This window comes from Chenopodium quinoa, unplaced genomic scaffold (assembly GCF_001683475.1).
Source record: "Chenopodium quinoa cultivar QQ74 unplaced genomic scaffold, ASM168347v1, whole genome shotgun sequence".
NCBI lineage: Eukaryota > Viridiplantae > Streptophyta > Magnoliopsida > Caryophyllales > Amaranthaceae > Chenopodium > Chenopodium quinoa.
The window spans coordinates 4,554,037-4,612,713 of NW_018743697.1; the positions used below are offsets into that span (position 1 = coordinate 4,554,037).

Genomic DNA, 58,677 nt, shown 5'->3' on the forward strand with positions numbered 1-58,677 from the left:
ACACAAAAAGCGCATTAACCAACTGAGAACCCCTGAATAAGTAACTCCGGCAAAAATGCTCTAACCGACAGAGTAACTTCAAAATAAATGACCCTTTACCAAAATGAGTAGTCCCTGAATAAGTGTTCTCGATCACACGATGTGGTCAGCCACACGGAGAAAACATCCTTTCTTTTTAGTTTACAATCTCTCTATCTCTCTTAAAAAAAATAAAAAAAAAATAATAATTCTCTCTATCTCTCTCATCTCTAAAAATTGTCTAACAAACCGAAAATTGTAAAACAATGCAACTAAAAAAACGAAAAAAAAATATTAAGGATATAATGAGTGTACTTGTAAAAATGCCACATCCTATTACCATGATAATACAAGAAAAAATGAAACTCAAAGGTAAGTAAAAAAAAAAAAAACACTCAGTTAGCATGACATTTTTGTAACATAATTACTCTATTTGAATTTTATTACTCCGTATTTGGTCACAAAGTTTTTAAAGAAATAGTATAAAACATTAATCTAAGTGGTATAAGTTGAAAAAAAAAATTCTGAAAAAACAAAAGTGGGGAGGAGTAGGAATATATATAAAAAAATACTACCTCCGCTTCAAATCACTCGCAACTTTGAAATATTTTATATCTCACATATAATACCCTAAAGTTGCGAATAATTTGGACCGGAGGTAGTATATTGAAATATGATTTGATGGGACCACTAGTAGACAGGAAAATAGTAAAATATAGTCAATGAAATAGAGCAATAATTTAAATACGACGGCAAAAGTAATTAAAGTAGATCAATTAATTAAATACGATCGCAAAAGTAAAATGGAGCAAATAATCAAATACGAAGAGAGAACCTGACTCAACTCGTAGTTATTGAACTTTAAGATACAGTTAGGATCTTTTTAAATTTATTATATCATTTCATATTGTAAAACATTCGATTTTGATCTAAGTTATATACACTCAGTCATTCAAGTGCATATAAAATTAGGTACATCCAAAGATAGGGCTTGTTCTCTTACGTTGAAATTCAGTTCAGTTTAATTCAGTTCAGCTCCTAATTTCCTTCTCTTATAAAATATTCAGTTCAGTTCAGCTCAGTTCAGGTCAATTCAGTTCAGCTGAGTTCAGTCAATGAGAACAAACCCATAATTTAAGTTTTTGCTTATATAATCTATTTTTTATTTAAAATGAATAAAAAAAAAATACTCCGTATCAAAACAAAAATATTAAATGAATAGAAAAGATTGGAGTATTGGATATACATTGCACTCAAATATACATTTTGAATGTGTTAATTGGCCAAATATATAAAAGAAGAATAAAATTAAAATTTTGAATGTGTTAATTGGCCAAATATATAAAAGAAGAATAAAATAAAAAAATAAAAAAAAGGAAGTCAAACACTGCACAATAACATTCTTAAAAGACGTGGAAAATCTAAGTCCCATCAAATTGGCTGCGAAAATGATCATCACTATATTTGATCAGCTCTTTTTTTTTTTTTTTTTGGCTTAAACTTCTGCGAAACCACTAATAAATAAAGTGATACAAACTTATGGAATAGGTAGTCAAATAATTTGTACTATTATACGAGTAGTTGAATTGATAATTAAGAAAATATGAAGCACAAATAATCTTATTCTCTTAAATTACATAAACATAACGTTTTTCAAATTTAATTTGCGTTTATGTCCCCCACGGAACTTCTTTCTACGAGACGGTGCTTGGAATTGAAAGTGTTGCGCTCGTATGTAAAAAAAGCCACCTCCATCATTTGACAAGCCTTCTTTCTCATAGTGTACCCGACCTTTTGATTAGTAATTGTATCTTTTGATTAGTAATTGTTAAGTGAACATATATGTGTACGGTACACCGGCCTAGCTCTATGTGTATACTTGTTACTTGTAATATGAGTCTATGGTAGTAACTAATTAACAAGAGTTGGCTACTTGGCTCAAGCAAGGGGTAAGCAACTTAATATATGTAATTAAGTGACTCACCCGTCATAAGTCAGATAGATAACATGGGTTGGATCCGAAAATAGTTGGATCTAAGCTCTGGTGAATCGAATGGGCATCCTTTTAAAAAAAAAAAGCATATCATAATCGGTTCATCTAATAATTTGTATCAAACCATCTTGTCTTTTATTATGGTAAGTATTCTATGTTCATCTAAGCTATGTTATGATTTTAGCACGACTCTTTTGTTACAAAGTTATTTATGAAGTTATTTATTATATAGAAATAGACATGAGTGGTGATGAAATTTAAAAATAACTAGCCTTCTAGACCGTTGCAATGCACGGGTTTATTAGGTATACAATACAATGTTTTTTTTTTTGAAGGAAAATACAAAATTTTATTTTATCATATGTTGGAAAATAAATAGTTTATAAAGGAGAAAAAGGGGTGAAAATTGAATGTAATTGTAGACGATATTAAGTTGGGAAAGTGAACCAAACAACATCTAATAAAGCTAGGGTTTTTTTTTTTAATAATATGAGAAAGGGGATAAAATAAAAATAGATGAGGTGACATGTGACATTAGTGAAAAATAAAGTTTACACGTGGCATAATTGGCATGATGGTTTGTGTATTTAAATACTAACTAATAAAGTATAGAGTCTACATTGTTTCTAAAAGTTTGACTCACTATTTGTTTTGAATTTCGATTCACTTTTAATTTTTTGTATTTTAGACAAACTTCTTTCTTACACACCTCTCTTATTTAAAAAAAATATATATATTTATAGTGAGTCAGTAAACTTTATAAACTGAAGGAACCATGTTTAATGAGTCATTATGTCAGAGTTTAGCTCGACTTAGCTCGTTGTTTCATCTCTAAACTAGGTGACATAACAAATTAACAATAGGTAGGAAGATGAACCAAATTAAAATGCATTTTTCAACACAAATTATAGATAGTAAATTGAAGTCGTTAAAAACTTTAATTATTAGTTGTTGGTCGAATTCCACTTTATAAGTTCAAAGAATCAAATTAAAGAATAATATAAAAAGTACTCCGTAACTTTTAGGTAAAAAAAGAGTGATTGATTTTTTTTTTTTTTTTTTTTTATGAGAAAGTCACTGGTGTTATTTGAAAAGATTATGGTTAGCAACTCAACAATTTTACTATTTCATTAATGGGAAATTAAATTTTATACTGATATTTTGTTTGGGACAAGGAAGCAAGGAGAAGGAAGAGAGAAATAGGTCATAAATTGCGATCATTAGGTTGACTAAGACGTAAAAAATTGTTGGATTAGAAAAGTCAATGCATGTGTCATAAGAGCAATTCACTATTTGATAATTAGCCAAATTGCTGTCACCGACCACAAAAATGAGAGAATGCCTCTAAACCGGGGAAAAAGGCTAAGTCCTTGCATCTCGCCTTTTGTTGTATGTACACATTTTCACCGGCCTCTTTGTTTTCCTCCATTACCAACTCTATGGTCTCCTTAATTTATACATATATGATTTGTAAAGTTAAGAAATTAATTTATAACATATATGCTTTGTAATATGAGAACAAAGATAATAGTAAAATGCTCGTTCTATTGCCACTCTTTACCAATTAAATAATATTATCTTTGATTCTAATCGAACTTCAAGAGGTACAACTGCTCTTAAGTTGGCTTATAACATTTAGCTATAAAGTATAGAACAAAGTTATTTTATGTTCCTTTTAACGAATTCCAAAGCACACATTTTAGCGTCATTATCTTTGACAACACATTACAAAAATATATAATAAAAAAAATTATACTTTAGAATTATACCTTGACACAAATCTAACCAGATCTCACTTGTTTGTCTTAACTGATTAGGAACGTGAACACATGATATGCTTTTGCTCATAGCTTGTTGGAACATCATTAGCTAAATTAAACAACCTACACTACAAGAAAATAACCTTTTCGTAGCGATTATTTTAACCTTTAGTATCGATTGTAATTGCAACAAAAAGCTTTCCCAACAAATGGTCATTTGATACAATATCCCCCGTTGCCTTAGCCTTTCGTAGTGGTTTTCAATATCGCTAGGGTTAAAAAAAACATGCGTATGATCTTTACAAGATTCGAACATGCAACCTCAAACTCTTATATTAAATGTTTCACCAATAAGCTATGACATAGTTTATATATTCTTTGTCAAACAATATTTATATATCTAGTGTTGAAAAGGCTTTTCGTATCGATTTTTAGGATTTAGTGGCGATTGTAAATGATACGATTTCTCAAAATTATATAAATGTGTAAAAATAGTGTGGATATGTATTATTATGCTTTCCGTATCGATTTTATATGGGAAAACCATGACAATTGTAAAAATGATACGACATCCTTAATTATTTCACAAACATACTTGCATATTGTAGCGAATGAACAATCGCTACGAAAAGTGATTTTTCTTGTAGTGCTACATACTCTGTTAAGTAATATGTATTGTAGTATCAATCAAATGTAGTATTATGGTCTTATAGATGTGGATGATCTACTAGTTTTAGTTAGTTAAAGTCTTAAGAGGTGATATTCAAGACCTAAGATAAAATCTTGTCTATATCACTTGCCTTTGCGGCTCTTTTTACACCAAAAAAATTTTGTATCATATCCACAGATTATGTACTCATACATTGAGCAAAAATAAATACTACGTATTATGCTAAGCTTTTGGTTGAGGCCTAGGATCGGTTTATATACTCTATCACCCAACCCTTAAATTCCACTTTGAAATGAGGGATGTATGATATTAGAACCCGTGACTTTTGTATCACACTATCTTTGAAACTATTTCATTAGATCATCTCAACCAAAAAATTAAGCTGATAGTTGAAGGCCAATATCGATATATATACTCTATCAATGTTGAATAGAATTAAAGTCACTAAAATATTCACATTCAATGAATCACAGGTCTAAAACATCAGGCTAAATCAACCATTATTTTATTTATATTACAATGACTTAGAAATATTCACCACTTTTATTGCTTGTTCAAATTTCTCATAAGACCAACGAAGGAAATTACTTCACATAGAATTGAAGCCGACTTTATAAATTAAAAATTATAATCATTCATAATCATAAGACTAATAAAAATTCAACCCAAAAAGTTTACAAAGGATAGCAAGGAAAACTCTAGTGCCTTTAGTGGGGCTTAAATTGCCTAACCTTATATGGCTCAATGCCTCAATCCACCCAAAAGATATGCAAATAATATTAAAGGTCTTATACTCTTATGTGTCATGTCTTGATCTTTCAATTTTTGCTTTTTATTTGTCACTCAATAATCATACTATTTCACGTTTTGTACAACGGGCCATATATAATACCTACGCTATTTTATTTTATCATACTTTTTATGTGTGACTATTATATTGTGTGACCAATGTTTGCTACTTTAGCTTCCTCAAAGCCACAAAATTTGAGTTTTTTTGGTAATCGACATTTATGTGACTTCTTCATCCACTTTCGGCTTTTTAATGTAGTCAACAATAATAAAAGGTTTTTGAAACTCGGTTTTTTTTTTTCAATAAAAAAACCGACTTTTATTGTCAAAAATAAATACTCCGTAATATTAAGCTAGTCTTATTTGCTTTATAAATTTGACTTTTGACTATCTAGTACTCCGTATTTCGATTACTTTTTTTTTTCCACTTGTAATTAGATTACTTTATTATTATTATTATTATTATTATTATTATTATTATTATTATTATTATTATTATTATTAGTCTACTTACAATATCTGCTTTATTAAATTCTTTGTGTTCATTCACTTCATTGAGATTTGATGATGACATCAAAACAAGATATTGAAAAATGATAGCCTTAGATGGACTAGAGACCTAGAGTACTTTGTTTAATTAATTACAGAAGGCCCATTACTATTTGGGCCGTGTTTCTGCAATCTGCCAAAAACAATAACCCAATCCATTAGCCTGCTTAATCATGTATTGGGCCTAAAAGTTCAATTTGAGGGAAATTGAGTCCTGCCCACATCATCCATCTCAGCCATGAAAATATTTTCAAATACTTCATACTCCGTACTTGTATTTATTTTATACTACCTTCGATTTTTTTAGTTGACACGTATTTTATTTGGGAAGTTTTTTGTTTAGTTGATGCTTATTCCTTTTTGGACAGGTTGTTTATAGTTAACCCCACTACAAACTTCATTAAATAAGTTAAGCACATGGTCTACACACTTACTTTAGCATATTCTCTCATTTCCTTAAAACTGTATTCCTAAATTGAACGTGTAATGTACCCAAGCTGAAATTCATGTTAGCATTGATGTGATTGGGGTCTATGTTTCCATGTACCCATGAGAAAATAAGAAAGTCATTTTTTTATGAAATTATTTTACGTCAGAACATCAATAGTAAAGAGAATCTAACCTAAATCAATCCTAATAAATTGCCACATCATCCAGACAACAATAGCAAGAATGAAATCATAGCAATGGATCTACCTAATATAAGAGGCAACACCCCATACGGATGTTTGCGGTGTGGTTTGGTGCAGTGAAAATAAAATAAGAGCCAATATTTATACTCTGGATAGTTTTAATGACTCACTTAGATTTATCAAGTGAAAATAAAATAAGAGCCAATTTATATCCGGTACCTCATTTAGCTCTAATTATTTTGTGTCAAAATTTTTTTTTTCTAATTATTAAAGTTTGTTATATTTAGAAGATAAGTATCATTACCATATGATGTCATGTGAGATATGAAAGATTAGAAAATCCAATAAAACAAATCACATTCGTAATCACAACAAAAGAAGAGGCCAATATTTATCATAAAATAGGATCTCGGTAAATAAAATATTAGTGTGTTAAAATCAAACACTAATACGTATGTAAGAATTTTCAAGAATTATAGTTACAAGATCAATCGGTTTTTCTATCAAATCATCAAATATTTGCTAAAATTTCTTCTTGATCATGAGGAATTAAGAATTAGGAGGAGTAGCTTTGTCTAATTAAAATAAGGAAAAACTTATATGCATAAGGTTGCATATAAGAAAAAGAAAATTGTAATGTTTAAGTTAAATCAAACATTAATCACATACATATAGATAGTCGTAATTAAATTAATAAAATTACAATTATCAATACATGATTTTAGAAAATATATGTGATTGTTATTATTTGGAATATAGATGAAGTAAATTGCAAATTTTTTAAGGAACATTAATCAACTACTCCTTACGTAAGCACATACGATAAGTATTATTTATCATGTTCATAGACTCGTCGATCTCTTCCCTAAGTAATGATCGCTGGTTAATTAATTGACTTAAAATAATTTAATGGAAACTTCATTATTAGTACTTTTCCCTTCTTTGCCTCATTAATGGAGTTGACCTATGTAGATTGATCTGTCATACTTTCCTGCTACTATATATGGTGTTTGCCTTTTCTTTTGACGTTCTTTGATTATTTTATCATACAAAGTATTATTAATCAACATTTTATTTTATTTTTTTATAAAGGAACTACCATACAACTTAAAGCTTTTGTTTTTTTTTTTTTTTTTTTTTTTTTTTTTTTTTTTTTTTGTTGTTTAGAGTGCCACAAGGGCGGGTGATGAATTCGATCCCAGTACGTATCACCTGAAATTGGGAGGGGAGCTCTAACCACTTGAGCTATCCCTCACACTCTAAAGCTTTTGTTGTTGATAGAGTATTGAAGTTGTGATCAACACCAAGTCAAAGAATCAAGCTAAGATATGGCTAACAAGGTGACCTAATTGTGCTTTTGGCAGTGCAATGGCTTCACCTTGCCATCTAAATATAGGGTCTAGGGCCTTATATAAAGGATCATGAAAGAATTTATAACAATCGCTTTTGTTTGATCTTCTAAAATTCTTTAATTATCTGCAAGGATATTTCAATAATATCAAACAGTTGTATATGTTATTTTAGATGAACTACTATAAGAGGGGGGGTGAATGGTAGTAGGTTCCAATCGCGGAACTTATGCGGAAATTAAAAACAAAACTTAAAGGAACTTAAAGCACACAGCAAGATTTACGAGGAAACCATCCAGTGCCCAACTGGAAGTAAAACCTCGGCCCTATTGGGATTTATAAACAAATTCCAGTATAATAGGCAACTCTCCTAGTACAACCTATTACACAGACCTTTGCTTTGCAAGTTCCACCACAGACACTTGACTATATGGTAGGACACCTCCTACCAGACCTAAGACACCTCTCAGAACCCTTTTAACCCAGGACACTTCCTAGGTGACCCAAGACACCTCTCAGGTTGAAAAAGATAGATTTTCTGAAAAGATAAGTTTAAAAGATATTTTCTAAAAATCAGTTTTCCGAAAATATATCTTTTTGTTAAGGATAAAATCTGTTATGAATAATAAGATATAATTAACATAAAATCAGATTTTATTCCAATCTTATCTTTTTGTTTAAAAATACTTATTAAACAAATTTATCTTTTTCCAAAAGGGATTTATTAGAAGATAAATATTTTTATTCAGTAAAACCAAATCCCTAAAGAGATATGCACGTATTAGATAAATATATATATATCATTAAAACCGACTTTTAACGACGTGCATACTTAAGTTCCTATTAGGTTCCTAAACTCTGACAGTCTCTGAGTTCCTGACAACTCAGTTACTCTAATTTCATTTACTGTTTGGAGTTCACCTTGGTTCTATATAGACTTGTTCCAGACCGACTTTTATGTCCAACATACTTACATGAATCCTAGAGCAATATACTTCTATTTCTCTGTCTTCATGTTGCTTCTCTGAAACTCTTGTTCTGGAATCCTGTAGTCTTGATATATTCTGGATCTTAGGGTTTGCCCCAGCATTACACCGGAACCAGGTCGTTACAACCCGTTTTGAAGTTCCTGTTAAGAAACTTCTGGAAGTTCCATTTCTGGAACTCTTCTTCTAACTTTACTTGTATTCTCATGGATCTTCTAAAGTTCCTCTGTTTCAGTTCCTACTTCAGCCCTCAATGTTTACTGAACCTGCAAACATCACAACACTAAAAAATCCTTATTAAATGGAAGTTTGCTCAATTCTTAACATCATCAACAAAACCTCATAAGGGTCAACAAGTTGTCCCTTTTTGATGATGACAAACTGAGCAAACTTCTGAGAATAACAAAGTAAAACAGAAGGTTAGTTTTTTTTATTTATAAAAACAATAAAGAAAACTAAACTAAATTAAAAGACTCCTACACATACATAACCTATATATGTATAGGATACTTACCTTATGAAGCTAACATATGTAAACACATGTTTACATAGTTACCTTCATGGTTCCTTAGCCATCATCATGCTTATCAACCATAACACTTATCGTTAGTTGTTCTTGTTCCTCTATTGCTTATCCTATATTGCTCAAATTCCTTACATATATACCTGTCATTACTCAGGTTCCTTGTATCCTGTTCCAAGCATAACTTGCTCTTTCTATGTACAACTTAACATACACGTTAGATAGATAATCATCATTAGTTTATAATCGTCAAAACCTAATTGCTCAACAGTATATTTCAAGAGAATGGGAATTCAAAACAAAGACATAGCACAGTTGTATATTTCAAGAGAATGAAAGCTCAAAACAAAGCCATAGTAGAAGGCGATATTCAAAACCCTAGTACTTAAGTTAGCCATATCCCCCCCCCTCCGTACACACACACACAATATATAAAGCCCCTTACCCATACTACAGTTTTCCCCCCTTAGAAACAACCTGCATTATCATGACAAAGCTAAAGAACCTTTTAGAACTAATTACGTAAAATATATATATCAACTATTCAATTATTGGACCCAAATTATGGACCAAACTAATTGAACTTTTTCATAAAAAGGAAACGAAATGAATGATGTTTAAAAATACGAAATAAATAATTTTGAATTAAAACATTGTAGAAAAGGGGAAATTCACAAGACTCTTCAACATTTCACCGTACTCGATAATCAAAAACACACTTCACATTCGTACAACTTCATTCACAAACCCCTCATCGTAGATTAAAACCAATTAAAGATTCAAAATATTTCTCTCTATTTCACACAATTATTCTCTCTCCAAAAACTCCTCTCTTGATTTTTCAGGGTTTAATTTCTTTATTTTTCAGGGTTTAATTTCTTGATTTTTCTGGTTTTAATTAATCGATTTTGGTATTTTCTGAGTTTTTTAATCGATTTTAATTCGATTTTTTTTATTTTAATCGATTTTAATTCGGTTTTTTTATTTTTATTTTTTGGGTTTTTAACTGATTTTCGATTTTCTGGTTTGTTTTAATCGATTTTTTAACTTATTTTAATTCAATTTTTTTTATTTTCCGGGATTTTAACTTATTTAATCGATTTTAATTCGATTTTTTTTATTTTCTCGGATTTTTATACTGATTTTTGATTTTTTTTTATTTTAATCGATTTTAATTCAATTTTTTTTTTTATATTCTGGGTTTTAAATTTTAAACTTTTTTTTTTAATTTTTTGGGTTTTTTTTTTTATATTTTTTTTTCGCAGCTAATATATTTTAATCGATTTATTTTTTTTGTTTTAATTGGTGCACGTATATTGATTTAAGTCTTAAATCGAAGAATCAAGATGCAAGAATATTGATTTAGATGTTGTATGGGGTTTTTTTTATTGTGATGTTGTAATTGTTTTTTTATTTATATTGTAATTTTTTTTTATTATATGTTGTAATTGATCTATTTTATTGATCTATATTGTAATTTTTTTTAATTATATATTGTAAATTTTCGATTATATTGAGTGATATTCAATTTATTATTTTGATGTTCTTATTTATTTTAGTCGATTTAATTTTTAAGTGAAAAAAGACAAAAAAAAATTGATTATTTGGGCACTTTTGGCACCGGTTAACTGGTGCCAAAAACATTGAATTAAATTTTTTTGGGCATTTTTGGCAACCGGTGTCAATAACAAGTTTTCCCACTGGTTCAAATCGGTGACTTTTCATGCAATTATTGGCACCCCCCAAATTGGCACCGGTTCAAAACCCCTCAATGCCACCGATTTTGAACCGGTGCCAATTTTGTTTTTTCACGTAGTGATTAGAATTTATTTTAGTTATCAATTAAACTTGGTAGCCCTAATTAACCGTTATCACAACTTATCCGAACTTATTTTTCCTGAACTTCTTATCTGTACTTATTAAGTATTAACCTTTGTCTGAACTTATTAACCCTGAAATAAGTGGAAATAAGGTGAACAGAATAGGACCTTATTTATTATTTCAATAAATAAAGAAATAATGGAAAACTAATTATGCATCCGTCGGACCGTCGCATATATTTGCATTATTGGTGTTATATATGTTTCTTGTTCATCATAGCTTTCTTGTAGATGGTAATATGATTTTTGACCCCTTGCAATCGTAAGAGACAGAAATTGGTGGTAACAGAAGACCTAGATTGTATTGATGTCTATAGTTTACTAATTACAATTTTTATTCATATTTAATATGCAATGATCAAAATTTTGTCATATTATCTTTAGATCAATTAGATGGGTATATAAAATTAATTGTTGAATCTCTTAGCTGTGACCTTGTGGAGATCCTCTATTGCGATTCATAGTCATTTAACTGAAATTCTTAGCGTCTTGTCGAGAACTATATGTTCATTCTTAATTTGCCTTTTGTATTTTTTCTCTTTTATAAGGAACATATACGTATATGCGTTTCGTCATTATAAATCATGTAAAAATCACTCTTTTATTCTACTACGTCAATTACGGATAATTTGGTACTCTGTATAAATTTTAACAAAGACAATCCCTTAAAAAAAAAAAAAAAAATTATTCCTTCCGTTTCACAATAATGTTCTTGTTTGGAATAATTGACTTTCAAAAAATAAGAGAGAATCTTCTAAATTTCTCTCAATTTATAAAAACAAATATAATCATGTGTGATCTACTTTGATTCCTCTTGGTGAGTACATTATTAATATCTATGTTTATAATTTTTGCTAGTGTGAGAATAAAAATATTTTCGGTCAAAGATGAATAAAAACTTACATCGATTTACGTAAACAAGAATATCATTCTAAAACGGAAGGATCGGAGTATTTCTCTAACCTGTAATTTCATTAATACATTGTGTTCATTACTTGTATTTTACTTCAATTCACATGTATTAAAAATCATCGATTTTGTTTCTTCAAAGCAAAACAAAACCAAAAAAAAAAAAAAAAAAAAAAAAAAATCATTGATTTTGTCTTGTATATATACTTGTATATTTTACAATATCATGCATGTATGAAGTACAAAATTTCCTAAATCCTAGGATTTTAATTTATAATCTCAAAGAAATATGCTCAAATATAAAATCTATAATTCCTTCTTTCAAGAATTTGCGCGCACATACAAGATTTGCCATGTTTACAAGCATAATTGAACGAAATTACCACGAACTTCCGAAGCTTATCTTCTTACAAAAAATTAATTTCTCATGTACGAAAGTGCCATGCATATTTCTATTGATCTATTCGTATCTAGGATCTAGCTTTAGTGTGCAATATAATACACATTTTAAATATTGATACACACATTGAATAATATATATTTCCTATTGTTGAATTGACCACCTTATATTTTGATGATTGACCTACATAAAACAAACTTTGACTAACGACGTTTATGAGTCTTGGTTAAAACAGAAGATTTAGGTTTGAAGTTAAATGTTTCGGAGTAGGAACAACAGAGTTTGGAAGACTTGATGATGAATGCAAGCTTTCAAGATGTCCTCACAACTCTATATTCTTAGTTACTCATTGTACAAACTTAAGAAACAAAAGTGTTGGAAGGAATTAAGAAGAAACTCGAAGTTTCTGAAGGAACCTGAAGTTCCTGAAGGAACTTGACGAATGACTCAGAAAGTTTTAAACGAAAGTTTTAAAACGGTTTTCAAAACCCTTAATTTAAGGAAGTGATAAAAATCAGTTTTGAAAAAGATTTTAAAAGATTTTATAAATAAATAAATAATTCATTAATTTAAAAAGATAAGTTTTAAATTAATTAATTATTTATGTTTTAATTAATAAATAAATAATTATCTTTTTTTAATAAATAATAATTATCTTTTGAATAAGTCTTTAACTGATTTTTAACTTGGTAAATATTGGCTGCTTAAATTAAGGAGCACGTTGAATTTAGGAGTCAAGCTAGGGAAATCATGTTCCTAAATTTCCTCTGCCTACATCCCAACTTCTCAGTCAAAGAGAACGTGGGATTAAGGGGGAAGTGGGAACTTGATGGAAGCTTGGTTTAACTCCTTATAAAAACAGATCAACGTTAAGTTTTGAAAGCGTGGAAAAACAATCTTAATTATTCTGAGCATAGAGTTTCAAAGTGTTTAAAAGAGAAGTTCCTTCCATCCTTAGTTTCTTAAGTTCTTTAGGAAATACTTGTAATCATTGTGTAATTGGGTTTGGGTTGTGAGAGTTGTAAAGTGTGAGACTTGAGAGAGTTGTTTACACTGTACAAGTGATTCGGAGTAGAATCACAAAGTGTGAGAAACTGTGATTGAGGGATCACAGTTGGGTAACTTGAGTTCCTCACGGAACTTGAGTCTAGGCAACGTATTAGTGATTGTAAATCATTTTTACATAGTGAATTTATTCATTGCCTATCTCAGTGTCTTTTCTCTTAGTAGTAGATTTAATTCCGCAAAATTTACCATAGTCTACATACACTACAATTCACCACCCTCTTGTAGTATACATTGTTCTATCACCTATGTTTGTTATGTTAAAAAAAATTGGTTAACATTTCAACTTTGAGTTAATCCTAGAGCAAGAGCAACACGCTAACACACATTTTATTAATATTATTTAGTACTCCATACTTACAAGTTTATAACCTAGAAATCTCTTAAGATTTGATCACTCCAAACTCTATAATTGGATGAGCGTAACTTTATTAACAATTAGGATGCATAATCTTTGCCTTGCTTACAATTTCGGTTCTATAATTGCTCAAAACATCAATTAACTTGAATGGAATATTGTAATGAAGAATTGAAATAATAGAGTGTACTAATTAATTCATACAACTATTGCTGTAACAGTAAGCTGCAATTCTTCAGGGAAACGCAAAAGGCACCCATTCACTACCTACGATGGTCAGATGCTTCCGCAAAATAATGCCTTCCAATGAAAAACAGAAAAGCTGATTATATTGCTACCTACTATTTATGTTTAAAAAATATAATAATATAGTGCAATAAAACAAATTAAGGGATATACTTCAATAATGATAGTGGAATATGTGATGATTTTATACATATGTCAAAAGTGTAGGTGATAATACATATAGTATCAATGGGTCTACTCAAATTAATTTGTGTCCGAAAAGAGTTTGATTGCATAACAAAATTTCATGCTATATAATTAAAATAATCAACCAACTAATAGCAGGTGGATGACGTCATTAATTTAATATGTTAGAAATTAATCAAATTTTTTTATATATGCTTAATTATGACTTTATGAGTTGTTGAGCATCGATCTAGCCAATGTACTAATGTAGCATATCTACAACCATGTGTTACATGCATTTGTTTAAAGGTGAAGTACATGCGTTATTTGCAAACAGTCGTCTTTGACTTTATAACAGTAGATGTTACTCCGTACATAATAACTTAAATAAAATTTATTTAGTTGCATGTACTTTAATTTGTTTCTTTCTTTCATTATTATAACCGATCCTTCTTGATCATTTTCCTCTTTGTTTGAAAAAGAAGTCATTAATTCATTAATTATGTGAATTATATATGCTCTTGTATTATATAATTTCAATCATACTCGTACTCTCGCATAACACGACCTTTTATTAGTTTGATGCTCAAACTAGTTTGCCACATTTCATTTTCACCTTGTTTTGCAATATTACGAAATCATCATTGAATATATATTAGTGGTAACAAAACATATCTGTGGTCTCCTAAGATTTTCTCATACATAGTCATTTTCTGATTAGTAATCCATAGAAGTTAAATACTATTGATAGTCAAAGATTGGCTTGAGATATCATCAAAAACTAACCAAACACATGACACTGATTAATAGGCTGTCATTGAAAAATATTTTATTTTATTACGTAGCACAAAATTGTATGCATATGGACGACCATCAATGAAAGCTTAAAAAACTAAAGAACTATATATACTTTGCCTTTTCTCGATTATTACATAATAAATTAATATATAATTTTATCGTCTCTTAATATAATGCCTCTTTTGAGCATTTATTTTTCACATAATAAAGAGAAATATGTATTGTATTAAGGGACGGAGGGGGTACTGATTTTGATCTAAAAATAAGTCGATTTACCCTATGTCAATGCAAATATTAAAATTTCATTTGATAGTCCAATACAATATGGAGTAATATATAGGACTAGTTTAATCATAACATCAATATATACATGTTAAAATAATAACATTTTGCAATTCCAATACAAACCGTTACAAAATTTAAAATTTTAAAAACTGTAATAACTCACATTAAATACTAAAGATCTGAAAAATATTTGATCACATTAAAATGGATCTGGGGTTGCTCATACCACCATGATAGGTAGACAAAGAAACTCCAACAACAGGAACAGCAAAAGAGGTTTCCATAAAAACTCTTTGTTGATAAGCTTCAGCTGATGCACTAGCTTCAATTAAATCCTTTATTAATGACCGATAATATTTCTTAAGCTTCTTTAACGTACAAGAATGTTGCAACTTTAGCCATTTAACACGTATACGCCTTAAAAATCGCGCTAGGAAAATGCCTCGACGAGGTTTCTTTGTGCCTAGTTGGACTGTTGGGAGCCTCCGCCCACGTCTACGTAGACGGATCTTCGGGCGGTTAGGCCAAGTGATGGTGGTAGAGTGGGTGGTAAGGGGTTGTTTGTGGAGTAAGGCATCGGAGTAAAATGAAGCCATTTATTTATTAAGGAGACTTTAGTTTTATGGGAGCAAATAAACTTGTATATTTTTGGGGAGAGGATGGGGTTTTATAGCCGCAAAATGTTAGGATGGGCATCTTTGCGTGAGTGGGCCCGACGTCTCCATAACTAAATTTTAAGTCATTGATCACTTGATCAATAATTAATATGTCCTTTTTTTTATTTCTCTTTTAATTTTTTCCAAGTATTTTTGTATTTCGGTTATTTACCTTTTATTTATTTATTTATTTGAAGCATCGGTTTTTTTTTTAAACCTTATATTCTCGACTTTTCACTTTTCTACATTATATCCTTTTTTTTTTTCAAAGTTCTACATTGTATCTTTGTATTTTATATTTTTGTCTAATATATCCTCATTATTAAAATTCTGCTTCTGAGGAGGGCTTCTTAATGTTTATATATTCTTATCTTCTCACAAAATAATAATAATAATAATAAAAAAAATTCTCACAATATCAAGAATTTTTCTATGTTCATATACGGAGTAGTTTTTTGCTTTCAAAATTGTCACCTTTTTCTTACGGAGTAATTTTTTAGTGAACAATAACTTATACAGTCAAATCATAACTAATATACATATTTGGCATAACTTAACAATTGAAGCTAAAATTAGATAATTCCTTAAATTATTAAAGCTAAAATTAGATAATTCCAAAAAATTTTAAATTCTCTTTTGATTCCATTTTAAAAAAAAAAACAATCGTGAAATTGATATCAGACGCCGGGCTTAAACCAAATACGATCTTATGAACAAATTTATGTTCAAGATAATGTGATATTGACCCACTTTATTTTTTTAAAAAAAAACTTGTTATAAATATTTGAAAGACGAAAAAATAACAGATTATTTAACATTAAATTATTTAATATGAAAAAAAGTAATATAAAATTATGATTAATCTATTAATTATTATATAATATATAAGTAGTTTCATGTAATTTTTTAATACATAAATAATTATAATTTAATTTATTTAATTTGAACTCACTTGTATAAAATGTTAGATTCACCACTAATCATGATTTAGGTTAATTTGATTGATTTTTTGACGGCTAACCAAATAATTAAAAACAATAATGTTATAGAAATCCGATAAATTCCTTATTTTCAATTCAACGGTGATGACCGTCTTGATTTTTTGGATTAGCCATATATTTTTGGTTAGGTTTCCGAGTATTATGATGTGTGTTATCATCCTTTTAGTTTAATTAATTGTGTTAAATGCTATGATTTTAAGTCTATGTTGGCTTATGATGCTAAATTTTGTTGAATTTGTGTCTCGTATTAGTGACAAATCCTGACAATAATATTGAAATAATTAGAGTTAAGCACACAATTAGGTACTCAATTCTTAAAAATTTCACCTTTTAGGTACTCAATTATTTTTATTTTGCTTTTGGGTACTGAGTTAAGAATTCAGGTGAAAAAAATTAAATCAACTAAAGAATTGAGTACCTTGGGTTAAAGAATTTAGTACCCTTGGTTAAATATATGGGCCCCACCCGATTTTATGCAGATTAAACGTCATGAGGTTGCAAAATTTTGTTTGATTTTCACCATTCATTGTGGATGAATTCAAGCAATGTTTTAAGAGATGGGATGCACACTAACTAGGCTTGTTTATATAGAGTAGAAGTTTGTAGTGATGAGAATTATCATGCATGCACAATCATATTTATAGTAGTGTACATGTAGTCTATATATGTCGACAGTCGTATGAATTTTCATGAAAATATCAATATCAATATCAATGAAATACATGAACCTTGCAAGTTGCTTAAAAATATATTATATTTTAGTACTATGAAGAGTTTGCTAGCATTTTACTCAATACTCGTATTATTTATGGCCCTTGTCATGCAACTTTTGTTGTGGTTAGTATTAAGAACATTTATTTCCATATATACTGACTACTGAAACTTTTTTTTTAAAAAAATACTAATAAAAGAAAAAACATTAGGATATTTTTATTTGTTTGTTTCTAGCTATATTAGGTTTAAGTAAATTTCTTGTTGTAACAATACTTGATTACTAGTAGGAAAAGTTACAGTAGAACACTGGTTAAATATTGGACATTAAGGTTCTATGTTCAAATCCTGGCTGCAGTAAATATCGTTTTTTATTTGGATTTTTATTTCTTTTCACTTTCTTAACCAAAAACTGTTTACTATTAGTAGTAGAAATCGGCAAATGCTTGGTATCCAATACCCAAAATCAAATCAAATCTTTCTTTTCACTTTCATCTAATCAACTTGCTGTTGTCTGTTTGATGTTCTAAGCATGGCTAGTTTGTTTGATGTTTGTTGCTTTTCTTTTCAGTCTAGAACTTGTAATAAGGTAGCTGTGGATGATATTCTAAGCAAAACTTTCCCTCAATTTGATTGAGGAGCAGCTGTGGATGGAGGACTGCCCATCTGTTTCTTTTAATCGAATGCCTGCAGGTTTACACTAAGAAAATTTTTTGATGAATTTTCTTGCTGTTTTTGATGCATTTTCTGCTAGGTTCATGCCTCTTTAAATAGAGAAACCAACGGCTAGTTTCTTAGTCTAATTTAATACATTTTTTTATATAAATATTAATTTTTTAATCAGGTGGGGCCCACATACTTAACCAAGGGTACTAAATTCTTTAACCCAAGATACTCAATTCTTTGGTTGATTTAATTTTTTTTGGCCTGAATTCTTAACTCAGTACCCAAAAGTAGGGCTGGCAAACAGGTCGGGTCGGGTCGGGTTCAGGTCGACCTGTTTACATAAACGGGTCAGGACCCCCCAACCTGAACCCGACCTGTTTACTTAAACAGGTCAAAATAACCAACCTGAACCCGACCTGATTATAAACGGGTCGACCTGAACCCGACCCGCCTAAATCTGATTTTTTTTTAATTAAAAAAAAATAAAATAAAAACCTGTAATTTACTAATTTCTTTATACTATAATTTTTTTTAACCTGTAATTTGACTAATTTCTTTAACCTGTAAGATTCAAGTATTCAAGACTTCAAATTCAACACATAATTCAAGCAAACATAACTTAACAACATAATTCAAGAGTTACATGTCCAAAATACTTCCAAGTAGGCAAATAAAAGTTCAACTAGAAAACCAAATACATGTCCAAAATAACAGTTTCGTTGGCGCTTGAAATGAATTCCAGGCTTATTCAGCGAGGTGACATTAGAGGTTTTCTTCTTTGATTTCGTTTGATGAGAATCAGAAACTTCATCATCTGAATCAGAATCTGGAAGATCAATGGGTTCATCAGGATTAGGGCTATTAGCCATCTGTGAATAAATTAAAAAAAGAATTACACTCATATCCGAAGTATAAACATGAAAAACAGAAGTATAAACTCATGAGTCATGACATAAAGAATCAAACTCATGAAATTGCAGAGTGAGAAAATCAAATCAGGGCAAAAAATCGCATAAACAAATCGCAAATAATCGCAAAATAAGTAAATAACAAATCAAATCTTCGAAAGAAATTGCAGAGTAAGAAAATAACAAACGAACAACATTAAATGATTAAATCACATAAACAAAGCATACATAAACCATAATAGCAAAAAATCGCTTAAAAAATCAAAGAAATCTGAAAATTGCATAACCAAATCAAGGAAATTGCATAAACAAATGACTCATGAGCAAACAAACTCATAAAAAATCGAATAATAGGATTATTACCTTCAGAATGTTTGAGATGAAGCTTCAATCTTCAAGGTTCAAGAATTTTTATTTCAATCTTCAAGAGTTAGAGAGAGAAAAGAGAGAGAAACTGAGAAGAGAGAGAGTTTGAGTGAAAGTCTGAAAGAAAGCGGCGAGAGAAAGAGGAAATTAGCTTAGGGTTAGATAATTTGGGCTTGGCCCATATTTTAAAATTAGGGTTTTAAGTTAAGCGGGTTGGGTTCGGGTTGACCCGACCTGAAACCGACCCAATTAAATAAACGGGTTTATGCGGGTTGGTTTCGGGTTGGGATTTTCAACCTGAACCCGACCCATTTAACTTCAGGTCGGGTTCGGGTTGACCCAATTACATAAACGGGTTGAAAATCTCTATCAAAACCCATTTATTTCGGGTTGGGTTCGGGTCGGGTTGTCGGGTCGGGTCACCTTTTGCCAGCCCTACCCAAAAGCAAAGTAAAAATAATTGAGTACCTAAAAGGTGAAATTTTAAAGAATTGAGTACCTGATTGTGTGCTTAACTCAAATAATTAGCATGCTTGTGCTCTTGTTGTCTTGTTTAACTACATGTTGGATTGAACTCTATATTAAAAGTGTTAGTTTAAAACTTCCTTTTTTGTTGTTCGTATTTGAAGACAACAATTGCCATTCTTAAAATGACATATCCTCCGTTTTACCTTTTTTTTCATACTCTATCATGGTGTAGATTCATCTTTCCTGTTTTGATTTCTGCAGAAAGTTACTTATTTAGGGCATGAGCTTGTTAAGTTGAAGAAACAAGCCGCATAAGATGTTAGGATTTACGATTTTTTCCCTCTGTTTGATGTGTTTTAAAATTCAAGATTTTTAAAGATTTTTTTTAGTGACTTCGTGTTTTGAAGTAGAACTTAGAACTAATACTTGGTGTCTGAGTAATGAATTTAGATATCATCTTTCTACCATCGACCACCCACTCACCCACCATCCTTCCAAATTTGATTTGAATAATCCGATCTTTAAGCCATCTTTGATGGATGGGTGGTTGGTGGTGGAAAGATGACAGAGAGGGAATGAGAAAGGGGCAGGGTGTGGGAGGTTGCCCAAAAGGGAAGTGGGGGGGCGGGGAGAGAAGGTGGCAGGATAAGGGAAGTTGGGTGGGAAAGGAGGCAGCCTGGATTTGACTTGAAATTGTGGCAGGTAATGGGAGGAGGAACAAAAAGAAAGGGGAAAATGTTTTTTTTTTTTTTTTCGTTGAATCAATATTTGTAAAAAAAACTGAGAATATTTTTTGGACGAATGATAACGCAACACGTGGCAGGTGACTTAGGACCTGTTCTCTTCAGCTTAATTTCAGTTCAGTTCAGCTCCAATCTGTTTAGTTCAGTTCAGTTTCTTATTTTCTTACCTCATACTTCGTAATAAACAATTCAGTTCAGTTCAGTTCGGTTCATCTCATCTTCAATCAATTCAGTTCAATTCAATTCAGCTCAATAAATCACAACAAGCCATTAATGTTATAAGTTAAATGACTTGCTTGGTCTAATAAAACATCCCGTAAAGCTTGTATTACTGTGGAATTATCAAAGGATTAGGGGCGTGTTCGGCGTTAGCTTTTGAGTAGCTTTTAGTGGTTTGACCACAAAAAATGTGAGTGTTTGGCAAAGTAGTGGTTAGGGTAGCTTTTAGTGGTGGAGGTAGCTTTTGTGAAAAGTTAGATTTATTAGCTTTTGAAATTAGAGGTAGCTTTTCAAGTAGCTGTTGAAAATTTAATCTATAGTTTTAAAAATAAAATATTGATTTTTATATGTAACAGCTAGTCAACCACTACTTTACCGAACACTCATATCTAAATTATTTATCTTCACAGCTAACAGCTTGTTGATAGCTAACAGCTACCTACACAGCTAACAGCTACCTCCACAGCTACAGCTACCTTCACAGCTATATTTTGCCGAACACGCCCTACATTAAAAAATAAATCGGTCAAAGATTAGATTTATTTAAATCACATTATCTAATTTCATATATTGGTTCATTACTCTTCTTATGTATGCAAGTAGTTCTTGATTGTTTTTCATTTAATCATCAAATGAAGAGCAAAAACTACCCTCGAATTAGTTGGGTGTACGATACACCTGAGTGTATATAACAAATTTCACCTAATGTGATCTATTAGTGCTTACATTCCCTATAACATTCCATACTCCTTCATACAAGATAATGTATGGGGACATATATAGGTACAGGGACCGAAATAAGGATAGAAAACGGCATGTTTAAAAATTTTCAGGTATAGATACGGGCATACGGCCTGGGTACTGACATTTTTTTAAAATATAAATTAATATTTAAAAAAAAAAAAAAAAAAAAAAACAGTAACGCTGTACACTTCTCCAATCTTCATGGTTTTCAACCATTAGTGGGGATTGTCTAACTTAAATCCAAGCCAGAGCAAGTAGTAACATTGATCAAATGGAAAAGAAAATGTAGCAGCTTTTCAACTTTTCAAGGATAGCATTGGAATCATTATCATTTATCCATAAGTAGAAACAATCTAATTTCAGAGTCAAGGTTACACAGATGACCAAGTGCTTGTCCAGAGCATGTAATCTCAAGACTTCAAGGCAACTCGGGAAACGTTACAACATTCTTCACAACTTCAACCGCGAAAAAAAAAAAAAAAAGAGACAATTTGATGAAACCGTTTTTTATCTTTTTCTTTTTTTGGTTACAAAATCTCCACTGACCACCCCCAAATGAGCTGAAGAAAGCCGCTCTACACATTCCACAAAACCAAAACTAATGGCCATATTTCTGAAACTCCCACTCACTATTATCTGCACACAGAAAACAAAAGGAGAAACCTTCAGCTGTCTAAGCATTTCAAAGATTGAAAAGACCAGAAAGGCAATAAACAGAGACAAGTAAACAGGCTACAGCACCACATACCTAATGGGCAGACTTGACGAGTTTTTAACCAACGGCTGATGCAATGGAAATGGAAGGCATGGTTGCAAACACCTGCCACCAAGTGCAAAAGATGAAAAGAATAAGAGAAGCAAATTAGATTCATAAACACCAGTGACCAGTAAATAATAGAGAACAATAGGTTACAAAGTTTATCTCCTTTGCCTAGAGCCATAAGAATACAATGACAGCCCATGAGATATATGATAGAGATAATATATTTGACATCAATAACTAATAAAATAATGGCACATGAAACATTTACAATTTGAAGATTTACAAGTTTTTTCTAATCTTCTTAGAGCCATAAGAATACAATGACAGCGCATAAGTTATAAAATTGAGTCATCACAGTCATGATATATTTGACATCAGGAACTAATCAAATGATGGTCATGTGAAAAGTTTACAGTTTAAAGATATGGTTTACAAATTCAATCTGAGGAATTGGACTTAGGGATCGCACCCGATGACAAGTTCTCAACTAAAGCTCCATAAGAATATGAAGGACAATTGTATCCACTAACAAAAGTAGCTTGATTATTTTCACTATCTTTCCCACATCACAAGAAGGCCACATAAAGGAAAAGAAAACTATCCAACAATATAACAAATTAACAAGGCTTATCACTTCTTGGACCATTGGATGATATTATAAAAAAATTTAAGATCCTTTCTCATAAACTCTAAAACAGAAGACAATCTACTCCCAGACATTGACATTTTAAGCCACACCAGCAACTACTACCTTAGAATAAAAGGTCGCTTCAACGGTAATCTATACGTAACCCAGAAAAGTAGATTTTAAGTACTTAAGAAACCAGCATTTGAAGATTCTGATGAATAAAGGTAAAGGAAGTCAACTTCAACCATCCTATTGATCTTAAATTTACATTAAACCTTTTTTTTTTTTATCTGCTTATTGATGTAAAATTTTGAAATATATTGTAGTACTGAATCGACACATAACAGCTACTTTAATGAACCAACATAACTGTCCTAGCAATATCAAAGTATGACCTATGTCAACCTAGTTTCCAACATTCATTCGTCTTTAAAGGTCTCACTTGTATCTACCAAAACTAGGTGAGACATATCCCTTACAAAAATCTCAAATGCACCATAAGTCATAATTAAGTGTGTAGCCCTTAGATTAAATACACAAGTAAACAGTAATCACTTCTAAAGTCCCATTTCATCATACTGACAATTTAGTGTCTCCAACTCCGAAAAAAGTTCCTAAATGACAAACAGGAAAATCACTCAACTGTCTGATTCACAAACTATATGACCTCCCAAATCAAGGTCAATGGTTAAAGATACTCAAGGCAGCAGGTAAGAATGTAAGATCCAACATTCCAACAACCATTATCTTATCTAGTATACGACCATCAAAACAATAAGAAATACAGAAATTGGTACTCGGACGAAAAAGAGAATAGCTCGAATTAGAGGAATACACTATTCACCATAATCGGACACAGTCAAAACATAATCCAACAATATACGAAGTTCAAAGGAAACAAGGATCACAACAAGCATAAAAAACTAATCAACAAAACCAAAATCAATTAGTAGAGATGTAATTCTTTCTGCAATTAAATTTTTCAAAGATTTGACAATAGAATCATACAAATTGGCTATAACATTCAAATTACAATTCCATAAACTAACACATAAAAACAAAAACCATAAAAATTGCGACAAAAATTAAAAAAGAGAAAAAATCATACCCCAGGCAACAGTGCACTCCTCACTCGTAGCGCTAGCTTGATTAGCTTGGCATTCAATACCTAAAATCAATTCATCATCAAAAGACAAACAAAAAAATTAGATTCAAAAACGTAAACCCTAACTAACGAAAACGCCCAAAAAATTGAAAATTTAAACTCACAAAGATCCATAATATGATTACGACAAATAGCACAATTGTCGACAACAATATCTGCAAAAAGAAGAAAGAAAAATTGAAATGAATCAATCGGAAATATGGGAGAAATTAGGGGAAATTGAAAAATAGGGTTGAAGAAGAGTAGAATTACCCCAAGCCCAAAGAGCGACGGCGTTCCACTTTTTGATCTCGAAACGTTTGGGTTTCTTGGAAGAAGGGCCGGCGGCGCTGGAACCCTCGCCGGCGGGAACCATAACTACGTCGGAATCCATTGATTTGTCGAACAACTTTCAGATGAGAGAGAAAATTTACGATTGATTTTCTCTAACAAAGAAGAAGACGGTGTACCGTGTAGCGTGTACTGAATAGTCTAGACTTTGTTTTAAGAGTTTTGTGAATTTAAAATTTCTTAACTTTTTTTTTTAAATCTTAATAAAATAAGTGTACAAATGTTTTTTTTTTTTTTTTTTTTTTTTTTATTAAAAAATAATAATAATAATAATAAGTTAAAGCAAAATCAATTCCGAAAATTCTAATAAAATAAAATTAGTTTAAAAAAAATGAAATAAATTCGAATAAATTAATTTCGGTCAAAATTAAATAAACCAAATAAAGTAGTAGTGACAATCTCTACCCAATGGGACAACTTGGAATTGTTCAGAGAAATCTAATTCAACCTTATTTGAATTCAAATTTGACTCGATTTGACATAATTCTCATATTTTGCACCGTACGTCCTTACTAATAATCTAATATTAAACTACAGTAGTACTAGCGGTTTAGCACACAATCTAAAATTGATCTAAAATCAAACCTAAACCTGATACATTGACCTAAGATGTTAACCTTAACCCATTTCATGTAGAAATTGGTGGTATTGTGTGCAATGTAGGGAGTGTTCTGCTTTAACCAATATGGGCATGGGAAATAGGCATGGCTTGATAAAAATGGTGGATGAGTTATGTCAGGGGAAATTGTGTTCAGTTGGATTATTTATCTCACCATTATTGCATATTTAAGAAAAACACAAGCGATTTATATCAATATTGTTGAAACAAAAATAAATTGTCATTATACACTACTTTAAAAACAAACTCTCAAAGTATTGTCCATGTAGAATTAGTATTTGGTCTAGCTTAAAACCGCTAATAATATTCATGATTTTATTTTTATTTTTTTAAAAGAGGAAAAGAGACCAGTTATTATTGAAATAGATCTCTTTGAATTTAACAATTTTAGCTTTTGGCTAAGGAAAGAAAGGAGGCAAGGAGACCTGTTAATAGTAAAAGGCGGTGTCTTTTTTGAAACCGGTTTTAAAGCTACAACCGCTACTGGCCTAAGTAGTTTTAAGCTGAATCAAAAATAAAAAAATTGACGCCTAACACCGAACCTACATGGACTAATCTGATGCACAAAGGGAATTTATTTTTTGATGTAGCAATATTGTAATAAACCGCTCAGTTACATTGAATCAATATACTATTCATGGGGAGTTTTTTTTTTTTTTTTTTGGTTCCTTTTTCTTTTTGTAGTGGTTTAGAACTTAAGATGACCATTTGTTTAAGAAAATATAATAATGGTCATAAGTTTATAACTTATAAACCCCCATTTAAAAGTATTGTTACTATGAAGTATGTACCTAATACTTAAAGAGTATATTTCTTTTTGAATTATTATGGTTTCAAAAAAAAAAAAAAAAATGTTGAGAAATTGTAAACATTTTCTTCCTAATACCAGCTCATTTTAGTACAGTTAATTGATTCTTAAACAACTTTTTATGATGCATATAAGTTCATAAGAGATAAATTTTTCTTAGAGTTCATAAGCATTGCAACTGTGGGAAGTAGCAACGATGCACGATACTTCCCTCATCCAATAACCAAGAGTTAAAGAGTGCAAACATACATATTTGGTGAATGCATACTGTAATAATCTCCCGTTCTAATTTTAATTTTCGTTTCACAAAAATGTATTCTTTATAGTCAAGCTGATTGGACAGTAAAAACGATCAAATTACCAACTTTTTCAAGTGGTTAGAGCTTTCCTCCCGATTCTAGGAGGTCCTGGGATCGATTCTCACCCCCGCCCTTGTGGCTCTCTAAACACCAAAAAAAAAAAAAAAAAAAAATTGCACATAAAGAGTTGTATGAATATTCATTAAGATACAACACTAATAACATATACTTGTAAAAGATTTCCCCCCGTACCCCTTTGTTGCATGATGCTACAAGTAAAGCACCTTCATTACCCTGCAGGTTCGGAAAAAGGAAACGTATTATTACAGTGTGATTATCAGCTTATCACCTATAGTAACAGTCATTGTAAGTAGGAGATTTTACCTACCTCGGATGGATGATCTAGCCAAAGTTGATTCCCTGTGCAAGGGGCAATTCACTCCCATAATTAATTGTGCTGCAATGGATGTCAAATTAGATTAGTGACACTTCATGAGAAAGGATAAAGCAATGAAAAGTAAAGTTGAATAAGTTGTATACCATGTTGCACGTCTCATGTATTGCTTCCAAGAGTCACTTCCTGCTTCCCTACCACCTCCAGTTGCCTTTTCACCCCCAAAAGCACCACCAATTTCAGCACCATTAGTTGGTATATTTACATTCACGATGCCACAGTCACTTCCTAAAGGCCTGCAACAAAACCAAATATGTAATTTGAGAAAGTCCGAGGATCCCAGGTTTCAATATATATGCGCTTGTTAACATTTTGTCTGGTTATAGTAGATTCTCCTGCATAGAAACCAGTAATTGAACTGAACTAACCCAATCCATTTGAAGATAGCTTCGGGTCTCTGAGTGAAGATAGAGCTACTTAAACCTTGCGGAACAGAGTTGTTTATTTCTATTGCTTCTGGAAGAGTCTGCATACACAGATGGTCCATTACTTATGTTGACATAACTGAGAATTTACAAACAGTTTCAAGGATAACAACGTATGATAAATTCGACATGTAGACTACTGAACACAACAAGAATATTCACCTTGAATTTCATAACATAAAGTACAGGAGCAAACAACTCTTCTTTTACAATATCAGCATCAGGCGAAATTTCAACAATTGTGGGATGAACAAAGTTTCCTTCAGATTCTATGGCTGAACCGCCTGTAAGGATTTTACCTCCCTGCAAAAAAGATGATAAATCATACTATGATGAAAAAGCCATAAGTGTAAGTGACCTAAATCTGGACTACAGAAAAGATATCAATGACTATCATGCGAAACGACCCACTATTCTTGTCATAATGCAAACAACATACCAACATTTGCAGCCTAGAACAGACACTAACTAAGCAATATTGGGTATATCATCTGTTTCTGTTAAAAATCTTCAATGCAAATTGAAAGGTGATTGGCAAAGCTTGTTGGGGCCTTGGGGTCAAATCGTCAAAGTTTTGAAAAAAGTTAAGTCAAATAAGGTTAGAACTTAGAAGAGTTCAAACCTGGGACTTTATAGCCTCAATTCCCTTCACAAAGTTGTCTCTTGAAGTTTTAGTATGCAATGGTCCAAGTAAGGTACCATCCTCAAGAGGATCCCCAATCTTCACTTGTTTGTAGACAACAAGCAATTGCTCAAGTACCTTCTCATAAATGCCTTCATGAAGCAGCTAAGCAAATAGGAAAAAAAAAGGTAGAACTTGAATGAGTGTCTCTTACTACTCTTTTGACTTAAAATCTGTTATTCAGAAAACAGTTATGTGATTACCAGTCTACGGCAGGTTGTACAACGTTGACCAGCCGTACCAACAGCCGCAAAGAGGATAGAACGAACAGCCAGCTTAATATCAGCATCATCCATGACAATTATGGCATTATTTCCACTCAATTCAAGCAAGCATTTTCCAAATCTTTGATTCACAGTTTGTTGAACCATCAGACCAACCTGTCATCAGTATGCAGCAGAAGTAAAATTAAAAGCTTGATTTATAGGGTACATAAAGAACCCATCATAATAGACCCCTTTGGAAAACTTAAAGTGTAGAAGCTTTGAAGCAACAAAATTTCCCTGAGGATTAATATACAGATTTATATAAAATTTTCAGGAAAGACTGGGTTAATAGCCAATCAACATTTCAAAAGAAACTGTGAAGGACCTTTGGCGATGTGAAACAAATTTATAAACTTCAAGTGCACCAAAATATTTAACTCTTATTTACTTAATACCAAAGGTGGAATTTTGCCTATGGTTAACATGCAAGGGTAATGCTAGTGAGTTTGTGTTTGACATTAAAATGATCAAGTTCACTCTTTGGAGCCCAACTTTTACAGCCTATGAGCCAATTCATTAACCAAATTTAGCAATATTGATTGAAAGTTATGTCAACAAACTAAGTTCAAGACTATAAGCAGAGTTTAAAAAAAGTCAAAAGGCCATTAAGACATTTTAACTGTTTTCTGCATCAATGTGTATGTGTAGCCAACCCAGTTCCTAGATACTTAAGTTGAAGTCATGAAAGAAACACTGAACAACAAATACCACAAGAGGGTAAACTTAGTAATATCGAAAAATTACCCCCCTCCCTCTGAAATTAAATGTTACGTTGTCCCACCCTCTATTAGTTCAGGTTAACTATGAGTTTACTAATATATACTTCCTCTATTTTTTAATGCTTGCAACATCTGGACTTTCACATCATTCACGCTCTTTTTTGATCAAATTTTTTATTTTTCACTAGAAGATAACTATAGATATTTTTTTAAGAATACTTTGCAACATAAGGGATTATGTAGTTGCGTGGAATCTTGTTAAATTCCTCCAATATATACTTTTAAAAAATCAAATTTTCTTTTTTTTCTTTTTTTTTCACTAGAAAATAATTATTGATATTCATGGTCAAAGTTATGCATTAGTAAGCATGAAACTCCAAGTAGTGCAAAGTTGAAAATAACAGAAGAGGTGTATCCTATATGTCTTATAATATAGTTGTCTTCCTTTCTTTTCCATCCGCCCTCCAATACTTCACTGGAAATCCCAAATATAATCTAGTTCTATTTCAGGAAAAGTTACTTAATTTCTTAACATCCTAACTAGTCTATGTGTCTATGTGACAATGATATCTGAATGAAAGGAATAACTTAAATATAGTGATACAAGAAAACCTACCTTAGAACTTCCTGTAAATGAAACAAGTGGGATGCGTGTATCTTTTGAAATTGCTTCACCAATCTCAGCCCCACCGCAAAGGGAGGTGAAAATTGCTCCCGGCAAATTATTCTTTTCGAACACACTAGCTATTATCTTGGTTATTGCAATGGTGACCAAAGGAGTTGTAGGGGCACCTTTCCTGAAACAAAGGATAAGAGGAAAGCATAGTGTTAGATCTGATCTAAAGCATTAAATTGGATTATACACATGAGAATTCAACTAAACTCCTGTGAGACTCAAAGTGGCTATTATACAATTCTTCTCCACTCCTTCCCCTCCCCTCCCCTCCCCCTGCCTAAAATAAACATCCCACTATTGACAGACGTTTTTTCCCTCCAAATCAGTGTAGACTAATCAGAAAGGTATTCTACTAGACCAACAGAGGAAAAGTAGATCAAAAAATTTGGAAGAAATAATGCCGATATAGGAAATTTCCTAACATTTACTCATTTACAGCCAAAAAAATTTCTCTTTTTGAGGCGGGTGGGGGTGAAAATAAAGTAATTATTGATAAGCAAGGACTAGTTTTTAATATTACATCATCATCAAATTAAAATGTCACATTGAGCACAATGCATGTGAGAGTATACAGAAAAGGGTGCTGAATTTTGACAATGACATACTATATATTGAAGAATGTTAAAGATAATACTTACCAGACAACACAATTGCCACAAACTAGTGCAAGGCAAGCATTCCAGCCTATACAACCAATGCAAGAATGTCATATGACACAAGATGCGAACACAGTTAAACATAAAAGAAAGAAATGACAAGACATTTTGATTTTTTTACTTCAATTGAAAAGCAAATATAGATTTCTTCTTATTCACCAGAGAGAGAAGAAGACTTACCAAGAACAGCACTAGGAAAATTGAATGCTGTAATTACACCCACTATCCCAAGGGGATTCCAGACCTCCAGCATTGCATGATTAGGACCTGTTATAGAAAGTAACTGGTGTTAGATGGGGGAAACATGGCTGACTGTAGATTAAAAGTAAGAACCTCCATTTTTCAAATAAAGGAAAAAAGAATTTACTATCAATCACAATGGAGATTGAGCCTTTTAAATACATAGAGCCTATATGCTTATCTTTTCAATAAGATGATTACACAACTTCCACTACATGTATTACCAAAACACGTCTTTTATTCAATACAGTTACAAGAATAATTTTTTACTCACGTTCTGAAGGAATAATTGAGCCATTTAGTTGTCGACTTAACCCCACAGAAAAGTCACACATATCAATAATCTCCTGCACATGCCATTAATTCAGTAGTTAAGAAAAGTATACCCAAGTATGATGATAATACTAATGTAACACTTAAGTGAGAAGCAGAAAGCACAAAAGGGCTCAGAACATGAAAACAAAACGTGAAGGGAGAGAGCGTATTTTGGCTTTGTTATTCATAAGATCTATATGGCTTCCAAATATTAATTTGATCACGAGCAAGACTACAAATAGAATACAGTGTCCATACTCCATATAGATCAATATTGTACAGAAGGCCAGAAGTATTATTATTATTATTATAGACTATATACTTCAAAATCATCGCTAGACATCCCTCTCCTTATCTAGTTGTTTAACAGCAGTTCCAAGAACCAACAGAATAAATCAATAACCCTAAGACAAATTGTTTTGAATAACTGGGTAGTCACACTCCCTGATGGTCCATGCCACTCAAAACTTCTATAGATACAATTTAAGCAAATATAAAAGCCTTGATTTAATTCTGTCGTTTACGGAATAACCTTAACCACAGCGAAACTAAACTACATAAAAGTAACATACCTGAACTTCTCCTATCCCTTCAGGCAGTATTTTTCCCATCTCAAGTGACACCAACCGTCCGAGCTGCTGGAGTTTAGCTCTCAAAGCATCACCAATCTGTCTAACAATTTCACCTCTTTTTGGGGCAGGCATCTTATGACAAGGTAAAAGCAATCAAAACAAGTCAAAATAATGTAACAAATATGATGTCTAAATTCCAATACAAAAATATTGCTGAAGCCAAAACAAATATAAGACAAAAGGACTGTATTAACCACCTGCATCCACATCTTTGACGCTTCTGCACAGGCTTTCAGGCCTTCCTCATAATCCTCCAAAGAACCCTCCACGACTTCAGCAATTGGCTGAATCAACACCAAAGCAAATTTCAAAAAACAAGCAATTAAACACTCTCTTCTCCTATGTTACTGTCGCGTATCGGATTCTCACACTTTGACACGACATGACACCTAATTACATAGTGGCCTAATATAATTTTTTTTCATAAAATCTGGAGTGTTGGAGGATCCGACACCATGTCAAACACGACACCCAAATCCGAGTATGTGCAACATAGCTCATCTCTTTCGGCACTTCCCATCAATCAACAATAAAATCATACAGACTTCCCGCTTTTCGGAAAACAAAACATAACACCTTCATTACCATAAGTTCGTTGATTTTGAGTTGTTTGACCATCTATCAACAAATGTAACTAATTATCAAGTGAAATGTTTAATTTTACTAAATAACTAGTTTATAGTTTATACTCCAATAACTTTCACAGTTTCACTACAATATAGTAATAGAACATATGGATCAAATTTCACAAGATTGGACAACCAAAGTCAAAACACAGCCTATTATTCTGAAATGGACAGATTAACCAAGATCAACAAATATATAAACAGATAAAATAAACAAGAAATACAGCAGACTGCTCAACAAAACTACTTTCACTAATGCCCCTCATCCCATCAATTGATCAACAACAGCAATTTTTATTTAATTTTCGGGATAAACAGAATCATGAAGAAAGACCAAAACTTTAAGGAATGGGTATAATTTATAACATCAAACAAAAGTCAGAAACCTAAACTTTGAGTTCAGAAAATCATGATAAATTTACGACTCATCAGTCATCACACACACACACAAAAAAAAATGATAATCAAAACCCAATTCAATAGTAAATTCAAATAAAAAAAAACCCAGATGTTAAATTCATCAGAATTTCAGATGTTTAGCCTACATCAATTGATCAAAAAATAAATTAAATAACAGAAATTGAAGAAATGGGTTATACCTGATTGTTGGCAGGATTAATAGTGGAGATAACAGGACCATTAGCTTTCCAATTGCCGCTCACATAGCAGCCGATATTACGTGGGCTAATATCAATCTCCTTCAGAAATTCATACTCTTTCTTTGCAAAACTCATCCTTGCAATTCTGCAAAAAAAAAAAAAAAAAAAAAAAAAAAAAAAAAAAAAACCCAAATAAAAATTAATCACATTTTCAGAAATTCTATAAAGGGGATGAAGGAAAATATCAAAAAGATTAATAATTCATACTTTTAATTTTCTCTATTTTTTGTTTGTCGTATGAAACTAGAAAAGGTTGAGTGAGTGAGATGGTTAGAATTGGAGTTTATATATAATCGAAGAGATGGGAAGAAATCAATGATGTTATATATAGGCAGCTTTAAGTGGGGACTGCCGTATCATATTAGAACTCTTGGATGAGACTGTGAGTCTGTGACAATGCACCTACATGGCTACATTAGTTTTGTATTTTGCATTATCCTTTGCAATTATTTGCAATTTTTTTTTATGTGGATTTTGATAAAGTAACCTAACTTTATAGAAGATGAATAATGGAGATTGATGATAGCACAAGGGTTGTAATGTTGGTGTTATAACAGATGTTTGTACTAGAACGAATTGGGAACTTAATCTCAAACACAATATAAAATCAATAGCAAAACACGATAATAAAAGAGAGTGTTTATGAGGAAATTTACCTCAAATAAAATATTGTTTTAAGGAGTATTAAGTTTCTATAAAATAAGATAATAATTCTCTTGATGATTTTCTTCTCACAAAAATCAATTATAATTTTCCACTAAGCCTAAACCCTCTTATATAGGGAGGGTATAGGCTAACCTAGGATCCCACGTCAATGAGGATACTTTATTTCTCCCCAAGCTAGGAAATCGAAATAAATAAAAAAAAAATACTTCCTCTATTTTTATTTTTTATTTTTTTAATACTTGCACAATTATCTTTTCATGTCTGCCAATGCATGTTTTGAATTGTTAATATCTTTGATTACCAATAAGACGAATCTAACAAGATTTCACATGACTATATTATTGTTACGTTTGCAGTGTAGGTTGCGGTTTCAAAATTTGATCCATATGTTCTATTACTATATTGTAGTGAGTTGGATCTTGTAAACGGGCTTCAAATAAGCAAAATGGATTACTTCTAATTATGGACATCAAAAATCAAAAGACAGTCCAACTTGACCGTTTAACCGAGTCGAGAGAATATCATTTCCTCGTCATGTTTACCACGTTAACTTCTCTCTCACAAGTCACACCCAACAAAGCAACAACCAAATTAGTGAAAAACCCAGAATTTCCAAGAATTTTCAGGGGTTGTAATCTTCGAATCATCCAATAATTCTTGCTAACTTCACCCCCAAAATAGGAAGACAGAGATTCCCAGAAAACGAATTTAATTCAAGAAATTCGATGTTCAAGCAATTAAGTTTGTAATACCAGAACAAGTTTTTTTGAGTAAGGCAGATCAATCAAAGTGAATTTCTTTGTGTTCTTCATTATTGCCAAGAATTTATAGGATTGAACTTTGTTTCAATCCATTTTGTATTAATTTTAGTACATTTTGATACACTAGGGTTTCAATTTTCCCCAAATTGAAACCCTAGAATTCTTCCAATTTTGTTCGATGTAATTAGTTGCAGCTCAAGAAATGGAACAATTGGGTATTTTTCATCCTAGAAGAAGATCCCAATTTCGTGGGATTTTCAATGGATTATGTGCTGTGATCCTATTTTTCTTTTTCTTCAACAGAGAAGATGTCATTAGAAACCCTTTACTTAGGCAATCTTCTGTGATTAGTAATCGGTGGCCTGTTCATCTTAATTCTGTCGATGGATCGGTTCATATGGAATTAATCCGGCGTAAGACAGCTGAAATTAGGGTTAATTCAACGAATTTTGGTAATGGGTCTGTTGTTCTAGATAATGAACTGAGTGAAGAAAATGCTGTGTTATGTGTTGGGTTAAGGGATCATGTGGGTTTTGATTCTCCCTGTGAGTATTTAAAGGCGCATTCGGAGTGCTCGACTAGTGGGTTCTTTGATTACTTGCAGTTCTTTTACTGTGATTGCCAGAGATTTAAGCTATTGGGTTATGCAGTGTTAGGTGTTTGGCTCGCGGCATTGTTTTACCTTCTAGGTAATACTGCAGCCGATTATTTTTGTTGTTCATTAGAAAAGCTCTCGAATATATTGAAACTGCCACCTACTGTTGCGGGAGTCACTCTCCTACCACTTGGGAATGGGGCTCCTGATGTATTTGCTAGCATAGCAGCTTTTGTGGGTACTGGTGCTGGTGAGGTTGGCTTGAACAGTGTGTTGGGTGGGGCGGTCTTTGTGACTTGTGTTGTTGTTGGTACTGTTTCACTCTTGGTGGCTAATAAGCAGGTTCAAATTGATCGGAGATGCTTTATCAGGGATCTTAGCTTCTTTCTGGTGACCATCCTGTCACTTTTGTTAATTTTGTTTGTGGGGAGAATTACTGTTGGGGCGGCCATTTGTTTTTTAATGGTATATGTTCTCTATGCATTCGCTGTTGCTGCAAATGAGTTATTGAGAAAGGAAGCACACAGACTGAAACTGGATGCTGTCACCCCATTGCTTCCTGTAAAAGGAAGTGTCTACGCTCAAGGAGGCTCAGAGGATGATGCTATTTACAACCCCCTACTTGACTTTGAGAGCGATAATGATGCTCCCCGTCTCCATCCTTCTTTACCACAGTGGATGTGGGCTTCCAATGTAGCAATTTACTCACATCAGTCTTTAAAATCAGAAAATGAAAGGCCTCCCTGGGGATGGAATGATGAACGCGTGGAATCTGAGAACTCTTCTTTTTCCTGCCCCAAGCTGTTCTCACTCTTGGAGCTTCCTTTATCTGTTCCAAGACGGTTAACAATTCCAATGGTTGAGGAGAAAAGTTGGTCAAAGCCATATGCTGTTGCGAGTGCCACATTGGCTCCTATTCTCATTGTGTTTTTATGGAGCACTGTTGATGTTCCTGGTTCTGTAGGCAAAGATTTTGCCTATGTTATTTTATTGGCAGCTAGTTGCATGCTTGGAGTTCTCTCATACTGTTACACCATACCAGACCATCCACCACAGAGATTTTTATTACCATGGGTTCTCGGAGGTTTCTTTATGAGTATTGTGTGGTTCTACATGATTGCAAGTGAACTTGTTGGTGTTTTGGTGGCACTGGGCATTATTTTGGGAATCAACCCATCAATTCTTGGATTGACTGTTTTGGCATGGGGGAACTCTATGGGAGATCTGGTCTCAAATGTTGCATTGGCATTGAATGGTGGGGATGGTGTGCAGATTGCCTTGTCAGGGTGCTATGCTGGTCCTATGTTTAACACACTGATCGGGTTGGGGATCTCATTGCTGCACGGTGCCTGGTCAGCTAGGCCTGCTTCATATATAGTTCCCAAAGACAGTAGCTTGTTCTACACAATTGGCTTTCTGTTAGTTGGGCTTATTTGGGCGATTGTGATCTTACTCAAGAAAGATATGCGACCCAGTAAAATGTTGGGTATTGGTCTTATATCCCTGTACCTGATCTTCCTGTCATTTAGGGTTGTCAGTGCCATGAGTGTAAGCGGTTTACAATAAGAATCATAATACATCTTAATTGTTGCTGCCTTGCTGGAAATCAGAGAAAGCAATGATATGCCTGATCTGCTCCGACATATTCACCTTGTTAGGTATGAGCTTCTGGACTCATGGATTTTTTTTTTCTCCTTGCGTTCCTGGACTCTGAGCCGAATAGCACCAAATTATGCTTGTAAATGACAAGTTGACAACCCCATTGTTGTACCTATTGTCCACATGTAATCATACATACTTAGAAAGATAGCCTTATCTTGATTGATTATGGAGAATTTTTGCGCGAATATGATTTCTTTTTGTAAAACTACTTGTCATTATCACTTGAATGTTCTGCAAGTAATGTCAGAATTCAATATGGAAAATAAAAACATATTTTTCTGTAATACTTTTTGTGTTGGTTTTTGTTATCATATGAACAATACTGTATCTCTTTTTTTATTTTTTTTTATTTTTATGAAGGCATCTTTTAAGATAATGTTTGATTTCGTTATTGTTTGCTGTGTCAATTGACTCAATTCCTATTTTGTACTACGTTTTACTTGTACTATTGTTTGAGAAATTGCTACTGTCTGATTATTGAAGCCTTGAACTTAACAGAAAATTAACTGTTGGTTGCTAAATTTGAGCAATTGCCCTCGACTATTACTCAGTATTGCATGAAGAATTCAAGAACCCCAAGACCGCAAGACTTATGTTCCTCAATTGCTCACACTATTGAACTACAACTCTATGACCAAACGGCTAGAGTTACGGGGAGGTATTAGTGCTGTAGTGGAGAATGTGTCTAGGTAGGCATTAAAGCTGATGTAGTATAGCAGAGAGATGATACTGCATAACTGTGCACCTTAGCTTTTTGTCTGTTTTAGCAAGCTCAGATCCTGCAAGGCAAGCTAGGAAGAAAGTGCTTCTTTGTTTGTTGTTGAAGAAGTTGTAAAGATAACTGTTCATTTTGCTGATGCAAAAACTAAGATCTGAAGGTATTCTACTTGTTCATCAGCAATCTGATCCTTCACTGCCAATTCAGAGTAGTATCTTTACGAATTCTCTTCCTTATAGCTGCCGTAGTTTAGTTATAGCTATAGCACATATAGGTAACACTTCACATTGCATAGTGTTTTTAAGTATTACTTCTACTCCGAGTAAGTTGCTACTAGCCACGTCATTCCCTATATCCGGTTTTGACCGGAAATAAGTGAGGTTATGGTTACATTCTCACATACATACTGATGGCATGGCAGTGGTTATGTTTTTGATCATCAATAGTAATAACATAAATCCGAGGGAGCCCCATTCATCTTCATGATAAACAAAATTTGTTTATCTAATGGCATTTTCCTAAATATATTAATAATTCATCCCAGTCACAGCATGACATATTTGTAAATAAGTGAACAACTTTTATTAATATGTGGGTCTTACAAATGTTGACTTATTTACGAAAATGTCATGCTGACTGAGATTTTTTATTGATTTATTTACGAAAATGCTATTAGATAAACAAATTAGATGAACTTGTATTTTCTCAATAAATCTTGCCATTGTTACAATCGAGTACAACATCGAAATTTAGTTGTCACATATCTCAACTCGTATTGAGATATCACACCCTCTATTTTGAACAAGTTCAGATAAATTTAGAAGTATTTCTTAATTAACAATCTGTACCTTCATTATACAAGTAATAATTTAATTATGTTGCTCTACCCCAAAAAATGTTACCCTCCCAAGAAAAGTAAAAAAAAAAAGTGTAGAAAGCGGCTGTGAGGAAATCCAAGGAAAACGGTTAGATTCCCATTGAATGAGGTCATAAATCCTGAGTAAACGCACGTTTATGACTACTTGACACCTCACTCCTTTCCCTCGTAAATCTCAAACCTATAAAACGACACCGTCTTCTCCGCCGTGCTATCTTTGTCTTTTTTTTGAAATTCCCATTTTACCCTCTTTTCTCTCCCTCATCAACTTTAAATTCCAGGGTCATTTTGGGAAATCAAAAAAATTCTCTCTCCTAAAATTACCCCCTCCTCTGAAAAAGTCATGTGCCAACTGTGCTCTGTTTATAGTCCTTTGCTCTGTTTCTCCTCTTCAACTCCACTATCTTCCTGCCACATTGTGAATGCACCATTTACGACGTCGTTTTCCATATTTGTACAATTTGCAGGTACTAGCTTTAGACTCTACTACTAGTAGCAGCTGAAAATATGGTTGAGCTTATTTTGCCAAGTTTATACAACAAAAACAATTAAAACTTTTTAAATAAATTTCTTAAAGAGGAAAAAATGGCGGAGCAGCCGATGCCAAAGTCACCTCCTAGTTTGTACGCCAAGCGCCGCCACCAAGCCAAACTTCAGGTTTTGGAGAGAGAAATTGGTTTTCTTGAGGTATTATTATGATTATCTAATTTTTGTGTTATTTTGTTTTGAATTGAAAGTGGTTTATGTTTGTGTTGTTTGAGTGTTTTGTAAATTACAAAATGTTTGTTTGTTACATGCATGGAGCTTGGTGTAGTTATTAAAGAATTTAGACGAGGTTTGAGCCCGAGTTTTAAGTATTGGTTTTACCTCATGTCGTAACCTTAAGACTTTACCTACTAAGCTAGCTAACATTTACAACTTGTATGTCATAAATGGCCCGAGTTTGTAGACGAGGTTTGATCCCGAGTTTTAAGTATTGGGTATAACTGCACTAGAGGCTTCTTTAAGATCCTTAGTGTTTAACGAGCAACTTATCCAGTATCGTATACATGTTTAAGCTTGTGTAGTGGAGTATTCGACACGAGTAGTACTTTTGAGGATGAAAGGAGTTTTCTTCCGTCATTGTCAATGTGTTGTCTTGGTTTTAGGATGAGGGCTGCCAAATTCATGACTGAGATATGCTAAAATTTGTATACTTGACAAGGATACTTGGGTGCTCCTGAGGAAAAAGGGCATTTTAGGGAGTCCTTAGGGAAAAGTTTATTAGAGTGTTGCATATTTTGCATATCTTAGTTTGAAATTTTGAATCATTAGTTGCAGGAATAGTTTAATGAGGCCTGTATTTTTGGCGAAATTTGGGAATGTTTTGGAAAAAGTTAACTATTCCTGAATATGAGCTTATTAGTGAAGGCAGAGGCATAAAAGTATCTAGCAGGATAGCATTGTTAGGTTGTATTCCTAATGATACAAGAATGAAGCAATCCTTTTACCAATTAACAAGACTTTTCTCAAAAGAAATATACTTGAATTGATATTTAAGGCATTCCCTTTCTTTATTCCTCTGAACCTTTAAGCCACCTCAGTTCTTTTTCTATATAATTGGATTGTTATTCATTCAAAAACTTAACCAAATATCATTCACAATAGATAAAAGCTTTCACACATTGTTTTCCTTTCCGATTTTATTAAACCTAAGTGCCATGTCTTCCGAGGCAATGAAGCCAAACCCACCTTCTATTGAAGGGGAGGGGCTCAGACAGATAGACCGTGAGACTAAAGAGATGGTTAATGCAATTACCTCTCGCATGAATGATCTTCATCAGATCCAAAAGTCGGGAGCAAGTGGGCCCCTTGGTCCCCACATGGGGGATGAGGATGAAAACGGAGTTAGAATCATCACAATTTCTGGGACCAACACAGGAGCTACCATGAGGGGTGATTTGTTGGATCGCCATCATAAGCAGCAGCATGACGATCATGAGGAATTGCCTGGTGATGATCAGCCTGAAAGTTTGGACACTTATGTGAACAGCAACTTCCAGGCTGTCAACAACTCCATCATGTTTGGTGGTACCTACGCTAGCAATGATCCAGGTGTTCACATGGAAATCGTTGATATGATAGACACCAATGGACGGAGGGTTGAGAAGCAAGGGAGGAGAGGATTACGAAAGGGGAAGGAGCCTGCTCAAGGCAATCTACAGAATGAGTTTTCTGAATGATCGTGTGACAAGAAATCAAATATGACCAAATAATTCTGTTGTTTGTAATTTCTATATATATTCAGCTTCTGATATGTTACATGATAGAAGTAATGATGATACAACTAAGTTTTATATATAGATTACCTAAAGAATGTGAGGATGTATTACTTGATGAGTTGAGTAGCTCTTGATTCTGTTACCTGTACCTGTTATTAAGAGTTGTACCTCTATATACAAAATAATGGCAATTTCTAGCTTTCCTCAGTTTTAAGTCTGACGTTAAAATGACAGTAATGGCATCGAATTATTTCTCTCTACTCATGCGTTGACCTCCATTTGTTAATGACACATTAAACATAGTTTCTGTTGTTACCATGATGAGCAGGAAGAGTTGAAGTCACTTGACAACGTTCAACCTACTTCTAGAAGCTGCAAAGAGTATGTAGGGCTCGTTGACTGGCTGATTTCGCTAATTATGTACCTTTAATTCCAAATTATGTTCATGCCTTTTGCCTCTTTTCAATTTTCATCTATTAGCAATCTCACAGCCCCTTATCATTTCATTTATGTAACTTGCTCTGACAGGATCAATGACTTCGTAGCAACAAAACCAGATCCCTTGATAACTGTGTATGTTCATGACTTTATTCTACACCTCATTTTAGTTTCTTGTGATTCCATTGTATATTGATATGGAATTAATCTATTTCCTGTGATATCGATCTGTAGAAATCAGCAGAAATCTAGTCAGTCAGACTGTTCGTGTTCATGGAGAATCAGGTACTTTTCTTCCCTTTTTTTTCCCTCTTGCTGTGATTGTTCTAGGAGAATCAACTGTGCATGCATGTTGGTTCTTGGTAAGAGCCCCTTCTTCTAACCGTAAGCCATACTATTGAGGTTTTGTTCTTTTCACTTGTAAAATGCTTATGTGAGCTTATTGAAATCATCATCAGTACTTTTTGGATATGTAATTAGTTTGAATATATTTAAATGGTGATTGAACTTGGGTATAGTGTTCCTTTTTTAAACTGATTGGATTTTTCCTGAACTTATCATTCCTAAAGCTTAATATTTGAAAGTGAAAAAACAAAGCCTTCTCTATCTATGGTTCTCTTAGCTGAGTAGCCGAAAGATGGAAGAAATAAATTACAATTTACGTCCTAGGCTTCAGCTACTGGTTTTTATTTTAAAGTTCATCCATAGTCTTCACAGTATCCTGCCATTTACATCTCAGTCTGTTTACAGCATATATGCAAGCTTACTGAAACACTGCAGGAATAATTCTGGTTGTAGTACAGTATTAATAATGTCTGAAATATGACCAGGGGAAAATTGTGTTTTAAATCGTTGTATTTGCTGTTTCAGTGGATGCAGTCGATCAGATAAGGAGCATCATGATCAACAACCACGAAAAAGTTGCTGTTGCTCGAGGAAGAGTTGTTGTCGTCCTAAATGTTGTGGCATAAAAGGTTGTTCATGTTTCCCTCAGAATTGTTGCTTATTCAAGTTGTGCTCTAGTAATTGTTGTTGTAAGGTAAAACTTTGCCACAATTGTGTACCAAGCTGTTGTGGTTCTTGCTGCTGAAAAACAATGCATTATTATTATTATTATTATTATTATTATTATTATTATTATTATTATTATTATTATTATTATTATTATTATTATTATTTTTTTTTTTTTTTTTTTTTTTTTTTTTTTTTTTTTTTTTTTTTTTTTTATTATTATTATTATTATTATTATTATTATTATTATTATTATTATTATTATTATTATTATTATTATTATTATTATTATTATTATTATTATTATTATTATTATTATTATTATTATTATTATTATTATTATTATTATTATTATTTTATTATTATTATTATTATTATTATTATTATTATTATTATTATTATTATTTGCATTGATTACTCATAAATCATGCTTAAGAAGCAGATATTCTCTCTATTTTCATATTCTGCGTTAAGAAGGGTAATGCAGGATTTCACTGAAATTTTGGCATCTAGTCTTTTTTTCAAAGGCTTTTGTTGTTGAAGATATAGCCATTATTGTGTCCCTATTGTAGTTTGATTTGGTTGAATACATAAAACCATTCTTAGTTATCTAAAACTTCTATGGACTATAGTACAAGTTCAACATGTATAAACTTTTAATTATTAATCACTTGAGCTCTCAATGACTCTAGTTTAACCTGCATCAAGACACGCATCAATGTAGGCACAAAGGCGTAGAGAGGTAGTCTCATATGCCATATGAGACTTGCAGTGCCGGACATCAGGAAAACTGTCAATACGTGACAATAGAGACTATAATATGTCTACAATAGTTTTAGGCTATTTTCTCGACCATAGTGACCTCGTGCGTGACCCTCGCGCTACACGGTGGTGTTCTTTTCGTTCATATATTAATCAAACTATAGTTTTCTAATCCAAATAGCCTAACCATAATACCTAACCCAAATATTAAAATTAGACATATTTTTATCGTCCTTCCGCATTTGCGCGCTCCATGCACATGACGCAGTCTTTTAAATAGCAGAAAATTAAACCAACATGCACTTACCAAAAATAGCAAACAAAAATGGCTAATCTATCTATCTTCTTCATTCTCTTCTCCCTCTTCTTACCTTATACACTATCAAAATCCACCTACATTATCCACGTGTCGAAAACCCACAAGTCGAACACCTTCGCCTCCCCCAAAGACTGGTACTCCTCCATCCTCAACTCTCTTTCAACCACCACCCCCCCCCCCCTAAACTCCTATACTCTTACACTCTTTCCTCCACAGGGTTCGCGGCACACCTCACCGCAGCCCAAGTGTCTGAGCTCTGGCGTCACCCTGCTGTCCTCACCATTGTACCTGACAAGGTCCACCACCTCCACACCACCCGTACCCCACAATTCTTGGGCCTCGAACAACGGACCGGTCTCTGGCCGAAATCTCACTATGCTTCAAATGTGATCATTGGTGTACTTGATACTGGTATATGGCCTGAGCTACCTAGCTTCTCCGATGAAGGATATGATCCGGTGCCTGCCACCTGGAAAGGCTCTTGCGAGGCGGGCCCTCATTTTCCGGCGACCTCCTGTAATCGGAAGATCATTGGTGCTCGTGCCTTTTTCCAAGGGTAACTACATACTACTTTTATACTCCCTATGTCTTACTTAAATCTAAAACTCTCTAAATCGTTGACTTTTACTTTTGTTGTTAACTCAATTGTATTATAGATAGATTTTCTGATAAAGGCTTGAATTCTATCAGGATACATGAGTGTGATCGTAAAAATGCTTTAATGACTATTTTGTATCATGTTTTTATATTATACCATCTTGCAATGTTTTAGAGCTGTCAAATTGTATGTCATGTTCGATTGTTCGTGTTGAGTTATGTGAAGTCAATTAGCTAGGCTATGCTTAGTTCACCTTATCTTAGTAATTTGTACCTTATTACTTATTTCAAATCAGATAAATCATTTGAAGTACTAGGTCTTCTAGTATTGACCACAATCAAAGAGAAAATTGATAATATCAAGGGTGAAAATGAGATTAATGATAAGTTTGTCTAGGTACGAAGCTGCTAAAGGGCCAATAAACGAGACCAAAGACTCGAAATCACCTCGAGACACCGAGGGGCATGGGACTCACACGGCCTCAACAGCAGCTGGATCAGTTGTTTCTAATGCCGAATTATTCGATTATGCTCGAGGGGAGGCTATGGGGATGGCCACCAAGGCTCGCATTGCAGCCTACAAAATCTGCTGGACCCTTGGATGCTATGACTCTGATATGCTGGCTGCCATAGACCAGGCCATCGCGGATGGAGTACACATTATCTCGCTCTCTGTTGGGGTTAAAAAATCGGATTCTAGCTATGTTAATGATAACATTGCTATTGGTGGCCTACATGCTGCTCAAAGAGGGGTGTTGATGTCTTGCTCAGCTGGAAACTCTGGGCCAAACCCTTTTACTGCAGTCAATATTGCGCCGTGGATTTTGACTGTTGGAGCATCGACTATAGATAGAGAGTTCTCTGCTCATGTTGAGTTGGGAGATGGTAGGAAGTTTAGTGGCGCGTCTTTGTATGCAGGGGAAGCTTTGGATGACAGTGTTTATCTAAAGTTGGTTAATGGAGCTGATTGTGGCAGTAGATTTTGCGTTGCAGGTTGGTTAACCTTTTATCATTTTTGTTGTTGTTACTTTCAGTTGCTAGAGTGTTTGATTTGATCCTTATTTTAGCTGATAATTTTAGCTATACTTGCAGTTTGGTTAAGTGAAAACAGGGCTAGGTTCATCCTTTTTTCGAGTTTCTTGATTAATTATGTGTTAACTTGCATCATGGTTGTTTAATTTGAGAACAAAGTCTTATTTGATAAAATCTCATCGCAACTTGCTATAAGACTAGCTAGGATGACTATAAAATCGAATTAGTGTACATTTTACAGTGCTTTTGTTGTGTAATTGAGTTTATATGGGGGTAATGTGTTTATTACATGTATAATCTCTGAGGCCTAATCTTGTCACAGGCGAACTTAATTCATCAAAAGTAGCAGGGAAAATGGTGGTATGTGATCGAGGAGGAGCGAGTGGACGAGTTGCCAAGGATGAGGTAGTAAAACAAGCTGGAGGAGTGGCAATGATTCTGACTAACACAGCAGAAAGTGGTGAAGAACTAGTAGCTGATTCACATATTATTCCTGCTACTTTGGTAGGTCAAATTGCCGGGGACAAAATCAAGGACTATGTTTCTTCAGTTCCTAATCCAACAGCCACAATCAAATTCAAAGGGACTGTAACAGGTCCCTCGCCATCAGCACCAAGGGTGGCAGCATTTTCAAGCAGAGGTCCAAATCGAGTCACACCCGAAATCTTAAAGCCTGATGTCATAGGTCCAGGGGTTAACATCTTGGCTGGTTGGACCGGGGCTGTTGGACCCTCAGGGTTGAAGAAGATTGATCAACGTAGGGTCGAGTTCAATGTCATGTCCGGTACTTCTATGTCCTGCCCACACGTCAGTGGGTTAGCCACGCTCCTTAGAAACACTTACCCTAGTTGGAGTCCTGCAGCTGTCAAATCCGCCCTTATGACTACAGCTTACTACCTTGACAATTCCAAGAAGAATTTCACAGATCTTGCAACAGGGAAACAATCCTCACTATTCGTTCACGGGTCAGGTCATGTTGATCCAAACAAGGCTCTCAACCCCGGGCTAGTCTATGATATTGATGTTAGTGACTATATTGCGTTTTTATGTTCCATTGGGTATGGCTCGAAAGATATTGCCATTTTTCTCAGAGATCCTGTTACTATTGATTGCGGAGCAAGGAATCTGTCTAGCCCCGGAAGTCTGAATTACCCTTCGTTCTCAGTCGTGTTTGAATCAGGCAAAACCAGGTTAAATACACTAGGGTGGTGAAAAATGTTGGAGCCTCAGTTAATGCGGTCTATGACGTTACAGTGAATAAGCCACTCAATGTAGATTTTAGTGTTTCACCTAGAAAGCTCAATTTTAGTGCCAAGAAACAAAAATTATCGTATGATATCATATTTACGAGCACAAAAACTGATCAATTTGATCAATCGATGTTAGGATCGACGAGTTTTGGGTCAATTGAGTGGAGTGATGGAAGTCATCGCGTGAGGAGTCCTATTGTAGTGAGATGGATTGAAGGGGTTCATCAGCAACACTTCATTGCTTCAATATGAATTACTTGGCCGCACTTTAACAAGTTTTAGATAATGTTTATTGTTTAGAATTTTAGATACACCTATAAGCTATAACTAATGTCGAAAAGCCTTGAAATTTTAGGGAATACATCTCAGGGTCATATAATGTCGTATGGAACATTTATAAACATTATATGTTGTCATAAATGTTCGTGGTAGGTTTGATTTAATGAAATCGGTACAATTTGTAAATCGGTAAATTGCTCGTTTAAAGGAAAATTGGATGGATACACCCAATTGGACTCCAGGAGGGTATTAGGGACCATGGTAAAAAATTTGGCAATTTATTTTTGGCCGAAAAAAAGTCAAAAAAATACAAAATTGAATACTTATTATATACACGCTTTTGGAAAAATTTTGGACGTTTCAGGGCCTGGTGTCGAAATGTCTTGAGATTTTAGAGAATACATCTCGGGGCCATGTAAAGCCGTTTGGAACCATATATTATCTTTATATGTTGTTATAAATGTTTATGGTAGGCTTGAATTAATGAAATCGATGCAAGTGGAAAAACGGTAAATTGGCCATTTAAAGGCAAATTGAATGATTCCACCCATCCAATTGGACTCCCGGAGGGTATTAGGGACTGTAGTAAACATTTCGGCAATTTTTTACGGGCGATAAAAAGTTAAAAAATTCCAAAATTGAAATGTAATATCCACGCTTTTTGAGAAATTTTGGAGGTTTCGGGTCCCGATGTCGAAAAGTTTTGAAATTTTAGAAAAAAAATATTTCGGGGTAATATAATGTCGTTTGGAACCATATATGATCATTATATGTTGTCATAAATGTTCGTGGTAGGCTTGAATTAATGAAATAGGTGCAAGTTGTAAATCGGTAAATAGGTCGTTTAAAGTCAAATTGGATGGTTCCACCCACTCAATTGGACTCCCGGAGGGTTTTAGAAACCATGGTAAACATTTCGGCAATTTTTATTTTCGGGCGATAAAAAGTCAAAAATTCCAAAATTAAAGGCTAATATACACGTTTTTTGAGAAATTTTGAAGGTTTCGAGGCCCGGTGTCGAAAAGCCTTGAAATTTTAAAGAATACATCTCGGGGTCATACAATGCCGTTTGGGACCATATATGATCATTATATATTGTCTTAAATGTTCGTGGTAGGCTTGATTTAATGAAATCGGTGCAAGTTGTAAACTGGTAAATTGGTCATTTAAAGGCAAATTGGATGGTTAAACCCACCCAATTAGACTCCCAAGAGAGTATTAGGGACCATGGTAAACATTTCGTCAATTTTAATTTTTGGGCGAAAAAAGTCAAAATATTCCAAAATTGAAGACTAAGATCCATGCTTTTTGACAAATTTTTAAATTTCGAGGCCCGGAGTCGAAAAGCCATGAAAAGTTAAGGGATTTATCTCGGGGTCATATAATTCCGTTTGAAATCATATATAATTATTATATGTTGTTATAAATTTTTGTGGTAGGCTTGACTTAATGAAATCGGTGCAAGTTGTAAACCGGTAAATTGGTCGTTCAAAGTCAAATTGGATGGTTGCACCCTCCAAATTGAACTCCCGGAGGGTATTAGGGATCATGATAAACATTCCGGCAATTTTTTTTCGGGCGAAAAAAGTCAAAAAAATTCAAAAATTAAAAGTAATATCCACTTTTTTGAGAAATTTTGGAGTATTCGAGGCCCGGTGTCTAAAACTCTTGAAATTCTAGGGATTTATATCGGGGTCATATAATGTTGTTTGGAACCGTATATGATCATTATATGTTGTCATAAATATTCGTGGTAGGCTTGAGTTAATGAAATCAGTGCAGTTGTAAACCGGTAAATTGACTGTTTAAAGGCAAATTGGAAGGTTACACCCACCCAATTGGACTCCCGGAGGATATTAGGGACCATGGTAAAAGTTTCGGCAGTTTTTATATTCGGGCGAAAAAAGTCAAAAAATTCCAAAATTGAAGACTTATATCCACGCTTTTTGAGAAATTATGGAGGTTTTGGGGCCCTATAATGCCGTTTGGAACCATATATGATCATTATATGTTGTCATAAATATTCGTAGTGGGCTTGAATTAATGAAATCGATGCAAGTTGTAAATCTGTTATTGGCCATTTAAAGGCAAATTGGATGGTTCTATTCACCCAATTAGACTCCCGGAGGGTATTAGGGACCATGTTAAACATTTCGACAATTTTTATTTTCGGGCGATAAAAAGGTAAAAAATTCCTAAATTAAAGTGTAATATCCACGCTTTTTGAGAAATTTTGGACGTTTCAGGGCTCGGTGTCGAAAAGTTTTGAAATTTTAGGGAAAACATTTCAGGGTCATATAATTTCGTTTGGAACCGTATATGATCATTATTTGTTGTCATAAATGTTCGTTGTAGGCTTAAGTTCATAAAATCCGTGCAAGTTGTAAATCGATAACTCGGCTGTTTAAAGGAAAATAAGATGGTTGCACCTAACCAGGTGAACTCCCGGAGGGTATTAGGGACCATTGTAAACATTACAGCAATTTTTATTTCCGGGCGAAAAGAATAAAAAAAATTCCAAAATATAATTCTAATATCCACGTATTTTGCGAAATTTTTGAGGTTTCGGGGCCCGATGTTGAGAAGTCTTGAAATTCTAGGGGATAAATCTTGGGGTCATATAATTCCGTTTGGAACCATATATGATCAATATATGTTGTTATAAATGTTCATGGTAGACTTGAGTTAATGAAATCAGTGCAAGTTGTAAATCGAAAAATTGGTCGTTTAAAGGCAAATTGGATGGTTATACCCACGTAATGGGACTCCTGGAGGATATTAGGGACCATGGTAAATAGTTTGGCAATTTTTATTTTCGGGCAAAAAAAAGTCAAAAAATTCCAAAATTAAAGTCTAATATCCATGCTTTTTGAGAAATTTTAGAGGTTTCGGGGCACGGTGTTGAATTTTTTTGAAATTTTAGGCAATAAATATCGAGTTCATATAATGTCATTTGAAATCATATATGATCATTATTTGTTGTCATAAGTGTTCGTGGTAGGCTTGAGTTAATAAAATCAGTGTAAGTTGTAAACTGGTAAATTGACCGTTTAAAGGTAAATTGGATGGTACCTCCCATCCTATTGGACTTCCGGAGGGTATTAGGGACCATGGTAAACATTTAAGGAATTTTTATTTCTGGTCGAAAAAAAAACTCAAAAAATTCAAAAATTGAATCCACTTGTTTTGCGAAAATTTGGAGGTTTCGGAACCCGGTGTCGAAAAGTCTTAAAATTCTAGGGGATACATATTGCGGTCATATAATGTGTCGTTCGAAACTATTTATAATCATTATAGTTGTCATAAATGTTCGTGGTAGGCTTGAGTCAATGAAAAAAGTGCAAGTTGTAAACCGATTAATTTTGTCGTTTAAAGGAAAATTGGATAATTCAACCCACCCAGTTGGACTCCCTGTGGGTATTAGGGACCATCGTAAACATTTCGGCAATTTTTATTTAATGCCGAAAAAAAGTCAAACAATTTCAAAATTGAAGGCTAGTATCCACGTTTTTTAAGAAATTTTGAAGGTTTCGGGGCCCTATGTTGAAAAGGTATGAGATTTTAAGGGATATATCTCGGGGTCATACAATGCCATTTAAAACAATAAATAACCATTTTATGTTGTCATAAATGTTCGTGGTATACTTGACTTAATGAAATCAGTGCAAGTTGTAAAACGGTAAATTGGTCGTTCAAAGGCAAATTGGATGGTTCCACCCAAAGAATTGGACTCCCGGCGGGTATTAAGGACTATGGTAAACATTTCGGCAAATTCTATTTCCAAGCGAAAAAACTCGAAAAATTCCAAAATTAAATCCACCCATTTTGCGAAATTTTGGAGGTTTCGGGACCCGATGTTGAAAAGTCTTAATATTTTAGAAGATACATCTCGTTGTCATATAATGTCGTTTAGAACATTTTATAATCATTATAATTTGTCATAAATGTTCGTGGTAGGCTTGAGTTAATAAAATTAGAGCAAGTTGTAAACCGGTAAATTGACCGTTTAAAGGTAAATTGGATAGTTCAGCCCACCCATTTGGACTCCTGGAGGGTATTAGGGGTCATGGTAAAAATTTCTATAATTTTTAACTTCGGGCGAAAATAAGCCTAAAAATTCCAAAATTGAAGGTTAATATACACGATTTTTGAGATATTAAAATTACCCTAGACATGATATTAGGAATATCATAATAACATTTTAAACATGATTTCTACATCATAACATCAATAAAAATCATTAAAGTACTTACTTTGATGCCTCGTACCTCTTTCTTTCACGTTTAGGGCGAAGGCAACTTCGAATATGGCTAGGTGTTTCTAGATCTAATGAATGCGGAATTTTGTATGTAAAGGCAAGGTTTGAAAAGAGGAGAGAATGAGATGGATTAGAGAATGATTAAGGAAATCTTGATGAGAATTAGCGAATGATTAAAAAGAATGAAAGAGAATTGAAAACTGGTTGTAGGTGAATCAAAACGGAGTTTTTACGACGTTATTTATAGAGAAAATCAGTCAAAAAGATAAAATTAACAAAACAGAGTATTGGCGCACGTGAAACAGAGCTGGCGCCAACGCCAGCTTATTGGCATTGGCGCCAGGCGCCAATGCCTGACGTTTGGCGCTAACACTGTTTTTGACGCGCTTTCTCAAATCAGATAAATTTTGCCGTACAGGAGGATAAAATCGTATCTTTTCCTCAAAAATGTTCTTTGATTTTAATTAAAACTCTAAAAAGTCAACAAAAGTCAACTTATCAATGCTAATTGAATTAGGAATGAAAAGAACCTTCTAGAAGAATCTAGAAGACTAAAACCTTTCCTAATTGCATTAGGAATGATAAATCATATTAGGCCCTCCTCTAGATCATTGGGCCGCATATAAGGCTCAAACCGGGCCCAGTTTAGTAAATTTGCCATAATTTCCTCAATATTCATCGGAATTGGGCTTATAATATATCGTTGGAGAGCTCTTGGAAAGCCCCATACAACTACACTACTATTGGACCCATATCATGGACCAACCAAACTGGATTGACTGTTTTCTTAAAATAAGTTTTCAGAAACAGAAAGAAGAGAAAAGAAATTAAAACTATCCGCAACACTAAACCTTCCACACTTTCGCTTCATTCGATTATGATTCGACGCGAAAGACACTCATCACCAGGTTTAGTTTTGGGGAGACACAAATGGGTGTCTACAGCCGTATAAAGACGAATTGAATGGTTCCACCCACTCCATTGGACTCCTGGAGGGTATTAGGGACCATGGTAAACATTTCAAAAAAAATTATTTCCGGGTGTAAATGATAGGACGTCGTCAACCTATCAAGAAATAAGACCTAACTCGATCCTACTCAACTAGTAGCAAGGGCAAGAAAGGGTCGAACCCATGAGAGGCGTTGAATCAACCACCAAATGTTATTGTTTAAACAAGCTAGATTAAGTGGGGGGTTTTAAGTTGGTATTACGTCACACTATTCTAATTCAAATCAACTAATTCTAAGAGGTGATTAACAATATTAAGAAGGCCTAGGGCATGGGTTACACCACTAAACTTCATCACGGACCACAAGTAGCATGCATAGAAATGGTGATTTAGGGGATAAATTAGGGGAAGTTATCAAATGCACCCAACTACTCTCTCAAGCTAGAGGGATTACTTGACATCAAAACCATAACCTACTCTCGTGATTATGGGCAAGAAACAAGTGTTAAAACATCCTCACGATAACATGCAAATTCCCTTGACTAGAAATTCCTATTCTCATGGCAAATCAAGTCAATCAAGCATAAGGGAGCTTCCTCAAGTTCATCTCTCGATCCTTCGTTGAGGAAGCTAGATAAATAATTCAAGCAATGGCCAATTACAAGAATTAACAATGAAACCTCTTAAACTCAACTAATTAACACCCCACAATTAACAAATTAGTTCATGCAACAAGTGTTGGTGATTACATTGAGGGTTCACCCAAACCCTAGAAATTAGACTACTCACAATCCATGGAGGTTAAAGCAATTAAAGATTTCAAGGAATTCATGAACAAATTAAAACTAAGAATTAAGTAGAATCTAACAATTAAACATGCAAAGAACAACCAAACAATTAATAAAAAGCAAGAATTAAAGATAGAAGAGAGAAAGAAAGAGTAAGAAAAAATTACTAGAAGCTTCAATAATTGACTAACAATGGTGGAACTTGTCTTCTACAATGATTGGATTGAAAAACCTTCAAAACAAGAACTAAAATCTATGCTAATTTGAGGATTTTTGTGTTTCAAACTAAGAGGAGTATGAAAATCTGGAAAAATTGGGAACCCCCCTAAAATGGTCCAAAGGGGCTATTTATATTACCCCCTAAAATAAGAGGACGGTGAAAACAAGAAACGGGTAAACTGTAGGTCTGCACGGACGTGCTGAAGTTGGCACGTCCGTGCAGACCAAGGCAGAAACTCAGTTTAAGACGACCTGCTGCAGCACGGGCGTGCACCTTTGGCACGTCCGTGCTGCATCATCTGCACGGACGTGCAATATTTGGCACGTCCGTGCAGGCCTTGGCAGAAAGATGGCTTCAGGTCTGCACTCCTGCACGGACGTGCAACATCTTGCACGGCCGTGCTGCCTCATAATCACGGAAGCACGTCCGTGCTGCATCATCTGCACGGACGTGCAATATTTGGCACGTCCGTGCAGGCCTTGGCAGAAAGATGGCTTCAAGTCTGCACTCCTGCACGGACGTGCAACATCTTGCACGGCCGTGCAGGGTCTTATGGGCCCTTTTCTTCGTGTTTTCTTCTACGATGCTCTTGTACTTGGATTCTTTCCATCATTTCCTTGCTTCTAACCTCGGTTTGGTAACCATGGGCTTCATTTGGTCGTCTTTGGACCTAAAATCTCAACAAAAACACTAACAACCCGTGAAGCATAGGATACACAAAAATTGCATAATAATAGGGTAAAAGTGAACCAAAACACAAATTTGTTCAGGTAAACTAGGTTCAAATACGCCCTAAAACTGCATAAAATAGCAAGTTATCAAATCCCCCCAAGCTAAGCTTTTGCTCGTCCTCGAGCAAACTAGTCATGACAAAACAAATAGAGGGAACTAACTTGTTATAGAAGGTTGAAGCAAAAGTTAAACCAAGAAAGGGTAGGCATACACAATAAACCGAACGATCACTTTTAGCAAAAGTGAGAAGCCGTTTAAACCTACAAGTCGCCTAGTAGGACGAGTCCATCTCTAGTGAGGGTTTCCAAAGAGAATCACCCACAACTCCCACAAACACAACACACGATTTTTTTTTTTTTTATAGCCCAAGTCAACTCATCGGGATGTGATTCAAAAGCAAGACAAGTGAACAACTTTCAAGAATTACCAATCATACAAATGTACACATGAGTTGGGGGTAGAGAGGAGAACTAAACAAGGTTGCACTAGGATACTTCCTTTGGCCTTTTACTATTTCATTAGAGCACACCTAGATATTCCAAAGTTGTAACAAGCCCTCTTTCGGTTATAAAATCTCAAAATGCTAGTCCACCTCCCAAAATGCACACCCAAGGCCCCTTAACTACACTCTAACTCGGGAATTTCATAAGAAACAACAATGCAAACAAGGTGTGGGAGGCATCCACGAGTTGACCTCTAAAGAAGAGAATTTTTTTTTTTTTTTTTAGAAGTTTTGGGGTAGTTTTTGTTCTCCCCTTTTTTTATGCTCTTCTTTTTTTTTCAATTTTCAATGCCCTCGCCTCTTTTAACTGTGAGCGGCTCTTTCTTTATTGAGAACGTGTGGCTTATTACGCCACTTATTACACATGATACAAGTAGAACCAATTCCCTAATAGAGTTTCATTTCGGGGAGGAAAGGGGACACATCAAGGGCACAAGGGACCACAAATTTATTCAAACATATCCTACTTGAGCAAATTAGACAATATCTTATACTAGGCGTGCAATTGAGCATTCATTGGCTTTCATTTCATATACTCCAATGCAATCAAGATTAATAGACCTCTAAATGACCCCCAACTCGTGCACACACTCTTCTAAAAAAAACTTTTACTCATCACTCAAGAGTCAAGCAAGCAAAACATATAATCGTCATATGAGTTTCATCCTTGGGCACTTTTTCATCATTTTTTTTTTTTCATTTTTTTCTCTTTTTTTTTTCTCTCTCTCCTTTTTTTTTTTTTTTTTTTTTTTTTTTTTTTTTACTAGGCATAAAATAACTATACATCTAAATAAGGGATAGGAGAAGTATTCACAATGCAAGGGATTTGGATTTCAAAGGAAGCAATTTGGATTCAAAGGGTTTGGATGTTAGGGAAATGGGAATAGGGGCATGCAAATCAACATATACGTACGAGAACACAGCATGAACCAATGGTAAATGAGAAAATACTCCCCCCCAAGCTATCATAAACATTGTCCCCAATGTTGAAACAATATAAGCACAAAGAGAAGGGGAAGGAGATACTAACTCATTGGTTTGGGCCCCCTTGGGAGCTCGAACCCCCGGGGTAGAGATGGTGATATACATTGCGGACGTCGCCCAATTCCGTTCGAAGACCTTCAAAGCTTGACCTCATTCCGTCAAAAGAAGTCCTCAAGTCTTCATTTGACTTCCTCATGGTCTCAAACTCGGAAGTCATGCGGGCGAAGTTCGCATTCATATTAGCCATCTGCTGCTCGAAGGTGAGGAATGGGTTGCCTTCACCCATGCCCTGACCTTGGTACCCCTCTTGGTACCCTTGTTGGAACTCGTACTGCTGGTGAAATTCTGGTTGTTGTTGATGATGTTGTTGTTGCTCTTGCTGCTCTTGCCCTTGTTCCTCTCCCTCTTGACCGGGAGCCCAAGGGAAGTCCCTCTCAAAGATCCAGTTCCCCTGGTTGTAGATGGCGGTGGCCTCGGGGTCGGGTAAGTAGGCATAGGGGCGCCTACTCACCAACCACACATCCGTGAGCCATTTCATGGCTCTCAGCGACTGCATATCCAACTGTGTTGGACCTGGAACAACCTGCTCTTCTGCAAAATCAAGGTTAAGAGCAGCAGCAATTATAGTAATCATACCACCTATGGTGATGTTGCCTGATTCTGTGGCAACATCTTCTAGGTGGTCCATAAACCAAGACCCCACATTTAAACTCGTACTACCCTCACTCAGATGCCATAGAAAGTAAAGCTCTCGAGTAGACACGACCCCTGAACTGTCTCCCCTAGCAAAAACTGTGTTCGCTATGGTACGCTGGGCGATCCTAAAGGCAGGGTGAATAATGGTTGTGGCCTTATCAGTTCTAGGGTTATACCCAAACAGCCCTGTGATTCTTCTCCAAAATTCACCCGCCATATAGTTACGGGGTTGCCTATCCTTAGGCCCCATAGTTCCAGAAACAGGCCACCCGAAAGCTTGGTTAACTCTCGCTACGGACATTCTATGTTGGGCATTCATGAGCTGGAAGGTCATGTAACGGGGGGATCTTGTGGTGTCACGGTGCACACAAAGGGAGGAGAGGAATTCTAGGGTCAGTCTCCTATAGGTTAAGGCATGTAACTCTAGCCAAGAACCTAGGTCGGCTCCCTCGAATAACATTGTGATGTCAGCTCCTACCCCTAAGGCGTCCGCCACCTCACTATCATAGAATTTGGTGGGCTTGACCCGCCTCCTACTGATTTTAAGGAAATTGGCCGAAAAGGCCTGGTCAGCGAAAACTATTCCCATTGTGTCCACTTGCGGTGGATCAACGGGAGGAGGAGGCGATGGGTTCCTAAATCTAAGGGAAGAGGTGTTTCGGGATTGGTTTCTTCTTGGCATGGTTGTTTTTATTTTGTTTTATTTAGAATGACTAAACCCGCCACACAAAGAGATCAAGACACTAAACCAATTCACCAAGTAATTTTAAGGTCAAAAACCCAAGACTTAGCCACACCAAAGGACACCACAAAGAATAATCCACACAATCACAAAAACTCACAAAACCTAAACAATTAATCCTCACAATATTCAATTAAACCCATAATGCTTTACATAAAAGCACAAATACTCAACAACTATCAATTCAACCAAGATTGCAAGCAAAAATAAGCACAAAACAACAAGTTTCAAGTATGGAAATAGTAAGTGGAAGGAACGATTATACCGAGCTTAACGTGGGTGTAAAACCCGCAAATGAACCTTCCTAGCCTTCCTTTCCCTTGCTTGAACCTTTTCCTTCAACCAATTGTTAAAATTTCAATCCAAAAGAAAACCCCCAAATTGATTTTTTTCTTCTTAGGGTTTCGGTTAATGGGTGATTTTTGGGTTGAAGATTGGAGAAAGGAGTAGTATTTTGCGTTTTTGTTGAAAAGGAGTGTTGATTATGGTGGGAAATGTTGAATTTTGGGTGAGAATTTGAGTGTTTGAGGGTTGAGAGGAGGAGTAAGAGGGGTTAGAGAGAAGGAGGAGAACCGTGGGTTTGAGAGGAAGAACAAAAAATTGTGGCTTTTTTTCTTTTTTTCGAGCAGTTTCGGCCTTAAATACTTGGTATGCACGGACGTGCAGCATTGGCACGGACGTGCAGCTCAAGTCAGAACGTGCTTAACTTTCTGCCTGTAAAAGCACGGACGTGCCATTATCGGCACGGACGTGCTGCTTTTGGCACGGACGTGCTTAACTTGGCAGAATACTTCTCAACTTTCTGCCTGTAAAAGCACGGACGTGCTGCTTTTGGCACGGACGTGCTGTTTTTGGCACGGTTACTCTCCTTTTTTTTTTTTTTTTTTTTGAGTAAAATTACTAAAATACTCGGGTTGCCTCCCGGAAGCGCTTCTTTATTGTCACTAGCTTGACCATATTACGTTTTCAATCACGAGGGATATCAAATTCATCTAAATGAACTACCTTTGTTTCTTCTTGCACGAAACCATCGAAGTATGCTTTCAACCTTTGGCCATTAACTTTGAATGGTTCACCTTTGTCGTTGGAAATCTCAATGGCGCCATATGGGAATATCTTTGTAATGGTGAAAGGGCCACTCCATCTTGATTTTAGCTTTCCCGGAAACAACTTCAACCGGGAGTTAAATAGCAAGACCTTGTCACCCTCCTTGAACTCTCTCTTGTTGATGTGCTTGTCGTGCCATGCTTTGGTCTTCTCCTTGTAGATCTTTGCACTCTCATATGCATCTAACCTCAACTCTTCCAAGGCATGGAGGTCAAGCATCCTCTTTTCTCCGGCGGATTGGATATCAAAATTCAAGGTTTTGATAGCCCAGTGCGCACGATGTTCCAGTTCCACCGGTAGATGGCATGATTTCCCATAAACGAGCTTGTAAGGGGTGGTGCCAATAGGAGTCTTGAAGGCGGTGCGGTAGGCCCATAGAGCATCATCCAACCTTGATGACCAATCCTTCCTTGACCTATTCACCGTCTTCTCTAGTATCAACTTAATCTCCCTATTTGAAATTTCAGCTTGACCACTTGTTTGAGGGTGGTAAGCCAATGACACCTTGTGCCTCACTCCGTATTTTTCAAGGAGAGCCTTGAAAGATCGCTTTGCAAAGGTGCGATCCTCCATCACTTATTACGGCACGTGGCACACCAAACCTAGGGAAAATGACTTTCTTGAACAACTTGACTACTACCTTAGCATCATTTGTAGGAGATGCAACCGCTTCAACCCACTTTGATACATAGTCGACGGCCACCAAAATGTATTTGTTCCCAAAAGAGGATGGGAAAGGTCCCATAAAATCTATTCCCCACACATCGAAAATTTCCAGCTCTAAAATGTTATTCAAAGGCATTTCGTTCTTTCTTGACAAATTACCGGTCCTTTGACACCGGTCACAAGCTTTAACAACTCCCCATACGTCCTTGAACATAGAGGGCCAATAGAAACCGCATTGCAATATTCTCGCCAATGTCTTGTTAGCACTCATATGTCCTCCACAAGGTGAGGAGTGACACATTGTGATAACTTCATGAATTTCATCGTCGGGGACACACCTTCTAAAAAGACCATCAACACCTTGTTTGAAGAGCAAGGGGTCATCCCAAAAGTATTGGCGGACATCATGGAGGAACTTCCGCTTTTGTTGATAGGTGAGGTCGGGAGGAAGGATGGAGCAAGCCAAGTAATTTACAATATCCGCAAACCATGGGGCCGGGGCTTGAATGATTGCGAATAATTGATCATCCGGGAATGAATCATCAATTGGCAAAGCTTCAATTTCACCTTCTACGATCGGTAGCCGTGAGAGATGATCGGCTACTACATTCTCGGCACCCTTCTTGTCCCGAATTTCTATATCGTAGTCTTGTAAGAGCAAGACCCACCTAATCAACCTTGGTTTAGCGTCCTTCTTGGACAGCAAGTACTTCAAAGCCGCATGGTCGGTGAAGACTATAACTTTGGAGCCCACCAAGTAAGACCTAATTTTTTCGATAGCATGGACGATGGCTAGGAGCTCTTTTTCAGTCGTTGTGTAGTTTCTTTGTGCTTCATCAAGAGTTTTGCTAGTGTAATAGATGGCATGGAGCTTTTTATCCTTCCTTTGCCCAAGCACAGATCCAACGGCATAGTCCGAAGCATCACACATGAGTTCAAAAGGGAGCTCCCAATTCGGTGGTTGAATGATGGGAGCCGTGATCAAA

General features: G+C 34.4%; 5 protein-coding genes, 1 long non-coding RNA gene and 1 pseudogene across 7 annotated transcripts; 4 read left to right on the forward strand and 3 right to left on the reverse strand.

The window, feature by feature from the left end:
• Positions 1-18,994: 18,994 nt before the first annotated feature.
• On the reverse strand, positions 18,995-21,058 carry LOC110684392. Its single transcript, XR_002503760.1, has 2 exons — positions 19,681-21,058; positions 18,995-19,278 (listed from the first exon to the last, which is right to left on the reverse strand). It is a non-coding gene; the product is annotated as an uncharacterized LOC110684392 (long non-coding RNA).
• Positions 21,059-22,129: 1,071 nt separating this feature from the next.
• On the reverse strand, positions 22,130-24,906 carry LOC110684393 (RING-box protein 1a). The gene is made up of 5 exons (XM_021860848.1): positions 24,666-24,906; positions 24,518-24,568; positions 24,357-24,416; positions 22,606-22,677; positions 22,130-22,493 (listed from the first exon to the last, which is right to left on the reverse strand). The coding sequence occupies exons 1-5, from the start codon at positions 24,784-24,786 to the stop codon at positions 22,456-22,458; spliced, it is 342 nt and encodes a 113-aa protein (XP_021716540.1). The 5' UTR covers positions 24,787-24,906; the 3' UTR covers positions 22,130-22,455.
• Positions 24,907-26,422: 1,516 nt separating this feature from the next.
• Positions 26,423-33,166, reverse strand: LOC110684394 (aldehyde dehydrogenase family 7 member B4). 2 transcript variants are annotated; one of them, XM_021860849.1, is made up of 15 exons: positions 33,027-33,166; positions 32,760-32,904; positions 31,732-31,818; positions 31,475-31,606; positions 30,862-30,934; positions 30,528-30,614; positions 30,330-30,375; positions 29,632-29,812; positions 28,234-28,410; positions 27,971-28,135; positions 27,511-27,651; positions 27,292-27,389; positions 27,010-27,159; positions 26,858-26,926; positions 26,423-26,763 (listed from the first exon to the last, which is right to left on the reverse strand). In XM_021860849.1, the coding sequence occupies exons 2-14, from the start codon at positions 32,892-32,894 to the stop codon at positions 26,872-26,874; spliced, it is 1,527 nt and encodes a 508-aa protein (XP_021716541.1). In that variant the 5' UTR covers positions 32,895-32,904; positions 33,027-33,166; the 3' UTR covers positions 26,423-26,763; positions 26,858-26,871. The 2 variants fall into 2 exon arrangements, with proteins under 2 accessions (XP_021716541.1, XP_021716542.1); XM_021860850.1 differs by having other exon boundaries at positions 26,854-26,926.
• A 795-nt stretch (positions 33,167-33,961) lies between these two features.
• LOC110684396 (cation/calcium exchanger 4-like) lies at positions 33,962-36,787 on the forward strand. The gene has a single exon (XM_021860851.1). The coding sequence runs from the start codon at positions 34,449-34,451 to the stop codon at positions 36,405-36,407; it is 1,959 nt and encodes a 652-aa protein (XP_021716543.1). The 5' UTR covers positions 33,962-34,448; the 3' UTR covers positions 36,408-36,787.
• Positions 36,788-37,871: 1,084 nt separating this feature from the next.
• On the forward strand, positions 37,872-41,889 carry LOC110684398 (guanine nucleotide-binding protein subunit gamma 3-like). The gene is made up of 5 exons (XM_021860853.1): positions 37,872-38,785; positions 40,688-40,740; positions 40,888-40,932; positions 41,032-41,082; positions 41,668-41,889. Exons 1-5 carry the CDS (start codon positions 38,684-38,686, stop codon positions 41,885-41,887), a joined length of 471 nt encoding a protein of 156 aa, XP_021716545.1. The 5' UTR covers positions 37,872-38,683; the 3' UTR covers positions 41,888-41,889.
• LOC110684397 lies at positions 39,701-40,573 on the forward strand. The gene has a single exon (XM_021860852.1). The coding sequence runs from the start codon at positions 39,799-39,801 to the stop codon at positions 40,318-40,320; it is 522 nt and encodes a 173-aa protein (XP_021716544.1). The 5' UTR covers positions 39,701-39,798; the 3' UTR covers positions 40,321-40,573.
• Positions 41,890-42,819: 930 nt separating the features above from the next.
• LOC110684400 lies at positions 42,820-46,158 on the forward strand (annotated as a pseudogene).
• The last annotated feature ends 12,519 nt before the right edge of the window (positions 46,159-58,677 follow it).

Bases quoted from the DNA above. Each gene is read 5' to 3' on its own strand.
- LOC110684397 (XM_021860852.1), top strand. From the start codon at position 39,799: ATGTCTTCCGAGGCAATGAAGCCAAACCCACCTTCTATTGAAGGGGAG.
- LOC110684394 (XM_021860849.1), bottom strand. From the start codon at position 32,894: ATGAGTTTTGCAAAGAAAGAGTATGAATTTCTGAAGGAGATTGATATT. The intron at 28,411-29,631 runs GTAGGTTTTCTT...TACTGATGACAG, and splicing joins CATTTACAGGAAGTTCTAAG to GTTGGTCTGATGGTTCAACA. The intron at 27,652-27,970 runs GTTTGAACTCTT...TCTTTTTTGCAG, and splicing joins TTGAGGCTATAAAGTCCCAG to GGAGGTAAAATCCTTACAGG.
- LOC110684398 (XM_021860853.1), top strand. From the start codon at position 38,684: ATGGCGGAGCAGCCGATGCCAAAGTCACCTCCTAGTTTGTACGCCAAG. The intron at 38,786-40,687 runs GTATTATTATGA...CATGATGAGCAG, and splicing joins GAGAAATTGGTTTTCTTGAG to GAAGAGTTGAAGTCACTTGA. The intron at 40,933-41,031 runs GTATGTTCATGA...ATCGATCTGTAG, and splicing joins CCAGATCCCTTGATAACTGT to AAATCAGCAGAAATCTAGTC.
- LOC110684393 (XM_021860848.1), bottom strand. From the start codon at position 24,786: ATGGATTCCGACGTAGTTATGGTTCCCGCCGGCGAGGGTTCCAGCGCC. The intron at 24,569-24,665 runs GTAATTCTACTC...TTCTTTTTGCAG, and splicing joins CGTCGCTCTTTGGGCTTGGG to ATATTGTTGTCGACAATTGT. The intron at 22,494-22,605 runs GTATGTGGTGCT...TTCTGTGTGCAG, and splicing joins TCGTCAAGTCTGCCCATTAG to ATAATAGTGAGTGGGAGTTT.
- LOC110684396 (XM_021860851.1), top strand. From the start codon at position 34,449: ATGGAACAATTGGGTATTTTTCATCCTAGAAGAAGATCCCAATTTCGT.